The sequence below is a fragment of the Lynx rufus genome, unplaced genomic scaffold (assembly GCF_022079265.1).
Source record: "Lynx rufus isolate CCGP_SWC_20201006 ecotype Redwood Valley unplaced genomic scaffold, mLynRuf1.p SCAF_17, whole genome shotgun sequence".
Classification (NCBI taxonomy): domain Eukaryota; kingdom Metazoa; phylum Chordata; class Mammalia; order Carnivora; family Felidae; genus Lynx; species Lynx rufus.
Genome location: NW_025814831.1, coordinates 32287759 through 32359847, shown reverse-complemented (window position 1 = coordinate 32359847; position 72089 = coordinate 32287759). Strand labels below are relative to the sequence as shown.

General features: G+C 39.5%; 2 protein-coding genes across 2 annotated transcripts; both read right to left on the bottom strand.

Moving 5' to 3' along the window:
* Positions 1–604: 604 nt before the first annotated feature.
* On the bottom strand, positions 605–2908 carry ADAM20 (ADAM metallopeptidase domain 20). Its single transcript, XM_047079744.1, has one exon. It carries the CDS (start codon positions 2792–2794, stop codon positions 605–607), a length of 2190 nt encoding a protein of 729 aa, XP_046935700.1. The 5' UTR covers positions 2795–2908.
* A 34712-nt stretch (positions 2909–37620) lies between these two features.
* On the bottom strand, positions 37621–60141 carry MED6 (mediator complex subunit 6). The gene is made up of 8 exons (XM_047079421.1): positions 60047–60141; positions 54935–55094; positions 53589–53680; positions 52249–52331; positions 51784–51892; positions 49533–49648; positions 38616–38643; positions 37621–38031 (listed from the first exon to the last, which is right to left on the bottom strand). The coding sequence occupies exons 1-8, from the start codon at positions 60066–60068 to the stop codon at positions 37901–37903; spliced, it is 741 nt and encodes a 246-aa protein (XP_046935377.1). The 5' UTR covers positions 60069–60141; the 3' UTR covers positions 37621–37900.
* Positions 60142–72089: the final 11948 nt, after the last annotated feature.

Genomic DNA, 72089 nt, shown 5'->3' with positions numbered 1-72089 from the left:
GAGGAGGACCACCCTGCTAAGCTCAGAGCTGCACGTCAGACCTCTGAGGGTGTCAGTGACCAAGAATGAAGGTGGTTCTAAAGAGCCAACAAAACTGGAGTCCAAAACCAAACTTCGCTACTAGAATGAATGGCCCCAGCCAAAATGATAGAGTTACTTTCGGCACACAGAAACGTAACTCCTTTCCCCCCTCATCCAGCACTCTAGGGTACTTCTACTGCCCTCTGTTGGTACAGTTACCCACAAGAAAACAGGTGGAACAGAAGTGGGATCTGTAGAGGCATATCCCTGACATTACATCTAGAGTACAAAGGTGGGAGGAGGATTAGAGCTGATAGACACCAGCTTAAAAATATCTCCTTGCTGTGCCTTTGCCCAGGAAATAAAAACAGACGACTTCCGAGGGAAAAAAAAATGAAGTTTTAATATTGCTTAAAACATGAAGAGTAAGAAAGTACATGCTAGAAATCCTCTGGTGTGATATTAATGCTTATGATCCTGATATGAGGGATCCTTAAATTTTTCTTTAAACAGTCAGACATGCTCTAATGTTTCTGTACTATTAAAAGAAGTGCTAGATATTTGTTTAATGCGACAGGAGTTTTTAGCTTTCCTCTTCCTCCTCCCGCTCCTCCTCTTCATTCAAAATTTTCTTACCAAGTATAATTAGGAAAAGTAAAACGAAAAGAGTTAAAGGAATGAACCACAATAATATCAGGTAGTCCAACCATTTCTCTCCTTCTGATGCCACCTGGTTCTGAGGAGGTGGCCCACTGTCAATACTGCCTCCATGGCCCACATGCTGGCACTTGGGAGGTGCCCATCCATAGTTGCAGTGGCAATGCTGTTTATTGTTGCAGACTCCGTTCATGTGGCAGGTCTCATCAGCCTGACAGCTTCGCGGTGGATAGGTCATGTTGACACACTTCTTGTGGATGCATATCTTTTTTTGACCACACACTGTGCCATCTTTCACTTGGCCAATATCAGGTATGGACATCCCTACATGATAATCAGTGCCCCAGCAAGTGATGTTTTTGAGGTGAAGTTGATGCACTGTAGAATGCTGTATCAGACTAGGAATTACTTCTACATTCTCACACTGTACTCTCCCACAGAGAATATCAGGGGCCTCACATTTTATGTATATTAGATCTGCGATATCACAGTGACCAAACCGATTTCCTTGGGTGTTGATTTCTCTGTAGCATCTCTGAGATGCACTCCTTGCGTCTTTGCCAAAAATCTCCCTGCACTGCTTGTCATGGTTGGGACATCTCCCTTCATAGCAGTAGGCATCATCACCACAGGGAACCCCGTCCTGCACGTATACATCTTCTGGGCACAGATGAGATGTCCCATTACACCATTCGGGGAGGTCACATTCACTCATCTGCTGTCTGCACACAGTCCCTGATGGCATGAACTTGCAGTCTTTGCAACAAATTCCAAAAGTACAAGCAGCTCCAGGCTTCAGAGTACAGTTCAACAGACAACAGGGGTCATTTAAACACTGGTGTATGGTGCCACAGTCACACTCCTCTCCTTCTTCAATCACTAAGTTCCCACAAAACTGTCCCATAGAGATATTCGCAGAATGTGGAGATGACTTGATACATGACCCTCTAGAGAGAGTATTGTCCCAGTACCGGGCATAACTGCAATTGCTGAACTTAGTTGTCACCTTCCGGGAAGGATACATTAGGCACCACTGAAGCCCACACACACATTGCTCAGTATCATGAAACATACCCAAATTATGACCAAGTTCATGGGACACAGTAAGTGCAAAATAAAACAGACTGTCTCCTTCAAAAACATCAACTCCACTATTAAAAGGGCGTTGGCATATCCCTCCAACGTAGGCAACTCCAAGCTTTGTGCCAAAATGTTTTTTTATGAAAAGATGGGCAGTGTCATGGTGCAGTCGGGCATCAAGATTGACAGACTTCCAAAGGGCAAAATCCTCCACAAGCTGATCTATCTGATCAGCGACAACTAGGTTTCTTTCACTCCAGATTTCAATCCCAGTCAAAACTACATCAACCTCCAAAGAGTAATATAAGATATCTAGTATATTGATAACATCAAATACTTCACGCTGTACTACTGACACGTTACTTTCGTAGTACAGGAATCGATTATGGTCCATGACTACACCCAGCTCAAGAAACCGCAAGTGGGTCCACCAGCCGGTATAAGAACTTTGTATCAGAGTAGAATTATATGAGGCTCTCAACTGCAAATGTCGTGCTATTTCCTCTTCTGTTAGCCCACATCTCATAGGTGGGAATTGTGTATCATCACTATCTATCTTATATACCAGGTGTTCAAATGTGGCAGAAAACCTAACTGGCTCAATTTCATAAGCAAGGTCATTTATCTGCAGCATTCCTCGAAAACCTCCAGAACAGGTACTGAGGGCAACCAGGGATTCGGGGACTCCTTCCACATAACCATGATAGTAGCAGTCGTCAGGAACAAAAGGCTGATCCTGGTGGAGGGCTTGCTGGTCTGTGTAGGTGAACACCAGGAAGTGTTTAGAAATCAAGAGCTTCTTGACCTTCATGTGGACAATGTGCCTCTGGCCCCCAAACTGCAAGCTGTAGGAGAGCCAGCCTGGAGCCTTTATACCTCTGTCCCTGCCAGTCACCTTCAAGGGGACCACCAATTCTGGGGAGGAGAAGTGCTGGGAGGGCCTGTCTTGAGAGTGGCCAGAAATGAACAGAGACATCCCAACCCAGAGTAGCAGAAGAGTGATCCTGATGTGCACCAAGGCCTCACCCACTGCCATTATGCAGTTGTCATTATGAAGCCACCTGTCCAGGGCAGAAGAGGGCAGGGTATGAGGTACTGCTGGTCTGGCTCCTCCCTCTGAGCTGCTTAGGGTGCAGGGTTGACCTTTATGGATCTGTGTCCTAGAAGAGGTGGACCATCAGAGTTGCAGTGCTGAAAGTGGAAATAAAAAAGAAGAGCTAGGATGGGGTTGGTGGGGTAGGAAGGGTGGGATAGAGAGAGAAGAAAGTGAGGTAAAAGTGATTCTTCAATTGGAATGAGGCTAGAATTAATAAAATACCCGAGACTGTCATATACATATGCACATATATGAGTATATACATATGCACACATATACATATACGTGTGTGTGTGTGTGTGTGTGTGTGTGTGTGTGTGTGTAGGCAGGCAGGGGGTGGTAGAGGACAGGTTTCTAGAGGAAGAAATGAAGGAGGTTAGTCATAAATAATGGTTGAAACTGGATGGTGGATAGATAAAAATTGATTACATACTGTTTTCTAAACATGTAAACCGGCAATGAAATTTTCCCTATTAAAAGACAGACATCTGACTTCCCGATTGCTCCTCCAACCAAAAATCTACCAGTACCCTACTATCTTCAGGAAGCATGTGGACAACCCATCCAAAACCCACCGAATTTTTGTCTCTTTTTTCCACACAGTTTATTCTATCTCCCCTTTACTTGTGCAGGACATCTGATCTCCCATTGTATCCGAGGTTAGCAGTCAAAGTAAGTGTCACTTAAGGCACTCATTAATTTTGGGAGACCCCTTCCAATCAAGACAGATTTTTATTTTAAAATGCATTCTTATCTGTAGAAAAACTCTGGACATCCAAAGAAAGGCAGCCACACTGATAGGGAAGCAGGGAATGCGTTGCTATTTTGCGACAAGGCAAACAGCCCAACTGCCTCCAATCACAGCATGCAGGCAGCGGCCTTCTCTCTACCCAGCTCAGCTGCATCATGCTCTCAATCATAAGAGACTCGTCTTAGATGTATAAATATAGATTCTATTCTATATTTTTTCATGGCCAGTGATTTAGCTGAATTCTCTAGAGAAAGATGGATTGAGAAGCTTGAACCTAGAGTCAGTTCATTAAAACGTTCAAAAGGCCACACACAGTTCAAGTGGACTTACGTCATTCCTGTTGAAAACATAAATTTTGGTTCAGGCAAAAGTTAAATTTGTTCATTCACTAACTTTTATTAAAAGTATCAATAATTTATTGAATGTTTGAAAGCAAAAATTAAATTTGGAGACACACTGGAACATATATACTGGTGACATGAATATTCTAAATAAGTACACAAATGGGGTCAGCAGTATAGAGTATGAAAAATATCCTTAGCATTATAATGTCAAGAACTCCTGGCCACATTTGGATGCTTTTTCAGAACTAATGGAGGGCTACTGGAAGCCAAGAATACTAAATGAATCCTTTCAGGGAAAGGATCTCTGGTAGAGGTGAAATCCTAATTACTAGATTTCCTCTCCATTTCTCTCTTCATAATATACTTGGTATATGCTATACATCTGGGAATATTAAGATGAGAATGTCAATCAGAGAGAGACAAATACCCTATGTAGAATTTAAGATACCAAACAGATGAACGTAACAGGAAGGGGTGGGGGAATAGAAGAGAGGGAAACAAACCACAAGAGACTCTTAATGATAGAGAACAAACTGAGGGTTGCTGGAGGGAGGTGGGTGGGGGATGGGCTAGATGGGTGATGGGTACTAAGGAGGGCCCATGTTGGGATGAGCACTGGGTGTTGTATGTAAGTGATGAATCACTGAATTCCACTCCTGAAGCCAATATTGTATTGTATGTTAACAACTAAAACTTAAAATTGAAAAGAATAAATTATATTTAAAAAAGGATGAGAATGTGTGAGTTGGAAGAGGGATATTAAAGATAAAGCATTAGATGGACGCCTGGGTAGCTCAGTCGGTTAAGCATCTGACTCTTGATTCCCGCTCAGGTCATGATCTCACAGTTTGTGGATCCAGTCCCACATCTCTGCCCCTCCCCTGCTTGTGCACATGCGCACATGAGTGCACGCTCAAACACATACGTGTGCTCTCTCTCAAAAAAAAAAAAGAAAAGATAAAGCATTATAAAAAGGAGAATAACCTATATTAAGCTTTGTCAGAAATATGATGCAGTAATAATAGAAAAGTTCATTGCTGAGAATCTTTGAGACACATCAGACTGTCAACATTGCATTGCTCTAAAGATGAGTCTTGAAGGAACACTGTGTTACCACAAACCATGTAAACCGATGTCACTCCAAAGCCCTCCTTTCTACGGTTACCAGCACTTCAAGCAGTGTTCAGGTTTTCCTCTTTTTTTTTTAAAAAAAATTTTTTTTTTCAACGTTTATTTATTTTTGGGACAGAGAGAGACAGAGCATGAACGGGGGAGGGGCAGAGAGAGAGGGAGACACAGAATCGGAAGCAGGCTCCAGGCTCTGAGCCATCAGCCCAGAGCCTGACGCGGGGCTCGAACTCCCGGACCGCGAGATCGTGACCTGGCTGGAGTCGGACGCTTAACCGACTGCGCCACCCAGGCGCCCCAGATTTTCCTCTTAATCAATACTTAGCTCTTCTATTTCCAGCAGCTATTTCAAATTGCCCCAAACCTTTATCTTCCCATGTCTCCTCTCATGCCCAGTCACAGACTCATTTCAGTGTTTCTCAAGCTTAGGTCACAAGCCATACAGGGTCATGAAGTCAATTTAGTGAGCCACAACCAATTGACACAATACTAAATATCAGAGAGCCTCACACAGATCAGCACCCCCTGCTGTTACCTACCACCACAGAAGCTATAGCAGCATTCTATTGACACTTGTTATATAATTATCAATTATTTCCTGAACTCCAAAACTAAAATTTATAGCTGGAGATGGGATCTGCACGTTATATTTCTCCGTTGTTATTTGGCTTCCTGAAGTTTTATCAACACGGATTCGAGAGAGAGAATAAAACGCAAGAAAAGAGGACAAGGAACTTGTCATTACCTATCTGCCTGCCTGCTGTTATGTTCTGTAAATTCCCAGCCATGATGACTTGCTCTGGTGGGGAGAGTTGGTTACCACATTCCCAGAACCAGTTCCATTAAGCCCTAACAAAGGTGTGAGTACTAGATGAACAGTGTGCCCTTCTCAGAAGTCTGAGCACCAGATGTACAGAACCATCCTCCAGTACCCCGGGTGACCCACACTAGCTAGCCAGCGTCCCCTCCTCAGATGTTCCAGGCATACCACAAAGCACCCTGATATAAGCCCCACGTGTATAGCACTTCTCTCTCTGAGATCTGAGTCACAATTCTGGAAGACCTTCTTCCAAGTTGCTAAGTATCAGCTCACCAAGTCCCCCGGTACCAGCTCAGCATCACCTTATGGGAAGAACAGCTATTAGCTCTACAGAACCCCTTTTCTGATATCCTAAGTTACCAACATGACCAGAGCAAAGCCCTATCTTCTACAGTCCAGATCTATGAGGCCCATTATGAAACTATCCATTTATGATAACCCCATCCTCTGCCCTTCCCTACCCCCCCCATCTTAGGCATAGAGCTTTTTCTAGCAACTAATACCTCTGTGTACCTCAGCACTTCTTTTCATCTTTCCAGTCCTTTAGAAACTTTTCAAGAATTCCTTTAGATTAATTACTCTTGGTAGGCTTTTCTTTCCTGGACTAGATCTTGACAGCTACAGGACTTGGTACCAAGAGTGCTGCCAAGAGAGACAGACACCATGGGACTCTGGGATTGGTATGGGCATGTCCATGGCTTTACACGCTGCTGAACTCCTGTCCAATGGGGAATGAGCATGCAATGACATCACAATGAACTGAATTACCAGCCAATGTTTACTGTGATGAAGTGTACTACTGAAGCAAATGTGTAGGCACCAAGTGTGATGATGGCTGAAGCAAATGTGTGGGGACCAAGTGTGATGATGGCTGAAGCAAATGTGTGGGGACCAAGTGTGATGATGGCTGGAAGTACCTCAAAGACTGTTCTGGAGAATTTGCACAGTGAGGCTCAAGGCTCTAAACTCTCAGCTCAAAGAGCTGATAATGATAGACCTAAAAGAATCTCTCATTGGTTTTGGCCATAGAGTCAGTTTTACCAAAAAAAAAAAAAAAAAAAAAAAAAATCAAACTTTAATTGTGAAGTTACAGAGCCACAACATAAGTTGAATGTGTAGATTTGCCAAGACTCTGATGGGAAAGTTAGAACACTGAGAAGGCAAAAAACCTTGACGCTTGCAAAGAAGAACTCCAGATGGACTTAACTGATTCTGAGTATCTTGATCCTCCCAAGTGTCCCTGAGTCTCAGTTACTGGGAGAGAAGCCAGTCTGAAGAGCCTAGACACCTATAGCTTGAGACCCTGTCCCTTCTGTGGAAGTTACTCTGCAAGGAGATACCTAGTCTCCTGAAGACATACTCTTACCATCCTTTATTGGCTCTAGATGCAAATCAGAATCTAATTCAACACATTCCAGGGGAACAAATTCAACATCTGAATTGAGAGGAAGGAACTTCTACACCAAAATAATGATAATATTTTACTAATTTATGTTGGCAAAAAGGGGGGGCATTATATTAATAACAGAAAAGCTAAAGTAGTTAAAGATATATTTAGTATGATAAAATTCAACACGAATTTGTATCTATTTAATAAATACCTTCAAAATATATAAAGAAAACATTGAGAAATCAAGAAGAAATAGAAAAATACAAAATCTACTTGTAAATATTAACATACTTCTCTCAGCAACTGAGAGAAAAATCACCCACAAAAAAAGGATAAGGAAATAGAAGATTTAAGCAAGGCTAATCAAATTAACCTGACACATGTAAAACACTACAGCCAACAACTGCAGAACAGGTATTAGGTTCAATTGCACATGAGATATTTAGCAAAATAGATGATATCCATGGTCATAAAGGAAGTCTCAACAAATGGTAAAAATAAAAATTGCATAATATATGTTCCTTAACTACAGAATTTTTAAAAACTGGATAGGAAAAAGAGCTAGAAAATAGCCATTTCTTTCAAAATTAAAGAAAAGCCTTCTAAATAAGCCATGGTCCAAGTATGATCAAAATATGTAATTAAAAATATTTTGGGCTGAATGAAAACACAACATATTAAATTTGTAGAATACAGTTAAAGCAATGCTTATATGGAAATTTCTGTATTTCAAGGTATATATTAGAAAAGGATAGTAGGGGTGCCTGGGTGGCTCAGTTGCTTAAGCCTCTGACTCCTGATTCTGGTTCAGGTCATGGTCTCACAGTTTGTGAGTTCGAGTCCCACATCGAGCTCTGCGCTGACAGTGTAGAGCCTGCTTGAGATTCTCTCTCTCTTCTTCTCTCTGTCCCTCCTCCATGCTCTCGCTCTCTTTCTCTCAAAAATAGATAAATATTTTTTTAAAAAAGGAGAAAGATTGAAAATATTTTATGTAAGATATAACGTCACAAAGCTAGAAAGATGAGAGCTAATTAAACTTTAATAGATAAAATTTTAAAATAAACATGGGAGGGGGGGCCTAGGTGGCTCAATCAGTTGAGTATCTGACTCTTGGTTTCTGCTGGAGTCATGATCCCAGCATTATGGGATCGAGCCCCACGTGTGCTCCATGCTGAGTGTGGAGCCTGGTTGAGATGCTCTCTCTCTCCTCCCTTGCCCCTCTCCCCTGCTCATGCTCTCTCTCTCTCTCTAAAATAATAAAATAAAATAAAATAAAATAAAATTAAATTAAATTAAATAAAAAATAAATAAAAATAAAGATGGGAGTACAAAACAATAAAACAAAAATATACTAAAAAGAAAATAAAGTCAAACACTGGTTCCTTATAAGGAACTGACAAACACTTAGCAGTATTGATCAAGAACTAAATTGAGAAAATACAAATTGCCAGTAAGTGTTCCTATAGTAGTTTCTATTATGTATAAAATAATAATAATAATAATAATAATGATGCAGTGGTCTGGAACTGGACCAGCAATATCTCAAGAAATGCCTGTATTTAATCTTCCCTCCTCTGTATAATTACCATACAGCCTGCAGTCACCCTTTGAAATCAACGTTGTTAAGTTAGCTTTGGCACTTGGCCAATCAGTAGGCTGAATATTAGGACAATGGAGACAGAGGTTGTTGGTGATAGGTGTTGGTTGAAATTATCAAGGGGGATTTTGTGTGTGTGACCAAAAGTATTATACAGAGGGTTTCATTTTGGTTTTAAGAATTTTTTTAAAATTGCAAATCAAAAAGCCTAGTTCTGTAGGCACTTCAGTTCAGTTTCTAGCTCTGATTTCTTCTTTTTTATGTATAAATCAGACTACATTTAGCAATAATTTTAAGGGGCCTTTGGTCCCATTTACAAAATTGATTAATTAAACATTTAAGCTGCTTATAAAAAATAATGGAAATTTAAACACAGGAATAAATTTGTCAATAAGTTTGAAAATTTAAGCAAATTTTCATGGGAAAATTTGGGAAACTTCCTTGGGAAAATTCCTTGAAAAACCAAACAAAAGTAATAGAAAAATTAAACAGTTCTACATTAATTAGAGTTTGAATCTATATGAAAAATATAAATTAAAAACAATATACCCTTTCACAAAATCTCTGGTATAGTGGGTTCTCAAAGTGTTTTTTGAGGTAATACAAATGACTGAACAGTGATAAAACAGAGACATATCCTAATCAAACTTTACTAATTAAGTTTCAGCAATTGCTTCAACAGTAGTAACCTAAGAGCAATGACTGAATGTTTAGGAATTACAGACATTTGTGCCATGATCAAAGGCTTTGAAGATACAGGGGTAATGATAACCAATCACACCCATATTTAACTCACCTATTTTGCATGTGCAAGTGGGTTGAAGAGTTACTACTAATTTTCTTAAACAAGGCAGGGGTGATTATAATTACACCTGCTCTTTCAGTTCTGATTTGTTTACTCACAACCCAACACAACTAAATCTATTATGTAGGTAATAATTATGTAGCTAATAATAGTTATGAAGGGTTGAAAGCAAAAGATAAATCATATGAACACCAAGATATAAAAAAGAGAGCAAACGTTAACAAAAATAAATCTGATGAAAACATATTAGAAGACGACAAGGTGAATAGAATTGTTGGATCACTATATTGTACACCTCAAATTAATACAACACTATTCATTAATGATACTGGAATTAAAAAGATTGTTTTAATTTAAAAAAACTGACAAGGGGCACCATGGTCAGTCAGTTAAGCCTCTGATTCTTGATTTTGGCTTAGGTCATGATCTCATGGTTCATGAGTTCAAGCCCTGTGTCGGGCTCTATACTGATAGTGTAGAGCCTGCTTGGGATTCTCTTTCCCTCTTTCTCTGCCCCTCCCCAACTCATGCTCGCTCGCTCTCTCTCAAAATAAATAAATAAACTTAAAAAAAAAGATGATAAGGGAAATATTGACAAAGATAAAGAGGTATCAATCAAGGTAAAGAGGAACAATATTTAATATAGGAAGAAACATTCCATGGTATTTTGTATGCACCTAATAGCAGAGCTTCAAAATATGTGAAGCAAGAGTTGAGAGGTCAAAAAGAAGAAATAAAAAACCCAGTATCATATTTGGAGACCTTTACTTAGAACAAGCAAGAAAATAAGACAGAATTAAATGACATTAAAGTGTCCCGATCAATACATACAGAACACTATACTCAAAAACTGCAGGATACACATCATTTTCAAATGTATGTAGGGCATTTACCAAAACTGATGGCATTCATGGCATAAAGCAATTCTAAAGGAATACAAATTGTACAACAGATGCACTTCTGGTTTCTGCTCTGGCATGTAAAAAGCTTGCAAATCATCACTCCCACCCTCACAAAAAGAAAAAACAGGAAAAAACTGAAAAATCAATGACCTTTCTTAGGTCCATCAGACCAATGAGACCACAGGACAAACAAACTGGATAAAGCAGAGAATAGGGATGATCTTATCTAAAGCAGAAGTGGTTGGAGCCAATGACGCATAAATGGTGACTTCGGTGAATTCCTGGAGTGTTGACTAACATCATTATTAAAAACTCTTGAGGTCTCACTCTAAAGGGAGCCTCTATACTGCCATAAGTCTGATCTCCAAAAAATCTACCAGACACTCATAATAAAAATCAGGGGGCAAAAATCACCAAATGTTTGACTAAGAAGAGGAGAAAAGCAATCCGGGGACATATGGTGAAGGTAATAGTAACCACTTTGAAATACACCCAGAGTGTCCTCAAAACAAAGGCCTACCCAGCAAGGGGAACAACTTCACCAGAGCCTTATTCAACTTGAGGGAAGTGAAATTACCCAACTTCATCCCCCTTTAGCCTTCTTATGTCACCTAAGTTTGGGGATGGGGAGATAGGAGAGCTTAAATGCCCAAGTTCATAGTCCAGGGGCACAGGACCACTACAAGACTGAGACCTAATCTAAGAACACAGAATGCTTCCCATTCTCCCACTCCTTATACCACATCAAAAGGGCTTCTGTACAAGTGGATTACACCTGAAAGAACTATAAAACATAGACTCTATTTTAAGGAGTTTCTCAGGAAATCCTAAGACAATATGGTAGACAAAAACAAGGACACTAGAAGAAATTGAAACTTCTCACACCTGCAGCTACAGGAAAGAATAAACACAGCCTAACTTCTGGTCAAATAAACACTAAAGGCCTATCTATCTCATTTTCTATTGCCCAATATACATGTCTGGCTTTCAACAAAAAATTACAAAGCATGTTAAAAGGCAGGGAAAAAAAAACAGTCTGAAAAAACAAAGCAAGCATTAGAGTCAGACTCAGATATGGCAAGTTTTTGGAATTACCTGAATGGGAACTTAAATAACCATGATTAATATGCTAAGGGGTATAACGGAAAAAGTTGATAATATACAAGAATGAGTAATATAAGCAGAAAATGGAAACTCTAGGAAACAATCAAAAGGAAATGACAAGATATCAAAAACATGATCACAGATATGAAGAAGGCTTTTGATGGGCTCATGAGTAGACTGGAACATGGCCAAAGAAAGAATCAGTGAGAGCTTGAAGATATGCCAACAGAAACTTCCTAAACTGAAATGGAAAGAAAAAAAACTGGGGGTGTGTGGGGGGAGACTATCCAAGAACTGTGGTACAATTATAACAGGTGTAATATATACATAAAGGGAAAAAAATCAGAGAAGAGAAAAAGAAGCAGAAAAAAATATTTGCAGTAATAATGGCTGAGAATTTTTCCATAGTTAATGACAGAAACCACACCACACCAGGAATCTCAGAGAACTCCAAGCAGCAGAAAGAGCAAGGAAAGTATACCTAGGGAAACGCTGAGTTTCTGGTGCAGCATGTACAGAGACTGGAAGTCATGACTCCATCATAGCAAACAAGTAAAAAGCTGAACACACTAAAAATTACTAACTTCTTTGAGATCCATAAGAGAAATGAAGTCATGGAAAAACCGCTGTCTCCAAAACTGAAGAGACCAGCAGTGAATATGGAAACCCATAACTTTCCAGAGCAGAAAGCCACAAGCAGAAATATCTGTGGGAAACTGGGATGGATAGGAAAACTTAAACCGTAATTGATGAATTACTGAAGGCTAGGTGTGGACAAGTCTGAGACTTAAAAATTACAGGGAAGGCCAGTTTAGAGGGCCCCTCACACTTCTGGGAGTTTTACCTCCATGAACCTACCAGGTTCTCATGCTGACGTCAGAGAAAAATCCCCTCCTTGTTCTGGCAGGAAGAGATGAAAGTAGCCATAACTGAAATACATCCAGAGCATTCTATTCTTTTTCATAAGGCTTAAAGAACAACTATTTCCCACAGTCTAATCTACTGGGGTTATCAGCATCTAACTGGACTGGGGGGAAGGAAAATATAAGACTCTAACCTCCTCTAGTCATCCTATTCCACCTAGGAGGGATGGAGGAACTGAGAATAGTTGTGAGGGTCACAGTATAGCTGTACAGGGCTACTTAAAGATTCAGACCTAATCTGAAGATTGAGAATTTCCCCTCCCCCTATACCTTGCCACCGCATCACTAAAGGCCTACATACCAACACATACATATCCTTTTACCAAGTACATCATACCTTGATTATAACAAAAAATATTACAAGGTTTATTAAAGATAAAAAACATTTTGAAGAGACACAGCAAGCATCAGACCCAGATCAGATATGGCAGAGATGTTGGAAATATCAGACCAGAAATTTAAAGCAACTATGATCAACATGCTGAGAACTCTAATGTAAAAAGTACACAATATGGAAAAACAGTCATGTAAAGAGATGAAAATTCTAATAAAAGAATCTAAAAGAAGTGCTAGAAATTGAAAACTCTATAATAGAAAGAATGCCTTGATGAGGTCATCAGTACATTGAACATGGCTGAGGAAAGAATCAGTCAATTCAAGAATATATCAATAAAAGTGTTTAAACTGAAAGGAAAAGAAAAGAAAATAGAACAGAATATCCAAGAACTGTTGAACCACTATAAGTGATCTAACATGGGTATGATGGGACTATCAGAAGAATAAGAAAGGAAAAAACATTCAGAATCCATGACAGAACATTCCCAAAGATTTGCCAGTAGAAAAAAGCAGTATGTTGGGGCACCTGGGTGGCTCAGTTGGTTAAGCATCCGACTTTGGCTCAGGTCATGATCTCACTGGGTTTGTGGGTTCGAGCCCCACGTCGGACTCTGTGCTGACAGCTCAGAGCCTGGAACCTCCTTTGGATTTTGTGTCTCCATCTCTCTGTCCCTCCCCCTCTTGCACTCTTTCTCTCTCTCTCTCTCTCTCTCTCTCTCTCTCAAAAATAAATATTAAAACTTTTTTTTAAATCACTTTAAATGTCAGTGGCCTAAATACACCAATTAAAAGACAGAGAGTTTTAAAGTGGATTAAAAACAACCCACCTATATGTTGAGTACAAGAAACCCACTTTAAGCATAAAGACATACAATTTTAAAATAAAGGGACAAAGAATATACCATGCTAACACAAATAAAAAAAAAGCTGGAGTAGATAAATTAATTTCAGACAGGGAAGACTTCACGGCAAAGAAAATTATCAAGGATAAAGAGAGACATCACATGATTAAGGGGTCAATTCTCTAAGAAGACATAACAATCCTTAGTGTGTATGTATCCAACAACAGAGCATTAAAATATAAAAAGCAAAGCTGATTCAAATGCAAGGAGAAATAGATGAATTCACTATTACAGTTGGAGACTTCAATACCCCTCTATCAGTAACAGCCAGATCCAGCAGGTAGAAAATCAGTAAGGACATACTTGAACTTAATACCACCATCAATCTACTGAATATAATTGACATTTATAAAATACTTCAAACAACACCAACAGAATACACATTCTTCTCAAACTCACATGGAACATTCACCAAGATAAACTGCATCTCAGGCCATAAAATACATCTTAACAAATTTAAAAGAATAGAAATGATATAATAAATACTCTCAGACAACAATAGAATTTAACTAGAATTAATAACAGAAACTATCTGGAAATCCCAAATGTGTAGAGATTTAACATAATACAATTTACATTAGCCCCCCTCCAAGATAAAATATTTAGGTATAAATCAAATAAATATATATAAGATCTATATGAGGAAAAGTACAAAATTGATGAAATCAAAGAACCAAATAAATATAGAGATATTCCATGTTTATAGATAGGAAGACTCAATATTGTCAGGATGTGAATTCTTTTCAAATGATCTATAGATTCAATGTAATCCCAATAAAATCTTAGCAAATTTTTTGTGGATATCAACAAAGTGATTCTACAGTTTACATAGACAGGCCCAGAATAGCCAACACAATACTGAAGGAGAAGAATAAAATTGGAAAACTGACACTATATGACTTCAAGAATTCTATAAAACCACAGTAATCAAGACAGTGTGGTATTGGTAAAACAATAGAGAAGTAGATCAAAGAGGTAGAATACAATGTCCAGAAAAAGGGCCATACAAATACAGTTGACCCTTGAACAATATGGGAGTTAGAGGCACCAACCAGTTGAAAATCCACATGTAACTTCTGACTCCCCCAAAACTTTACTAATTGACTACTGTTGACCAGAAGCCTTACTGATAACATAAACACTGGATTAACACATATTTTGTATGTTATATATAATATGTATTGTATTCTTAGAATGAAGTAAGCTAGAGAACAGAAAATGTTTTCAGAAAATAAAAAGGAAAAGAAATTTATAGTACTGTATTGCATTTATTTTTAAAAAATCCATATAGAAGTGGACCTATGCAGTTCAAATCTCTGTTGTTCAAGGGTCCACTGTATAGTCAACTGGTCTTTGACAAAGGAGCAAAGGCAATATGATATAGAAAAGACAGTCTTTTTAAGAAATGGTGCTAGAGTGGGATGCCTGGGTGGCTCAGTCAGTTAAGCATCCAGCTTTGGTTCCTGATCTCACAGTTCAGGAGTTCGAGCCCCATGTTGGGCTCTGTGCTGACAGCTCGGAGCCTGGAACCTGCTTCAGATTCTGTGTCTCCCTCAGATTCTGTGTGTGTGTCTCTCTCTCTGTCCCTCCCCCACTCACGCTCTGTCAAAAATAAGTAAACATTAAAAAAAAAAATGGTGCTGGAGCAACTGGATATTCCCATGCAAAACAATGAATCTAGACACATACCTTACACTCTTTACAGAGTTAACTCAAAATGAATTATAGGTCTATATATAAACTGCAAAACTAATGGTGCCTGGGTGGAGAATTCATTCTCTCTCTCTCTCTCTGTCTCTCTCTCTCTCTCTCTCTCACACACACACACACACACACACACACACACACACACACACGTATACACACCCTATTTAATATTTACCCCAGGAGTTTAGGAAAAAAGCAACATTCTCTTAGTCTTTCCAGAGGAAACGCAACTGGCATGTGGGCCCCACCCAAATGGTGATTCCCAGGAAGGACCCCAGAGCCTGGAGCACTGGCAGAGCCTTCCACCTATCTCCCTCAGGATTGCCTACAGCCAGTGCTTGGAGGACCACACCCTTCTCCTTTGTCTACAGCCTAAGAAGCTCTGGGTTTCCAGAACTTGCCGGTGTTAACGCACACAGAGCTGCACGCCCTCCATGCAGATAAGTCCTTCATCTAAGATGACTGCTACCATCATGGTTATGTGGAGGGGGCCCCCAGAGATCCCTGATTGTCCTCAGTACCTGTTTATGGACCATTCGAGGGATCCGACAGATAAATGACCTCAAGGCACTTTACCACATTGGAACACTAATTGTTATGAGACTCAATTCCCACTCATGAAATGCAGCTTAATAAAAGATGATGTAACATCAGAAGTTGGAGTTCAGGGCAGAAAATTCAAAACTTGCCCCAAATTCCCACAGCTGGTGGACCCACTGGCCCTTTGTGGAGTTGGTTATAGTGGTGTTCAACTGTAGTTTCAATTACTCAAACAGGAATGTCTCAAAGACAACAGAAATATATTAAATGTGACCAATTTAGTAGATTCCATCTGTCTACGTGTAGGCCTTCACATTTTTTAAATTGGGGTTGAGATTTGGAACCAGACAAATTTTATCAATGTTGAACAAGTCAACTTCTTGACAGCTTTCAGTGACTGGAAAAGCATTCATCTTTAGCCCCGTTTGCCACATGATTCTGGGCATCTGTGTGTGGGCTGGGATTTTTCTAATGTATTTGGATTGGCTTGCATCTCAGGAATATGGTACCCTCATTTGGGGCCAGCAGTTTGTAAATTCTTCCATTTTGCAGTGGTCATTGTTCACCAACTGGGCCATAATCCTGATATGTCTCACGTAGAGGAATTCTGTTTATGCAGGAAAAAAATATTGCATCATGATTGCCCATAATACAAATACCTGTACTTTTAGCAACTGCAGTTATGGAAGTTACTTTAACCTCATGAACTACAGCTGGGGTGGGGGTGGGTGGGGCAGGGCAGGATCTGTCTGACAAATACACCTATTTTTGGAAATGTTATCCTACTGGAACAATGTGGTAACAAGGTAGTAGAAGGTGATGAAGAGTGTAACTGTGGGTCAGAACATCCGTGCAGAAAGGATCCTTGCTGGGCCTCTACTTGTAAACTGAAACCTTGGACAGTCTGTGCTTTTGGACCTTGCTGTATAAAATGTAAGTCTGCTTCTCCCAGAAAGCTCTGTAGAGCATATATCAGCGAGTGTGACCTTCCCAAGCGGTATACTGGAGGTTTAAGGCGGTGCCCTGATGATGCCTTGCGGTGACAGTGCCCACTGTTAACACAAAATGTGCAACAGTCGCAATAAAGAATGTCAATATATTTTGGGCAAACAGCAAGGAATGTCTCCCTGAGCTGCTATAAAACAATTAATATGCAAGGAGATCATTTTGGCCACTGTGGTATGAGGGTTTAACATATAAACATGCCCTCCTCCAAGTACTTTATGTGGAAGAGTACAGTGTGAGAATATAGAAACAATCCCCAATCCCAAACAACACAATGCCATAATTCAGATTATCAGTTAATGGTGCCAAGTGTTGAGGAACCAACTACCACTTTAAGAGGGACGTAGTTGATATTGGACAAATAAAAGATAGCATCTTTTGTGGTCTAGGCAAGTTATGTATAAGAGCTTTGTCAATTATTTGATCCTAAACTGTAACTGCAAATTAGAAAAATGTACACAACAATGAAAAACACTGCCACGGTACTTCCCTACTGTGAGTTTACAAGCCAATGGAGGCAGCTCAGATAGCAACCCAGCTCCAAGAGGCAGACCCTTTCCCCTACTATTAACAATTCTTGACACAGTAATTCTATTCATCCTCGTTTTCCTTGCTTCTATGGCTTATGTTTTATCAGAATACTCTGTTTTTAATGGAGTCTCTACTCAAGAAAATATCCTTAGGGGCGCCTGGGTGGCTCAGTCGGTTAGGCAACTGACTTCAGCTCAAGTCATGATCTCACGGTTTGTGGGTTCGAGCTCCGCATCGGGCTCCATGCTGACAGCTCAGAGCCTGGAGCCTGTTTCAGATTCTGTGTGTGTGTGTCTCTCTCTATTCCCCCCCTGCTCGTTCTCTGTCTCTTTCTGTCTCTCAAAAATAAATAAAATGTTAAAAAATTAAAAAAAAAAAAAGAAAATATCCTTAGAACTTAAAAGAGGACATAGAAGGATTACAAAATACTCACTGGTTCAAAGAAAAAATGTCTTTGGAAAAGGAAGCCACTGCATGATTACTGTCCAGTCGTTCCCAATGACCCGCAGTTCATTAATTTAGAAAATCTGATCAGGGGCGCCTGGGTGGCGCAGTCGGTTAAGCGTCCGACTTCAGCCAGGTCACGATCTCGCGGTCCGTGGGTTCGAGCCCCGCGTCGGGCTCTGGGCTGATGGCTCAGAGCCTGGAGCCTGTTTCCGATTCTGTGTCTCCCTCTCTCTCTGCCCCTCCCCCGTTCATGCTCTGTCTCTCTCTGTCCCAAAAATAAATAAAAAACGTTGAAAAAAAAATTTTAGAAAGTCTGATCAAAGGCAAATTTTCTTGGTTCTCTATGCTTAACTGAAAGATTAGCAGGCATTAACTTCTGAAATTAAATGTCTTTTGCCTTTTGTTAGTAACTACTCAGTTCTTTTTCCATTTAAGGTAGGGTGACACTCAGTACGAAACCCTCGAAAAGTGTCCAAATGCTTTTGTTCATATTAGCACTGTGGCTACCCCCTTTAACCAGATGTAAGGGAACTAGTGTGTGGCACGATCACTGAGACAAAACATTCAAAGGTAAGGCTCCCTTTGTAGTATCTGAAGGCAAATTGGTACAGGAAATCAGAAGAAAGAATGGGGCTAATACACAAAATAGCCAGAAAAGAGCCCAAAATACTATAAAGAGATACAAAAAGGTAAAAGTCAGGGAGTCAAAGGAAAGCACAGGAAAATCTGCTGTTTTTATGGTTTCTGTAAAAGCAGTTAATAGTCTGAAAAAATCTCCAGTGAAGTAGTTTCACAAAGGAATCTGGTAAGGAAAAATGTAGTCTAAAATAAAAATAATATATAGGCCAAACCTTATAGTTACTATCCTGGCTGCTATAAAGGAACCCTGGAGACCCTAGCTGCCTTTAGCATCCAATTAGATGTCTCTGGGTAGTGGGGCTGATGAATTACCTTTCAAACATACTGCGTGTGTGTGTGTCTGTGTGTGTGTGTGTGTGTTAGTGCCAAGTACACTGTACAGAGTTGTGGAGACTCTCCTACCCTTAGCTGAGGTAAACAGACATGAAAATACAAAATTACAGTGGTAGGATAAATGCTATATAGATGATATGCACAGGATTCTTGGGAAGCACAGTTACTGGAACAGAGAGGAGCCGATCAGAAGGCAACTGAGTTACTTCAGAAGAAGAAGTGATAATGAAAATAGCCAGCACTTATGGAAGTGCTTACCCAAGTATCACGTTCTAATCTAAAAATAATATTAACTCATTTAACTTTCAAAACAATCCTGACAGGTGGGTATTGCTATTATCCCCGCTTTATGGTTGGAAAAACCGGGCACAGAAGGACTGGATAACTTAGTCAAGGACGCAGCCGGCAAAAAGTGACGAGTGTGTGAACCTAGGCTTACTGTTAGTCGTTAAGCGAAGAGTAAGAGTTAAAAATCTGCGTGGCCAAGAAGACAGTGCACAGACTTTAAAGTTCTGCCACATAGTAGCAATGACACCTGGAACACACTTTAATCTCCACAAAATTTTACCTCCTTGATTGCAACACTGATAGTAATAGCTTACAAGGTTGTAGCTGACACTGGAGACAGCATGCTGTAAATGTAAAATACATATAAAAGCACGTAAAATACTTGTAACATGGTAAGGATGGCAAGGACAATGATGTTGCCCTCTGTACGCTCTGCTGCTCCCCGTGGGCAAAAGTCAAGGGCAAAGACCCAGCCTCTTGCTGAGAAATGGTGCTGCTCAAATTCCAAAGTATGGACTGCACCAAGATGTTTAGGGTGGAATTTTCTGAGACATCCTGAAATATGCCAGTCATAGTACACATGGACATATTTATTCATTTGCTCAGCCCTTCATTCAACAAAAATTGTTTAAAGTAGTCCCCATGCCCATTGTCAAGACTCAATGCCCTACCAACTGAGCCAGCCAGGTGCCCCTCATTCAACAAGTATTTCCCGATGTTGGGCACTGTGAGAAATTCTGGGGATACACCAGTGAACAAGACTGACATTGCTCGTGGAAGTTAAAGTCCAATATAGGAGTCAAACATTAAACAAAGAGTTAAGTAAAACTGTGTTGAGAACCCCCACAAGAGAGTTTAGGGCCTATGAAAATGTATAAACTAGTCTGGGAGAAAAGGCTTCCCGGGAAAAAAAAAGGCACTTGATTTGAGACATGAAAATGAAGTAAAAATAAGCAAGCTAGGAGGCAGAATGTACAAATTCCATGAAAAGGAAACAGTATCTGCAGGAAATTATCATCAGCATTTGACAGACTTGATCACTCCCTCCTCCTTGAATTGCTGTCTCCATTTGGCTTTCAGGGATTCACTTCACTCGCCCCTACTTCTCATCTTCATTGCTCTTCTGATCTCCCCCAACTCTAAATGTGTTTTAGTGGACACTTTTCCCCTTTTCCACACTAATCCTGACGGTGATCTCATCACACTTCATGGTGTTAAAGACCACAGATATGCTAAGTCAAAATATACGTGTGTGTGCATATGTAAGTATCTCCAGCCTGACACTCCTTTAAAATCCAGATTCATGCTTCCAACTGACTACTTGGCATCACCACTTGAATGTTTAATTGGCATCTCAAATTAAGTTCCTTATCGCCTCCCAACCTCACCCTTAAAGTTGCTTGTGTCAGTCTTCTTCATCTCAGTTAATGACGGTTCTATCCTTTGAGATGCTCAGAACAAAAATCTTACTGTCATCTTTGATTCTTCTTTTTGTCATACTTCACACCGCAAATCCTGTTGTTTCAACCTTCAAGATACACATGGAATCTGATCACTTCTCCCCACCCCCACTATCATCACACTAGTCAAAGTCGCCATCATCTCCCCTTGATTATTGCCACAGACTCCTACCTTGTCTTCTGTTTCCATCCTTATCCCCATCACTCAACTCCCACACAGGGACAGAGTGAACTGTTACATTCTAAGTCATATCAGATTATATCCTATATCCTATCATTACTTTGCTCAGAATCCTCCAGTGGTTTCCCACCTCATTCACAGTAAAAGTCTACAGAATGTTCTACAAGGTCCTACCCAATATACCCCCCTGCCACCACTACCTGTCCCTCCCTCCTTACCTCTGATTCATCTCCTATGGTATTCTGCCCTTTGTTCATTCCCTTATAGCTGTTCCCCTGCTGATCCACGAACACACCAAAGCATACTCCCTCCCTCAGAACCTTTAGCCTTGTTACTTGTTACTCCCTTGATCTGCACTGATTAGGGGTGCAGGTGTAAATAATTGGTCTCAGATTGATCAGAGAAATATGACCTAGATATATACATTTGTGAGTCTCCCAGCACATGGAAGGCAATTAAAGTCATATCAGGGTTAAGATTTCCCGTAGAGAATAGAGGGAGCAGAGAAAAGGGCCCAAGAACGGGGGACACCGACAAAGAATAGCTCACATACGTGGATGGACCTGGAGGGTATTATGCTAAGTGAAATTAGTAAGAAAAAGACAAATATCATATGACTTCACTCATATGAGGAATTTAAGATACAAAACAGGTGAGCATATCAGTGGTAGAGCATTTGACTACAAAACAGGTGAACATAAGGGAAGGGAAGCAAAATTAATATAAAAACAGGGAGGGGGACAAAACATAAGAGACTCTTAAATACAGAGAACAAACAGAGGGTTGCTGGAGGGGTTGTAGGAGAGGGGATGGGCCCAATGGGTAAAGGGAATTAAGGAATCTACTCCTGAAATCATTGTTGCACACTATATGCTAACTTGGATGTAAATTAAACAATAAATTAATTAATGAAAAAAAAAAAGAATAGCTCACAAAGGCAAATGAAATGAAGCAATCAGAGAGCCCGTAAAGTAAGGATTGATGGAGAGATACACAGATGAGTAAATAAATATATAGAGAGGGGCGCCTGGGTGGCTCAGTCAGCTAGGCGACTGACTTCGGCTCGGATCATGATCTCACAGTTTGTGAATTCGAGTCCCATGTCGGGCTCTGTGCTGACAGCTCAGAGGCTGGAGCCTGCTTCGAATTCTGTGTTTCCCTCTCCCTCTGCCCCCTCCCCCATGCACACTCTCTCAAAAATAAATAAACATAAAAAATAAATAGAGAGGTAGGTAGGCAGATAGGTAGATAGATAAAAGAAATTATGATACTGCAGAAAGCAAAGGCAGAAAATATTTCTAGGGAGTGACTAGAAGGCAAGGCAATCAGTCCTCAAGTAACTTAGGATTACCAGGAGAGATGGGGAAACTATCACACCCAGAAGATTTAGTACCTACACATCCTGTCCCACCCTCAAATCACCAGAGGAAAGCCTCCATTCACTGACAAACACATATTAAACACAAGTTTAATCTGAGTAAATATATTGTTTGCTATAGATCTATAATTACAAGTATGAACAACCAAGATTCACTGAGTAAGAAAAAACACAACAGAGAAATCAACAAAACCAATGGCAAAGTCGCTTTGGCCTCTCTGACCAACCTAGCAGTCTTTAAAGTTTAGCAAACACTCTTAGCCCGTGTGACTGATTAACTAAAGTTTATTGGTATATCTGTGGATCATGCATTCTTTCCCAGAAAAAACAGAGCACTTCTGCTCTCATGAAACAGAAACCAGACCCCCTTGCACGATCCCCGGACACTAAGGAACCAGACCCCCTTGCACAATCTCCAAGCACTGAGATAACGTCTGTAGCTGGCACCATTGAATCTGCACGTAATCAAGAAATGTTAGGGACCCCTGCACTCCCTTATTGATTAACTGCTCTAAACCCCTTTAATAATCTCTGGGCCAGGCAGAAACCTTGGAGCTGGCCTTTGGACAAGAGTCCACCTTCTCCTGGGGTGGCTGGCCTCCTGACAAAGCTCTAATTCCTTTTCAATCAAAGCTCAGCTACAGGCAGCCAAATTTGGGTTTTGGTTAACAATGGTTCTTTCAAAAGATTAATAAAATGACTGGAACATTAGCAACACTGGTTAAGAAAAAGAGACAAAAGATAAATGGTAACTATCAAGAACGGAAAAATTGGGACAAAATTACAGATCCTGCAGACATTAAGAGATCACAAAATATTACAAATAACTTTCAGCCTAAAATAGACAAATTACTTAGAAAGATAAAATTTACAAAAGCTGATAAAAAATGTGTTCAATCTGCATATGTAAGAAAATGAATCTGTAACTGAAAGTCTCAATAAAATACAAGTTTCATGGGTAACTCCTACCAAACGCTTCAGGAAGAAATAACAAAATTTTTTTCACAAACTACTCCACAAAACAGGAGACAGTATTTCCCAAAGCATTACATGATGCTCATTTAACCTAGTTACCAAAACGAAAAAGCACTTACAGGAAAGACAAGATTACAAGCAAATCTTACACATAAAATTAAATGTAAAAATCCTAAACCAAATCTTAGCAAATTGACTCCGATAACATATATTTTAAAAAGGTATATATAAAAAAAAAGACAACATCAGTGTGAGCAGAAAAAGTTAGGGGTCCCTGGAAAACAAAGATGAGACATAGCCTTCTTGACAGAAGAAAAGCCATTTTAGGCCCCCAGCCATCTTGTGAAAGAATTAAGAACAAACAGCCACTATCAGGCAGGAGATAGCCCAATCATATGAGGGGCAATAAATCAATGGTAAAACTCCCAGTGCTGGTTCCAAAGCAAAAAATGACCTGATGCACATGCTTGAATTATCTTTATAAGATCTGAACCCCGTAGACCATTCAGATACTGAACCAACTAAAGCCAGAAAACTGATGATGCTGACCCTTATTGGCCCTCTTGACCTTGACCTGGACTTTTCAGTCACCTTCAGATGACTTGTGCCCCAATTCTTTACTAAATCCCCTTGTGCAATGAATTACCCTTTCATGAATATGTATGCACCCTTAGCTTAAAACTTTCTGGTTTGTTGTCTGAGGAGATATTGCTTTGGGAAATATCCCGTGTTCTCCACTACTTTTTGCAAGTAAAACTCTTCCTTTTCCCATTCTTTGACTTGGTTGTGTCTTTTGGCTCAATATCCATGGATAGGGGAGCCCAGTTTTGGGTAACATTGTGACAAAGTGGGGTTTATTTCTGAAATACAAGACTGGCTAACATTTGGGTGAAAACTCTGTGTAACTTATCACATTATCAGAAGAAAAAAAAAAGAAACCATATGAGTATTTCAATAGACTTAAAACAAAAGCATAAAATGTGTTTGATAAAATTTAAAACTACTAGACTTCCACTTTTTATGGTGCAGTAGCTGGCAACAAACGTGCCCTCGCACCATAAGAATTAGATCACTAAAACACATATGTAAAACAACTACCTTTAAACGTTGCTATATGGGCAATATAAAACTATAAACCCTATAATTCACGTGAAATCTCAAGGGATCCCAAATAGCCAAAACCATCTTGAAAGGGAAGAACAGTTTGAGGTCTCACATTTCCTGATTTTGAAATCATGCCCCATAGAGTTAATAAGGTAAAAAATTAGTGGAAATTAAAGCTTGTTTTTCAGAGAAATGTTTCCCCTAATCAACCACTGTTTCTTTTCAGACCCCACTAACAAACACACTAGTTTCTTTGCAGTAGCCTGGACTCAAGATCAACTGATATGATTCCAGCTTGTGGACAAACAACTTACTACAAAGCTACAGTCATCAAGTATGTGGTGCTGGCATAAATATAAACACTGATCAATGGAATAGAAAACCCAGATCTTCACATAAGCCTTCATATGTATAGTTAAATGATTTTCGACAAGAGCGCCATGACTATTCAATGGGGAAATGACAGCCTTCTCAACAAATGGTGTTGGGAAAACTGTATATCCACATGCCAATGAATGAGGTTGTAGACCCTTACCTAACATCAAATACAAAAATTAACTCAAAATGGATCACAAGACCTAAATGTAAGGATTTAAATTATAAAATACTTAGAAGAAAATGCAGGGAAAAACAATGAAATTGGATTTGGCAAGGATTTCTTCAAAATGGCACCAAAATTAAAACTGTGTTCTATAGGTTAATGAGGTTAAAACTGTCACCAGTAAACCCCTGCTGACTGCCTTTCTTCTTCACAGGAATGTTAACCTTATCTTTTAGCAGCAAACAACAGGAAGAGCTCCATAGGCCTAGACCAGTTTGAGACTGACCACTGACCACAGTAGATGGACCATGAAGTGTCTGACAGCTACCTCGACTTCATTATACTGTTAACACCTCCGCCCAAGGAGGAGCACAAACTTCATTAACGTAACACAGGATACAAGCATAGGCATGTCTTCAAAGTAGCCTGTACAACCTATGTCCATCTCTACATGCAGTAACGAAGTTTCCCTTTCTATTCATCCTAAGCCTAAATAAAAGAAACCCACTCGCCCCCATGGGAAGTTATTCCCTGTGATTTCCTTATTTGTTGCAAATAAAAATTCTGTTGTATGACAACTCCAACTGATGTAATCTTTTTTTTTTAATTTTTTTAATTGTTTATTTATTTTTGAGAGACAGAGTGTGAACGGGCGAGGGACAGAGAGAGAGAGGGAGATACAGAATCCAAAGCAGGCTCCAGACTGAGCTGTCAGCACAGAGCCTGATGCGTGGCCCGAACCCCTGAACTTCAAGATCATGACCTGAGCCGAAGTTGGACGCTTAACCAACTGAGCCACCCAGGCGCCCCCACCTGGTGTAATCTTTATCTGTAACTCATCAAGAAGCAAACTCATGTTAGTTTGGTCACAAAATCACAGGCAATAAAACAACGGACAAACCAGACCCCATCAAAATTAAAAACTTTCGCACATTAAAGTACACTACCAACACAATGAAAAGCAACCCACAGGAGAAAATATTCAGACATCATGTATCTGACAAAGGATTAATATCCAGATTAAAGAACTCCTACAACAACAACTCAACAACAAAAAAACCCAATTAAAAAATGTGAAAATAACTTGGGAGATATTTCCTAGAAAATATACAAATTTTCCCTATCATTTTATGAGATTTTTTTTTTTTTTAATTTTTTTTTTCAACGTTTATTTATTTTTGGGACAGAGAGAGACAGAGCATGAACGGGGGAGGGGCAGAGAGAGAGGGAGACACAGAACCAGAAACAGGCTCCAGGCTCCGAGCCATCAGCCCAGAGCCCGACGCGGGGCTCGAACTCACGGACCGCGAGATCGTGACCTGGCTGAAGTCGGACGCTTAACCGACTGCGCCACCCAGGCGCCCCGTCATTTTATGAGATTTTTAATAAAATATTTCAATGAAAAAAAATACGCAAATGGTACTCGAAAATGTGCTTACCATCATTGACTGTTAGAAGTCATACTGCAATTGTTAATAATATATATTTGGTTTTCATCCCTTTCCTGGCACAGAGCTCCTAAAAACCTTGGGATTTCCTAAGTGGGGTGAGCCACAAAGGTGCCTTTTGAGACGTTAATGAGGTGACTTCTGAAATACCCCAGGTCATCTAAGGATGGGGGCTGGTCACCAGAAGAATCAACCACAAGGCTACAGGGTTGGAACTTTCAGTCTCACCCCCACCCCACACTACCCCTAGTGGAAACGGATGGAGATTAAGTTCAATCACTAAAGGCCAATGATTTAACCAATCATCTCTACGTAATGAGGCCTCCATAAAAACCCAAAAGGACAAGGTTCAGGGAGCTTCCAGGTTGGTGAACATTTGTAAAGAGTAGCACACCCAGGGAGGTCACAGAACCTCTGTACCCCTTTCCATATACCTTGCCCTACACATCTCCTCCAACTGGCTGTTCCTTGAATTATATATACTCTTTCATAAATAAGTTGGTAACCTAGTAAGTAAATTGTCTCTCTGAGTTCTGTGAGCCACTCTAGCAAATTAATTGAACTGGAAAAGGAGGTCATGGGCATTTCTTAGAGCCAGTCAGAAGCCCGGGTAAGAACCCAGACTTGTGATTAGCTCTGAAGTGGGGTACAGTCGTGTAGACTGAGTTCTTAACTATGGGATCTGACGCTATTTCCAGGTAGATGGTGTCAGAATGGAGTTGAATTGGAGGACACCCAGCTGGTGTCTCAGAGAACTGCTTGGTGGTGTGGAAAAAATACACACAATGAAACTGATGTCAAATTTGTATGAGGTCAATGCAAACCAAACCCACAATGAGCTACCACTTCACATCCATTAGGATGGCTAATTTCAAAAAAAAACCCAATAACCAACAAGAGTTGGTTGGAACCCTTGTACATGGTTGGTTGGAATATAAAATGATGTAGTTGCCATGTAAAACAGTACAGCAGTTCCTCAAAATAACACAATTACCATTTTTTTTTAAGTGTCAGGTTTTTTTTAATGTTTATTTTTTAGAGAGAGAGCATGGGTAGGGGAGGGGCACAGAGAGAAGGAGAGAAAGAATCCTAAGCAGGCTTGGCACTATCAGCACAGAGCCCAAAATGGGACTCAAACTCATGTACCGTGAGATCACGACCTGGGCTGAAATCAAGAGTCAGACGCTTAACCAACTGAAGCACCCAGGCTCCCCCACAATTACCATTTCTGGGTATATACACAAAAGAATTGAAAGCAGGGACTCGGGGTGCCTGGGTGGCTCAGTTGGTTAAGCGTCTAACTCTTGATTATGGCTCAGGTCATGATCTCACGGTTGGTGAGTTCGAGCCCGACATCAGGCTCTGTGCTGACAGGGTGGAGACTACTTGGGATTCTCTCTCTCTCCCGTTCTCTCTGCCCCTCCCCTGCTTGTGTGCATGCTCTCTCTCAAAATAAACATTAAAAGAAAAAAATTCTGACACTTTCTCAAACATAAATGAACCTTGAAGACCTTATGCTAAGTAAAATAAACCAGACCCAAATAACACAAATATTATAGAATTCCATTTACATGAGATACCTAGAGTAGTGAAATTCATAGTGACATCAAGTAGAAGGGTGGTTGCCAGGGTCTGGGGGAAGGAAGAAGGGGGAAGGGGGAAGGGGACTTATTGTTTAATGAATATGGAGTTTCAGTTTGGGATGATGAAAAAGTTCTGGAGATGGATGGTGATAGTTGCACAATGATGTGAATGTACTTAATGGCACTCAACTATATACTAAAAAATGGTTAAAATGGCAAATTTTATATTATTTATATTTTAGCATAAGTTTTTAAGGTTTAAATTGAAAAGAAATAAAACTCTTTATTCCCATATGACATGATCATGGATATAAAAAATCCTAAGCAATGTACCCCCAAAAACACCAAAATAGTAACGGAATTAAAAAAAAATTTTTTTTAATGTTTATTTATTTTTGAGAGAGAGACAGAGTGTGAGTGGGGGAGGAGCAGAGAGAGAGGGAGACACAGAATCCGAAGCAGGCTCCAGGCTCTGAGCTGTCAGCACAGAGCCTGACGTGGGGCTTGAACTCATGAACCGTGAGATCACGACCTGAGCTGAAGTCGGACGCTTACTGACTGAGCCACCCAGGTGCCCCAATAACTGAATTTAAGTAAAGTAACAGGATACAAGGTCAAATACACACAAAAAACTAAATGTCTATATACTGAAATGAACAAATGTAAATTAAAATTTTAAAACATCTTTTACAATAGAATCACCAACCATGTTATGTCGAGGAATAAATTTCATAAAACATGTTAAGACCTGTACTCTCAAAACTCTGCTGAGAGAAATTAAAGAAAACCTAAATAAATGGAGAAATATAGCATATTTGTGGTTCTGAAGATGTGACATTGCTAAAAAGTCAGTTCTTTCCAAATTGATCTATCAGTCAATCCCAACCAAATGGACCACACTCCTGAATGTAAAATGAAGAATAGAGCTTCTAGATAGAGGAGCAAATCTCCATAAACTCAATGAAGAGAAAAACCTCAAACAAGGCATAAAAAAGTATTAACAATAAAGGAAAAGATTGATAAACTGAGCTATATTAAAATTAAGAACTTCTGTTCATTTTTAGACTACCATCAATAGAGCTAAAAGGCAAGCCAGAATGGAGAAGATACACTTAAACATGTGCAAGGACAAAAAACTCCTATCCAAAACATACCAAGAACCTATTACAACCCTTTAAGACAAAGATAAAAACAAAAACGGAAAAATGTGCAAAAGAAACACTTCACAAAAATAGATATCCAAATCGTCAAATAATCATGAAAGGACGCTTAACATCATCAATCGCCAGGAAATACACATTTCAGCCTCAACAAGCTATCACTGTATGCGCAACAGAATGACTCAATTCTTCTTTAATTGACAGTATTAAGGGTCAACACAGGTTTGGAACCACAGGAACTCTCATAAACTGCTGATGAGAGTAGAAACTCATACAGCTACCTTGGAAAATATGTTAGCATTATCAGAAGTAGTAGAAACGCATACTTATGACCCAGCAGTCTGAGTAAAGAACATGAGCACATGCACACTGTTAGGTTCCTAGGGTTGCGAAAATAAAGTACCACAAACTGGTGGCTTAAAGCAACAGAAATTTATTGTCTCAAAGTTCCAAAGGTTAGAAGTCCAAGATCAAGGTGTTAGCAGGGCCACACTCCCCTTGAAACTTATAGGGGAATTTTTCCCGGCTTCTTCCTAGCTTCTGGTAATGTGCTGGCAATCTCTGGTATCCCTAGATGTGTAGATGCAGCACTCCAATCCATCTTCACACGGTGTTCTCCCTTTGTCTCTTCACATGGCCTTCTTTTTTACAAGGACACCAATCATACTGGATTAGGGACCCAGCCTAATTAAGATTAGCATGATCTTATCTTGACTAATTACATATGCAATGACCCTATTTCCAAATAAGTTCACATTCTGGGGGACAGACGCACAATTCAGCCTATAATTATAAAAGCAAGTACAAGAATATTTCATAAAAGCATTTTTTTCATAACAGCCCCAAACCATACCAATCCAAATGTCTACCACCATTAGAATACATTTTAAAAGCTGTAATATATTTATGTAAGGGAATGTTACACAGAAATGAAAATAAAAGAACTACAATAACGTGAAACAATTTGTTTGACTTTCACAAACATAACATTAAACAAAAGAAGTCATACACGAAACACAATGCATTTTTATTAAAAGTAAAAAACAAGGGCGCCTGGGTGGCTCAGTCAGTTAAGCATCCAACTCTTGATTTAGGCTCAGGTCATTTCTCATGGTTCACAAGTTCAAGCCCCATATGGGGCTCTGCCCTGTCAGAATCCCTGCTTGGGATTCTCTGTCTCCCTCTCTCTCAAAAATAAACTTTAAAATAAACAAACAGGCAATCAAAACTATACACTTATTCAGGGATGCATGGTTACATGGTATAAATGTAATGACAAGTGATTAACCATAAAACTAAGATAAGCGTGATCTCTGATCAGAAGGACAAGCGTTGTGATTAGAAGAGGACAAAACAGAGCTTCTGGGACATTGGCAATGTTCAATTTCTTTACCTGCATATGGTGAATTATATGGATACAATGAGCTATACTCTATTATTTTATGTACCTTTCCGTAAGTGATATTTTATAATAATGTAGTTAAAAGGAGCTTTGCTGAAAAAAATTGGAAAAATACTTGAAGCAAATATGACAAAGAGTCAATAACTTTATGTCAAAAGTTCACGCTTAAATAAATGCTAAATAAACAAAGTGCAAAATTTTATAAACTAAGTTGCCTTTTGTATAAGAAGGGAAATAAGGAGTAACCTAACAAACACTACCTTTCCCATGTGATCAAAGTTAACATCACCAGAAATGAGGCAAATTGACGGCATGTACCTTCATAAGCACCTTTTTGTGGTATTCCTGACAAAAGCTTGTGAGGTGAATTTAACCATGAAAACAGACCAAACAAAACCAAACTGAAAGACATTCAATAGATAACTAGACTAAACCCTTTAAATACCAGGTCATGAAAAACAAGGAAGATTAAAGAACTATTCCAGATTAAAGTGGACCAGACAGGACAACTAAATCCAATGGATAATTCAAGATAGTCTTTTGCTATGAATTTATTATTTTGCTGTAAATTCTCAGCACCACTGACAAGATGGAATAAATCTACAGATTAGGCAGTAGTATTGTGACAGTTTAATTTTGATAACTGTACTGTGGCTATATAAGAGAAAGCCCTTGATTTTAGAATATGTGCACTAAAGTACTTAGGGCTTGTGGGCCTTATGACTGCAACTGACTCTCAATCCAAAAGTAAAAGGTGTAATTATGTGTATTTTATACACACACACACACACACACACACACACACACACACACACACACGGAGACAGAGCACATGCAAGCAACTGACAGTAAGAGAAGAAAGAGATTAAAGAATAAAGCAAGTATGGAAAAATGTTAACACATGGGGATTTGGGGCAAAAGGTACATATGTAGGAATTGTTTCTACTATTCCCACAACTTTTAAGTTTGAAATTATGTCAAAATAAAAAGCTAAAAGGGGGTGCGTGGGTGGCTCAGTTGGCTAAGAATCTGACTCTTGATTCAGCTTAGGTCATGATCTCATGGTTTCTGGGTTTGAGCCCTGCATCAGATACCAGGATGGTGCAGAGCCTGCTTGGGATTCTCTCCCTCCCTCTCTGCCCCTCCCCCACTCCCACATGCAAGTCCCTCTTTCTAAAAAATAAACAAACGTTTAAAAAAAAAAAAACTACAAGAAAAAGCTTACCATACAGAAAATCAGACATTTCACAAACACAAAAATCAAAGAAGAGAAATTATTCAACCACTCAAAACATTTTTTGCTACTTAATTAGCACTAAACCAAAAATTACAACAGACCATGGTAGCCAGATTCTGGAGACGTTGGTATTTTCATACTTTGCTGTTTGAGTGATAACTGGTTCCAAACCTTTTGAGAAAAACAACTTGACGATATGAACCTCAGAGTTAAAAAAAATAAAAAATAAAAAAGTACAGATTCCAGTGACTCTACTGGTGGGACTGTATCCTAAGGGGGGAAAAAAAAGCCTAAATAATGAAAAGTCATCATACACAAAGGTAATCATTACAACCTTAAGTGAAACATAGGGAAAATGTAAAGAAAACCAATATAACCACTCATGGGAATTATTCAGTCACTAAATTAGTCTACAGAAACTAAGCAAACATGGAACAGTATTTACAGAAGATACAGTGATATGATCAAGTCAAACTGCATGAACAGAATAATTACAAACTACAGTATTAAAAATAACTATGCACAGGTGAACAGTGGGGAGTGGTCAGGATGGCGGAACAGCATGGAAGTTTTTTTTCTCTTGCATCCCTCATCCCTGAAATACAGCCAGATCAACACTAAAACATTCTGCACACCTAGAAAACTGATTTGAGCATTAACACAACAATCTGCACAATCTGAACAAGAGAACTTAGCAGGTACCTGGCATGGAGAGGTGAACTGGGGGAGAAAGCCGCGGAGGGCAGGGAGCTGTTTTTGTTTGCGGAGAGAGGACAAAGACGGGGGGGGGGTACGGAAAGCATCCTGCATCCCCACTGCCCAAAAGCAGCTGGAGAGAAAAGAAAAAGTACACAAGGGACTGAACAAAAAAGGGGGAAAGGAGAAAGGAGAGGGTTTAAATTCCATTAAGACTCTATAAACAGGGGGAGCGCAGAGTCTGAAACTCCGCAGCTCAATACCTGGGGGTGCTCTGGTGGGAAGGGCGAATCCCCAGGAGCAGAGAGTGAGGTCCTCAAGGTCTTGGGTCACATGGGGAGAGGTGGTTCCCCTACTGGGAGGACACTTGGTAGAGGCTGTGAGGGCTCCCCACAGGCAAAGGTCCCAGTGGACCTGGGAAAACAACCCCATTCACTGGTGCTGGAACAAGGACACTAAGGGGGAAGCCTGGTGCCAGATGTGTGGGGTGATTTTCCATAATCCCTGAAACGCTGCTGCTATACAATCACGTGAACTTTTTCTGGGGCAGGCTGGCACCCAGCCAGTCTCTGGCCATTGGCAGCAGCACGGTGTCCTGACGTTCCAGGGGGCAGCTGACACCTGGCCATTGCTCAGTGAGAACCTTCCCCATATGTCTGAGTGGGTCAAAGCCGCAGTCCCTCAGAAGTGAGGGGTTGGGAAACACAGCCACATCTGAGATAAAACTCAGGAGGGAGGTGCCGCCTGGCAACCTGACGGCTTGGTCACAGACAGTATAAAAGCGGAGAGTGGATGGAATCCAGAGACAAAGGAGGGGTGAGCGATTGCTGACTGGGAAGAGCAAAGAGTTCTGATACTAGAGACTGGGTAGCTAGGTCATGCCATTTTCACCCCTCCTGTGCATGCACATGCACACCTACAGGCGCCACAATAATCCACCCCAGTAAGCTAAGCAGCGCCATCTAGTGGAGAAAGGAGCTGTTACACTAAGCCCCACCCAACTGGGACAACCTCACTCTTCAGGAACACAAGTCTTTCCGTCTGCTTAGTTTACAGACTATAAAGCGCTTCATGGTTCGACTTCTAGGGGAAACCGATGTAATTTCAATGATACTTCAGTCTGTTTGCTGGTCCATCTATTCAATAATTTTTTCTTTTCTTTTCTTATTCTTGATAAGAGAAAAAATTGAATAAAGAGAAAAAATTTATGTTTTCCATTTCTACACTTTACTTTTGGGTAAATTTTTCAAATTCTATTTTTTTACTTCCATCATTTCATTTTATTCTATTTCATTGTATTCATTTGTTCAAATTTTCAAACGTTTTCCTTTTTTTTTTTCTTGCTTTCCCTTTTTTCTCTATCGAGCTCCTTTAAACAACCAAACCAGAACACACCTAGGATCTAGCATCCGTTATTTGATTTTTTTGTGTTGTCTTTAATTTTTTTTACCTTATAGATTCCTTTTCTTCCTTCTAAATGACAAAACAAAGGAATTCACCCCAAAAGAAAGAACAGGAAGAAATCACAGCCAGGCACTTAATAAGCACAGATACAAACAAGATACCTGAACCAGACTTTAGAATCACAATAATAAGAATACTAGCTGGGGTTGAAAACAGATTCGAATCCCTTTCTGTGGAGATAAAAGCTAGATGAAATTAAATAAAAAATGCTATAAATGAGCTGCCATCTTGAATGGATGCCATGGTGGCAAGGATGGGTAAGGCAGAGCAGCAAATCAGTGATAGAGAGAACAAACTTATAGAGAACAATGAAGCAGAAAAAAAGAGGAAGACTAAGGCAAAAGAGCACGATTTAAGAATTAGAGAAATTAGTGACTCATTAAAAAGGAACAACATCAGAATCATAGGGGTCCCAGAAAGTGAAGAGAGAGAAAAAGGGGTAAAAGAGTTATGTGAGCAAATCATAACAGAAAACTTTCCTAACCTGGGGAAAGACACAGACACCAAAATACAGGAAGCACAGAGGACTCCCCATTAGATTCAGAAAAACCCAAACATCAACAAGGCATATCACAGTCAAATTCACAAAATACTCAGGCAAGGAATGAATCATGAAAGCAGTAAGGGGAAAAAAAAGTCCTTAACCTACAAGGGAAGACAGATCAGGTTTCCAGCAGACCTATCCACAGAAACTTGGCGGGCCAGAAAGGAGTGGCAGGATGTATTCAATGTGCTGAATCAGAAAAATATGCAGCCAAGAATTCTTTATCCAGCAAGGCTGCCATTCAAAATAGAAGGAGAGATCAAAAGTTTCCCAGACAAACAAAAATTAAAGGAGTTTGTGACCACCAAACCAGCCCTGCAAGAAATTTTAAGGGGGAGTCTCTGAATGGAGAAAAGACAGGAAAAAAAAACCCCAAAAAACCAAAAAACAAACAAACATACAAACAAACAACAACCAACAACAACAAAAAAACCAAGACTAGAAAGGACCAGAGACCACCACCAGAAACTCCCAACTCTACAGGCAACATAATGGCAATAAATTCCTATCTTTCAGTACTCACTCTAAACGTCAATGGACTAAATGCTCCAATCAAAAGACATAGGGTAACATAATGGATAAGAAAACAAGATCCATCTATATGCTCTTTACAAAAGACCGACATTAGACCTAAAGACACCTTCAGATTGAAAGGGGATGGAGAACCATCTATCACGCTAATGGTCACCAAAAGAAAGCTGGAGTAGCCATACTTATATCAGACAACCTAGACTTTATTTATTTATTTATTTTTGTTTTTTTTTTAAACGTTTATTTATTTTTGAGACAGAGAGAGACAGAGCATGAATGGGGGAGGGGCAGAGAGAGAGAGGGAGACACAGAATTGGAAGCAGGCTCCAGGCTCTGAGCCATCAGCCCAGAGCCCGATGCGGGGCTCGAATTCATGGACCGCGAGATCGACCTGAGCTGAAGTCGGACGCTTAACCGACCGAGCCACCCAGGCGCCCCAAGACTTTAAAATAAAGAACAAATATTGTTAAAATGTCAATACTACTCAAAGCAATCTACATATTCAATGCAATCCCTATCAAGATAACACCAGCATTCTTCACAGAGCTAGAACAAACAATCCTAAAATTTGTATGGAACCAGAAAAGGCCTCAAATAGCCAAAGCAATCTTGAAAAAACAAAACCAAAGCAGGAGGCATCACAATCCCAGACTTCAAGCTGTATTACAAAGCTGTAATCATCAAGACAGTATGGTACTGGCACAAAAACAGACACTTAAATCAATGGAACAGAATAGAAAACCCAGAAATGGACCCACAAACATACGGCCAACTAATCTTTGACAAAGCAGGAAAGAATATTCAGTGGAATAAAGACAGTCTCTTCAGCAGGTGGTGCTGGGAAAACTGGACAGCGACATGCAGAAGAATGAACCTGGACCACTTTTGTATACCATACACAAAAATAAACTCAAAATGGATGAAAGACCTAAATGTAAGACAGGAAACCATCAAAATCCTTGAGGAGAAAGCAGGCAAAAACCTCTTTGATCTTGGCCACAGCAACTTCTTACTCAACACATCTCCAGAGGCAAGGGAAACAAAAGCAAAAATGAACTGTTGGGACCTCATCAAAATAAGAAGCTTCTGCACAGTGAAGGAAACAATCAGCAAAACTAAAAGGCAACTGACGAAATGGGAAAAGATATTTGCAAACAACGTATCAGATAAAGTTAGAACCTTAAACGGTTAGATAAAAGTTGAGAACTTTTCAAACTCAACACCCCCCAAAAAATAATCCAGTGAAGAAATGGGCAAAAGACATGAATACACTTTTCCAAAGAAGACATCCAGATGGCCAACTGACACATGAAAAAATGCTCAACAACACTCATCATCAGGGAAATACAAATCAAAACCACAATGAGATACCACCTCACACCTGTCAGAATGGCTAACATTAACAACTCAGGCAACAACAGATGTTGGCGAGGATGCGGAGAAAGAGGATCTCTTTTGCACTGCTGGTGGGAATGCTAACTGGTACAGCCACTCTGGAAAACAGTATGAGGTTCCTCAAAATATTAAAAATAGAACTACCCTATGACCCAGCAATTGCACTACTAGGTATTTACCCAAGGATACAGGTGTGGTGTTTTGAAGGGACACATGCACCCCAATGTTTATAGCAGCATTACCAACAACAGCCAAAGTATGGAAAGAGCCCAAATGTCCATCAATGGATGAATGGATAAAGATACACACACACACACACACACACACACACACACACACACACACAAGGGAGTATTACTTGGCAAAAAGAATGAAATCTTGCCATTTGCAACTATGTGGATGGAACTAGAGGATATTGTGCTAAGTGAAATTAGTCAAGAGAAAGACAAATATCATATTCACTCATATGAGGACTTTAAGATACAAAACAGATGAGGGGCGCCTGGGTGGCGCAGTCGGTTAAGCGTCCGACTTCAGCCAGGTCACGATCTCGCGGTCCGTGAGTTCGAGCCCCGCGTCAGGCTCTGGGCTGATGGCTCAGAGCCTGGAGCCTGTTTCCGATTCTGTGTCTCCCTCTCTCTCTGCCCCTCCCCCGTTCATGCTCTGTCTCTCTCTGTCCCAAAAATAAATAAACGTTGAAAAAAAAAATTAAAAAAAAAAAAAGATACAAAACAGATGAACCTGAGGGAAGGGAAGCAAAAATAATACAATAACAGGGAGACTCTCAAATACAGAGAACAAACAGAGGGCTGTTGAAGGGGTTGTGGGGGGGATGGGCTAAATGGGTAAGGGGCTTAAGGAATCTACTACTGAAATCATTGTTGCACCATGTGCTAACTTGGATGTAAATTATAAAAAAATGAATAAATTACAGAAAAAATAAAAAATGAAAATAACCATGCACAAAGAAACTTCACTGTTATCGTATTTATAGGGGGAGGTTTTTACCTTTTCTTTATCTTTCAAATTGCAACTTATTGTTTTAATACTGAGAAATGCACAACTAATATAAGAAAATAAGCTTAGTTACTCCTTTCACATTAATCCTTCGTGTTTACAAAGTGCATGTGGAAATATTTCAGCGAGAGAAATAAGGGAAAAAAGTCATGATAAAGTGATTTATACAAATACTTTTATTTTGTTTTCAGATGTATATATAGCAGTATACATTTGAGTAAGGAAGCTGCTCAAGTCTAGTAGGGGAAAGGTTACAAAAGATACATAAAAAATATTTATCAAAAGCATGAGGATCCTTACATCCTTCTTAAAGAACAAGCACATTCTGTACAAATGGAAGGGTCGTGACAAAGAATTTTAAAGTTCAAGAGCCTGTCACGGTAATGAGGTATCAATAATGGACAAGAGGAGTCTTGCAAGCTTCTCTCTGACCAGTACTCACTGAAGCCTCATTCGTTTTTCCGGGGGGCCTTTAGTGCTCACTATCTGTTGGACGTTCTTCGTGGTCTCCTTTTCCTCAGATTTTACAGTTTCTGGTATAGGTTCTGCCTCTTTCTTTGTCTGATCCACTAGACATCAAAAGCAGACATTTTTTGGAGGGAGAGGAAGGTGGAGGGATGAGATCAATTTAGACAAAGGTCATGTGAATGGTTCAGGCTCAAGTTCAGTTAGAACTGCTGCTTATCTCAAATGCTAAATTTAGCAGTTTCATCAGGCAGACGTAGAACCCATTTACAAACCTAAAAACCTGATAACCCAAGCAAATCTGTGATAGTAGACAAAAACACAGGACATTATGCATAAACAAGATATATAGTCTATCCCAGGCTGAACACATAGTTCAATATCTGTTTTCAATGATGAAACAGAACAGCTTTTTTTCACACTGAGATATGAACTAAAAACAACTTCAAATCACCTCATCTTCTCCACACATCCTCAATACTTACTCTTTCCACTCCAATTAATCTTTCAAATACTAATATGACTACCACAAATCACCATCTTTTGGCAATTCAGCAGATCTCAAAAATTAGAAGTAATGAATTACCATGAGAGAGTCTAGAAGGACAAAAGGACCACAGCTCATCTTACATACTATAGTTGTTAACTGAGTTTTATTTCAAGTTTAATAAGAACATCAGAAACATACCTGGGACAGGCTTTTCTCCAGACTTTTGCTATAATTTAAAAAGGGGGGGGGGGGAGGGGAGAAAACAGGGCAGGTTAGCAAAATTTTCTTCTTCTTGACGTCATAATTTTTATTAAAATTATACCTTCATTCAAATTATATTAAAATTGACTCCATAAAGACAAACTACTATTCATGTACCATAAAAAGTAAATTTATCACTTCCTACTTATTCTCATGTTCCAGAAAAGACAGAACTAGAACAAAAGAGTCAAACATAAATAAGTTTCCCTTGAACAGTTATCTATAAAGCCCTCTACCTCTGTACCCAGGCTATAATGCTTTCAAAAAGTAGCTAAGTAGAGAGGCCTCTGGGTGGCTCAGTCAGTTAAGCGTCTGACGCCTGGTTTTGGCCCAGGTCATGATCTCACAGTTCATGAGTTCAAGCCTCACATTGGGCTCCATGCCGACAGTGCGAAGCCTGCCTGGGATTTCCTCTCTCCCTCTCAAAAATAAGTAAATAAACTTTAAAAAAAAATTAAGAAAAAAAGTAGCTAAGTAGAATCCAATGGGAGAGAATAATGGAGACTTTTAAGACTCCAGAGGCTTATTTGTTTAGGGGATATGAGCTCAAAGAAAGCAAATGAAATATGGATCAACCCTCCAACTTTTAAAGTTGGCAGGTACAGGAAGCAAAGAGGAAAAAGGTATTTTCCTATGAACGTAAAGGCTTCTGATTAGAGTACTATTAAAAACCAAACTATAGGAAAGAAAGGATGGGGCATCATGAGTCAGGAACAAAGTGAGATCCTCCATTGTGCACAGCAGTTCTTTTATCTGATTATGCTGTCGTCTCCCTTTTCCTATTTCCCAAGTTAAATGCTTTAAAACTTTTCTCCTCCTTCCTCCTCAAGGCTCACAACCTACCCTTCACCTGAAGCCAATGGCTCTGTAGTCTATGTTTTTAATCTTTTTTTTAACGTTTATTTATTTTTGAGAAGAGAGAGACAGAGCATGAGCGGGGGAGGAGAGAAAAAGAGGGAGACACAGAATCTGAAACAGGCTCCAGGCTCTGAGCTGTCAGCACAGAGCCCGACATGGGGCTCAAATTCACGGACTGCAAGATCATGACTTGAGCCGAAGTCGGACACTTAACCGACTAAGCCACCCAGGTGCCCCTGTAGTCTACGTTTTAAAAAACAGATGTCAACAACCCAAGTTCCCTCCCATCTAACTACCTTCAAACTTATACCCTTACCTATACACACACGTTGCTCTACAGACTTCTCTGTCATCTCCAAAGAAAATGTTCTCTTCGTTTTTAAAGTTAACGTCTCCAGGCATTTTCTGAATTTCTATGCCCTCCCTAAGCTTTCTTATCTATTCCTAGGACTAAAGATGACCAAATTTCCTGATATCATATGTTCCAGATTCATGCTGCCAACTGCCTACTAGCCCATCCCAACTGCAAGTTCTGGGAACATTACACTTAATAAGACCAAAACGGAGCTCCATACTATTATCCATTGTGCAGAAAAGATTAACATAGAAGGCTTGAGGCTTCTATGTTTGAAAGGCAAGGGTGGCCTTTGTTGATGACTAGGAATTTGAATTTTGGAAAGTTCTCACCATTCTGATAGTGGTGGCTCATTGTGCCTAGACTGTACAATGTTGTTCATGCTGAACATTTGCTTTTCTTCCAGGCATGTGAATTTTGGTATGAGCTAGAGAGCACCTATAGGATGATCCCCCACCCCCACCCCACCCAAAAAACACTGGAACCAAGTCTCTAATGGACCTCTTTGGGTAGAAATACCACACACGTTGCCTCATTTTCATTGTTGAAAGAACACATTTTGTGTAACTCCTAATGAGAAGGAGAGGATATAAGGAAGCCTGCACATGGGCTCCTCCAGACGCTACTTGTCTTTTTCATCTGGCTGTATATCCTTACTATGTCACTGTAATAAATCTTATGAGTCCTTCAAGCAAATCTCCAAACATGAGGGTGTTATGGGAACCCTCAACACACCCACATTATCGCATATCTTATGAACACATTAGGAGTTAAACATGTCTAAAGTAATCTGAGGGAACAAATAGTTTTTCTTACTTTAAAACAAGAGAGGAAATATATGGCACAACATTGAGGAAATGAGAAATTGAGAGGGGTTTTCTTATACTCCTAGCATTGAACCATTTGAACTATACTGGACACTGGACTAGATCTGGACACTGAAATAACATCCAATGCACTCTCTCTCAGCTTTTCTAGTGAATACTGTCAAACAAACTAGTAGGATGTGGTTTCAGATAGGAAAATAGAATGGGGGCACCTTTCTGACAAAATCTGATCAAGTAACCTTGTGATAAATCTAGTTGAAGTAATATACTATGGTGTTCTAGCATCTTCTGAAAACAGCATTGAAAAGACATTCATCATAAAAGGCCCTGAACTCCTATCACAACAGTATCAGTGTAACTCTCAGTAGTAACACAAATTAAAATATGGAAAAAGGAGTTCCAGCAAAGTAGGCAGGACTTTTCTAATATTCTCCTGAGCACTTTCATAGGGGCAACCCAGCAGCTCAACTGTCAAATAATGGATAAGTAGGAGTAAGTTCTGAACTACAAATAGTTCTGGGAGACACAATGGGTAAATAGGGAGCTCGTAGGAAATTTCAAGTAAACCAAGTATCTATTTTCTTCTCTCGATGTAAGGAGAAATGTTTTGGGTAGAAGGAGCAAAGGGAGGAACAATTCTAGAAAAAGCCATCTTTCTCCTAGTTCTGTTACAAAGAGTTGGACATACTCTCTCTTTGGGAGTTGGCTTTGGCCCTTGGATGGTTAAATGAAAGGTGGGGTTCTAAAAAATTTTTTTTAATATTTATTTTTGAGAGAGAGAGAGAGAGAGAGAGAGAGAGAGCGTGCAAATGGGAGAGGAGCAGAGAGAAAGGGAGACACAGAATCTGAACCAGGCTCCAGGTTCTGAGCTGTCAGCACAGAACCCAATGTAGGGCTCGAACTCATGAACCACAAGAACATGACCTGAGCCAAAGTCGGACACTTAACCGACTAAACCACCCACACGCCCCAGGAAAGGTGGGGTTCTAGAAAATGACAACTGAAGTATGACCGTAGCTAAACCTTTAAAAGAAAAATGTAAAAAACTCACTGAAATGATATGAAGTCTACAACCTGCTTCAAAATAATTGGGAGGAAATAGAGAAAGAAGACATAAAACAAGCCTCGCTATGTTTGATAACTGTTAAAGCCAGATAACGGGTACATAGGGATTTTGTTTGTAATTATTCTCTTTACTTTTATATATTATTTTAAATTTCTATAACTTTCTATAAAGCAAAGGTTTTTTTTGTTTGTTTGTTTTAAGATTCAAAAGTCTTTGAGTTTTCTGCATTGTCCAGCCTAGCTCATCAGGATAGGACAGCACATGGGACTTAACAGGACACCCAGCTAGAAAGAAAAAAAAAAAAAAAAAAAAAAAGAGGTCATTCAGCTGGAATACCTCAGAACCCAAACACAGCAGTAAGCTACTGAATATTCTGGTGGTTGGTCAATGAAAATAGAATGCTTAACAACTAAAATTTAAACCCCTAATATTTAAACCACAAATCTGTTTCTTTTCCTACATTCTGAATTTTTTTTTTTTTTAAATTTTTTTTTTTTTTAACGTTTATTTATTTTTGAGACAGAGAGAGACAGAGCATGAACGGGGGAGGGTCAGAGAGAGAGGGAGACACAGAATCTGAAACAGGCTCCAGGCTCTGAGCCATCAGCCCAGAGCCTGACGCGGGGCTCGAACTCCCGGACCGCGAGATCGTGACCTGGCTGAAGTCGGACGCTTAACCGACTGAGCCACCCAGGCGCCCCTCCTATATTCTGAATTTTGATTAACAATCAAAACCAAGTCTAAATCTAAGCCTGAAGCCTCAGAATTATCCTTAATGCCAACCTCTCCAAATCCAACCACCAAATTTGGGCAATCCTAAATTCAAATATCTCTTGAATCTATCTTCTCTCTACAGCCACAGAATTAGTTCAAGCTCTCCACAACCTAACTTCTCTGATTCCAAACATCACCTTTTCCTAAGCACCCTCTACATTGTTAATGGTCACCTTCATAAAACTATACTGCATTACTTCCTTGCAACTTGTTTTGTAACATTTAATGGGTCCCGACTGCCACCATTCATAGTTCTCAGCTAGTCAGTGGTAAGCATCTAGAAGATGAGGTACAAAATATTTCTAGGGCACCTGGGTGGCTCAGTTGGTTAAGCACCTGACTCTTGTCATGATCTCATGGTCATGGGATCAAGTCCCAGGTGGGGCTCTGGGCTGAGCATGGAGCCTACTTGTGATTCTCTCTCTCCCTCTCTCTCTGCCTCTCCCCTGCTCATGCAGTCTCTTTCTCAAAATAAATACATAAATACTTTTTTAAATCTTTTTTTTTAAAAAAAGATATTTCTCAGGGCACCTGGGTGGCTCAGCCGATTGAGCATCCGACTTCAGCTTAGGTCATGATCTCACGGTTCAGGGGTTTGAGCCCCATGTCGGGCTGTGTGCTGACAGCTCAGAGCCTGGAGCCTGCTTCAGATTCTGTGTCTCCCTCTCTCTCTGCCCCTCCCCTGCTCGTGCTCTGTCTCTCTCTCAAAAATAAACAAACATTAAAAGGAAAAAAGATATGTCTAAACTTCAAGAGAGCATTATTTTAAAAAGAATATATAAAAATTGACACTGCTTTGGTTTGTAGTGATGACAGTTCAAATAATTCAAATAACTTAATGTTTAAAATAGCAAATAAATACTGGACTATAAAATGAACCATAAATTCCTTTGTCCAGCATACAAAATCCTCAATCTAACGCTAACCATCTTTTACGTCTTGTATTCCATTACTCTTCCCCACCACAATCACATAGGGTAATATTTAATGTGTACAATTTGATGAGTTTGGACATACATATACACCTGGGATACCACCACCACAATCAAGGTAAACACATCCATCACTTCCCAAAAGATTCCTTATATTTCTTTGTTTTTGGGTTTTATTCGTGTGCTAAGAACACTCGACAAGACATCTACCTTCTTACCAAGTTTTTAAGTGTGCAACACCATATGGTTACCTATAGGCACTATGTGGTACAGCAGATCTCCAGAACTTATTCATCTTGTATAACCGTAACTTTATATTCATTTAACAACTCCCTATTTCCCCCCTTCCTCTGTCCTATGGCAACCACATTTTCTGCATGTGTAAGTTTGACTACTTTAGACACCTCATATAAGGGAATCATATAGTACTCATCCTTCTGCAACTGATTTATTTTACTTAGCATAGTGTCTAACAGGTCCACCCATGACAATGCAAATGGTACAATTTCCTTCTTTTTAAAGGCTGAATAATATTCCGCTATACGTATATACCACAGTTTCTTTATCCATTTATCTGTTGTTGGCCATGTGGGTTATTTCCCTACCTTGGCAACTGTGCACAATGCTGCGATAAACATGGGAATGCTTCCAGCTCAAACTATGCTACAAAGCTGTGGTTAATCAAAGCAGTGTGATATTGGCATAAAAAGACACATACATCAATGGAACATAACAGAGAGTCCAGAGATAAACCCACAAATATATGGTCAATTAATTAACAACAAATGACCAGGAATACACAATGGGGAAAGGACAGTCTCTTCAATAAACAGTGTTAGGAAAACTGGACAGTCACATGCAAAAGAATAAAAGTAGACCACTATCTTTTTTGTAAATTTTTTTTAACGTTTATTTATTTTTGAGACAGAGAGAGACAGAGCATGAACGGGGGAGGGTCAGAGAGAGAGGGAGACACAGAATCTTAAACAGGCTCCAGGCTCTGAGCTGTCAGCACAGAGCCTGATGCGGGGCTCAAACTCACGGACCACGAGATCATGACCTGAGCCGAAGTCAGAAGCTTAACCGACTGAGCCACCCAGGTACCCCAAAAGTAGACCACTGTCTTATACCATACATAAAGATTAGCTCAAAATGGACTGAAATCATGAGACCTGAAACCATAAATATCTAGAAGAAAACATAGGCCATAAGCTCCATGACATCTGTCTTGGAGATAACTTTTTGGTTTTGACACCAAAAGCAAACACATCAAAAGCAAAAATAAACAAGTGGGACTCCATCAAATGAAAAAGCTGCACAGCAAAGGAAACCATCGACAAAATGAAAAGGCAACCTACAGAAACAGAGAAAATATTTGCAAATCACATATCTGGTAAGGGGTTATGATCCAAAATATATGAAGAACTCATACAACTCAAAAGCAAAGCAACGAAACAAAAACACCAAACCACCCAATTAAAAAATGGGCAGAGGAACTGAATAAATATTTTTCCAAAGAAGCCATACAACTGGCTAACAAGTACATTAAAAGGTACTCAACATTCTAATCATCAGAGAAATACAAATCAAAACCACAATGAGATATCCCTTTACACCTATTAGAATGACTATCATCAAAAAGACAACAGATTACAAGTGCTGGTGAAGATGTGGAGAAGAGGGAACACTTGTACCCTGTTGGCAGGAATGTAAACTGGTACAAGCAGTATGGAAGGAAAACAGTACAGAGGGTCCCTTAAAAAATTAAAAATAGAAATACCAAATGATCCAGCAAGCCCACTTAGGAGGATATATCCAAAGAAAATGAAAACAGGATACTGAAGAGACATCTGCATTCCCATGTTCACTGCAGCATTACTCACAATAGCCAAGATATAGAAACAACCTATAATCAAAAGATGAATAAAGAAAATGTGGTATGAAATTGAGTCTTTTCCAGCCACCAGAAAGCAGGAAATGCTGCCATTTGCAGAAAAAAAAGATGAACCTTGAAGGCATTATGCTAAGGGAAATAAACCAGAAAAAGAATGTGAAATACTTTCACATATAAATGAAATCTAAAAAGGCCAAATTCAGGGGTGCCTGGGTGGCTCAGTTGGTTAAGCATCTGACTTTAGCTCAGGCCATGAACTCCCAGTTCATGAATTTGAGCCCCGCATTGGGCTCTGTGCTGACGGCTCAGAGCCTGAAGCCTGCTTCAGATACTGTCTCCCCATCTCTCTGTTTCTCCCCCACTTGCACTCTCTCTCTCTCTCTCTCTCAAAAATAAAGATTAAAAAAAATTTTTTTAATAAATAAAAAAAATAAAAAGGTCAAATTCATACAGAGTAAAGGATGGCTATCAGTGGCTTGAGAGAGGGTTGGCAGGAGAAGAGGAGTATGTTGGTCAATGAGTACAAATCTCCACTGATAACTTAAGTTCTAGGGATCCGATGTACAGCATGGTGGTTATAGTTAATACTGTATTATACATTTAAAAGTTGGTAAGAGTGAATCCTGAATGATGTCACCACAAAAAAAGAAAAGGTAGTTATGTGACATGATGGAAGTGTTAGCTAATGTTATGGTAAGTCACTTTGCAATACAGAAGTGTACCAAATCAACACACTGTATACCTTAAACTTACACAATGGTAAACACTAGTTACATCTCAATAAAACTGAAAACAAAAAGTTTATTACCATGTATTTTTTAATGTTATTATAAATGGGATTGTTTTCTTAATCCTCCTCAGATAGTTTGTTGTTAGTGTACAGAAATTCAACCGAGTGTTCATTTTGCATCTTGCAACTTCACTGAATTCGTTGATTAGTTCTAACCGCTTTTTAAGGGAATCTTTAGAATTGTTATATATAAGGTCTGTCAGGGACCATGCATAAAGACAATTTTACTTCTTTTCCTACTTGAATGCCTTTTATTTCTTTTTCTTGCTTAATTTCCCTGGCTAGAACTTCCAGTACTGTGGAGAGTGGGTATCCTTGTCTTGTTTCTGATCTTAAAGGAAAAACTTTTTCACCATTGAGTATGTGGGCTGTGGGTTTATCACATATGGCCTTTATTACGTTGAGGTACATTCCTTTTATATCCATTTTCTTGAATTTTTTTTTTATCATAAAAGGGTGCTGAATTTTATCACATGCCTTTTCTGCATCTGTTGAGATGATCACATGATTTTTAACCTTTGTTCTGATAATGCAGTATATCACAAGATTCATTTCAGTATGTTGAACCATCCTTACATCTCAGGGATAATAAATCCCACTTGATCATGGTGTAGGATTCTCTTAAGGTGCTGTTAAATTCAGTTTGCTAGTATTTCAATGAGGATTTTTGCATCTGTGTTCATCATGGATATTGAACTGTAGTTTTCTTTTCTTGTAGTGTCTTTGTCTGCCTTTGGTATCAGATTAATGCTGTCCTCATAAAATGAATTTGAAAATGTTCCCTTCCTCTTGCAAGTTTTGAAAGAGTCTGAGGACTGGTATTAACTGCCTTTAAATGTTTGCTAGAATTCACCAGTGAAGTCATCTGGTCCCAGGCTTTTCTTTGTGGAAAGGTTTGTGAGAACTAATTTATAATCTCCTTACTTTTGGTTTGTTGAGATTTTATGTTTCTTCATGACTTAGTCTTGGGAGGTTGTACGTTTCTAGGAATTTCTTACAGGTTTTCCAATTTTTTCTTTTCTTTTTTTTTTTTTTTTTAGGTTTTCCAATTTGTTGGCATGTAATTGTTTATACAGTCTCTTACGATCCTTTTGTTTCTATCTCCTCTTTCATTTCTTTTTTTTTTTTTTAATGTTTATTTATTTTTGAGACAGAGAGAGACAGAGCATGAACGGGGGAGGGTCAGAGAGAGGGAGACACAGAATCTGAAACAGGCTCCAGGCTCCGAGCTGTCAGCACAGAGCCCGACGCGGGGCTTGAACTCACGAGCTGTGAGATCATGACCTGAGTCGAAGTCGGACACTTAACCGACTGAGCTACCCAGGCGCCCCTCTCCTCTTTCATTTCTAATTTTGAGTCTCCTCTTATTACTCTAGTTAAAAGTCTGTCAGTTTTGTCTTTTCAAAACAACTCTTAGTTTCATTTTCCTTTTCAATTTCTTTGCATTTGCTAACTTGTATGTGAAAATTAAACAACATGCTCCTGAACAACTTAGGCGTCACAGAAGAAATCAAAAAGGAATTCAAATCTGGAAAGAAATAAAAATGAAAACACAACATACCAAAACTTATGGGATGCAGCAAAAGCAGTACTAACAGTAACATTTATAGTAATAAATGCCTACATTAAAAAGAAGAGGGGCGCCTGGGTGGCTCAGTCGGTTAAGCATCTGACTGACTCTTGATTTCGGCTCAGGTCACAATCTCACGGTTCACAAGTTCAAGCCCCACATTGGGCTCTGTGCCGATAACACAGAGGCTGCTTGGGATTCTCTCTCCCTCTCTCTCTCTGCCCCTCTTGCTCCCCAGCTCTTGCACACACTGTCTCAAAATAAAAATAAACTTAAAAAAATTTTTTTAAAGAAAAATTTTAAAGATTTTAAAATTTTTAAAAAAAGGAAAGAAAGCTCTCAAATAAGCAATCTTAAGTTTACAGCTCAAGGAACTGGAAAAAGAAGAACTAACTAAGGATTTCTGGTTTCTGAGAAATCTGTCCATGAATTAATATAGCCATTAATGTGTCCATTAATACTCTTTCATGTTTCTGGTTTTGTGTGTTCTATCCCCATTTTCTAAATCAGCATTATCCAAAAGAAATATGTGAACCACAAATGTAAGTTGGTAGTTACATTTTCAAACAGAAACCGATAAATTTTATTTTTTAACCAAATATATCTAAAATAGCATTTTTTCAACATATAATCAATATTTTAAAATTATTAAGATATTTTACTTTTTCTCCCTAAGTCTTTGAGCCCAGTATGTATTTTACACTTCCATCACAGCGCACCTTAGACGATCCATGTTTCACATGCTTGGTAGTCACATGTGCCTAACGGCTGCTGTTCTGTGCATGTCTAGGTGTTCTTCCCCCACCCAGCCTCCCTCATAAATACTATGTACTCACTGAATAAATGGTCAACGACACCTCATCTACACTGTCATGGGTACTCAGAGTCCTACAGACACTACATTTGTTTATTTATTCGAAAGACACAATTTATCTCCAAATACAATTCACAAGATTTCCTGCGCTGCTTTCCACTCTGTCTTCTGCTCCCTTCATCACATTACCATTCCAACAGTGCACTCCTCTCACACAAGGAGGGTCAGAGAAAGGGAAACAGGAGGACTGTTTTAAAGTTATCTCAAAGTGTGAAAAATCTCATTTAATCTAAAATGCACCTGAAAATCTTAGTCCCCCAACCTTGTGTACACACAGCCCTGGTAAACACCTGTATGAACTAAGACTAACCAGGAGAATAACATGTTCACATACCTACCTCACTTCAAAAGCTCACTTTGCTATTGATGTCAAAACCACCCAAAATAACAATGGAATTCACATAACTAAATCACCATTATGATGTAACTCTATTACTACTCCTGCTTCCTCCATTTATTATGCCAAACACTCTACCTCAAATGTTCTTTTTATTACAAAAGTTTTAACTAATCTATCATTTAAGGACTTAGATAGCTACCACATCAGGCTGAAAGGCAGCAGACAGAGTAAAAACAACATGTTTCAGATTCTAGTTTAGTTACCATCTATGACACTTTCAGCAACCTTTGAACGAGAACATTGTGCATACGCAGTCCTTAGTTTGTGAGGATTCAAAGAGAAAATAAACTTAAAGGCACAGAACAGTGTTAATTACAATCCCTTTACCTACTTCTTCCATTTAGTCTTTGAAAACCTTTCCTTTGATTCAGATACGATTTTTCGCCAAGAGACCATTTTTTAATTAATGAGGAAAGTCAGTCTTTTTAGGTCACATCTGAAACAGTTCTCGATTAAAAATAAATATTCCAGGAAAAAGTGTCAAATCAACATTAACCACATGCATTCTCATTACCTGCACAAATTTGGGTGGAAATTTCTGCCTAAGGTCCAGGAGCAAAGCATCCACACGTTGTCTCTGAAAAATAGAGCTTGGTTCCTCTTTCCTTTTGGCTTTAGGTTTGACTTTATCTATTAAAATATGAAATCCAAATCAAAACACTGCCTAATTAGTTTGGTGTCTTATATTTTACATACCTTTGTCCACCATGAATATACTCAAATTATCATTATTTTTAATGACTGCTATTCCAAAGACCATCCCCCCAAATAAATTAAACACAACATATACAAACAAGTGTTCTAACTCTCCCTCTTAAATGAAGTTAACATTTTAACATTTAAAATGCTGACTCCTCTGGCACCTAGGTGGGTCAGTGGGTTAAGCATCTGACTCATTTTCGGCTCAGGTCGTGATATCATGGTTTGTGAATTCGAGCCCCACGTTGGGCTCTGTGCTAAGAGCACAGAGCCTGCTTGGGATTCTCTCTCTCCTTCTCTCTCTGCCCCTCCCCTGCTCTCTCTCTCAAAATAATTAAACAAACTTCAAAAAAATCTTAAAAAAAATAAAAATAAAAAAATGAAAAGCTGATTCTTTTAAAGATACTTCACGCCTGGGTGGCTCTGTCGGTTAAGCAGCCGACTTCGGCTCAGGTCATGATCTCGCGGTCCGTGAGTTCGAGCCCCGCGTCGGGCTCTGTGCTGACAGCTCAGAGCCTGGAGCCTGTTTCCACTTCTGTGTCTCCCTCTCTCTGACCCCCGTTCTCTCTCTCCCCCGTTCATGCTCTGTCTCTCTCTGTCTCAAAAATAAATAAAAACATTAAAAAAAAATTAAAAAAAAAATAAAGATACTCCAGTTTTGGTATGTAAGCATACATAGATATTAAGAATTTTAAGGCTGGGGCGCCTGGGTGGCTCAGTCGGTTAAGTGTCTGACTTTGGCTCAGGTCATGATCTCACAGTTCGTGAGTTCAAGCCCCACGTCGGGCTCTGTGCTGACAGCTCAGAGCCTGGAGCCTGCTTTGGATTCTGTGTCTCCCTCTGTCTGTCCCTACCCTGCTTACACTCTGTTTCTCTCTCTCAAAATTAACGTTAAAAAAAGAAAGAGAATTTTAAGGCTAAAGTTTTCCATAATTACCTAAATCACAATCCAGAGTATTAATTTGAAATTATCTTGTGTACATTTTAAGTATATTAAAATGGTCTTCCCACTATACCTAATAGCTACAAATGGAAATGCAACATTCACAAACTCAAGTTACCATACTCAATTATAAAGACTGTAATTCACTGGGAAGGGCAGGGGACAGGACAAACCAAACGACAGCAGATCATGAAGAAAGAAAGAAAAGAACCTGCAAGAGAATTTCTGAAATCAAACGTGTGTGGAACTTCCTCAGAAGGTTAAGTGTACTGAGGCACTGTCTCTCAATGAAGAGTTCCAGATAAGTTTTATTGCAAACATTCCATTATAACAGGGGCAAATAGCTCTGGGGAGAAACTTTCCTATGTCAAATGTTGCCACCTGCACCTACTATTAAGAATAAATACAACTGATGGAAACCAATTTGACAATAAATTTCATATATTGAAAAAAAAAAAAGAATAAATACAACTGTATCTGAAAGACCATTTGCTCCATTTAAAGGCTGAATTCTATTTAAAAGCTACTTTTCCCTCAATAACTTATTTTGAGTTGCTATTTCTCAGAGAAGGAAATTTCGAGTATAGGTATATTGTCATAGACACATTTCCAGGAGTACTTTTATTGTAAAATACGGTGCAGAACAAGTAGCAGATTAGCAGCTATGGAAACTAGGGGACCTGGGTAGGTAGTAACATGCAAAGATCATTAAACAGACTGGCCATCTGGAAATAGGGCTATAAAAGCATCTCCCCTACTTTGAAGACTGGGGATATTTAGGTTCCAGATTTCAAGATGACTCAACAGTTAGGTAAGCAGGATACATCATCATGATTCATTCCAAACACTGATTATCCTCTATATGTTCCAAATATTTTAAAACCTTGAATCAATTTATAAAAGATTACCAGTTACCTACAGATTAAAATTTACATCTGTTCCTATGGGAAAGCTATTATTACCACATCCAGTTACAGGAATCATAGCTACGACAATGCCATCATCCTATGAAGTCTTCCTATGTAAAACACACCTAGAAATCAATAGCCATTTTCCTAAAGAAAACAGCTTCATTCTCAAAACACCAAAAAGAGTTCTTAGGAGGTCCAGGTATTCTACCCACCTTGTTCTTCATGATCTTTGAAGTGCCACCAATAACCTTTGGAAGGATGATATCGACAGTAGGACATAGCTTCATCAAAAGCTGACTGAATGCCATGCACTGCAGTGAGCTTGTAAAAAGAAAACAAATTCTGAATTTCTCATTAGATCAACTAAAATCTCCAAAGTAAACACCCACAAAATATTACATATGCAAAGATAGTAATTTTCTGGGGTTTTTCCAGAACCTGAATCACTATAGAGCTGGGCTGTGACGTATACTTTTAACACGGACTTGGCCCATAGTAACCAATGTTCAAGATATTCTGATAGTCAACCCTTCATACCAACCTACACGAGAAAGAGAAGGAGAAGCTTCTGTTGGATTCCTGGATACTTGATTAAAAGTTGATTGATTAAAAGTTTTGATTAAATATAGCTTGATTAAAAGTTTTGTTTAGTGTTTCAAGAATGTGAAGATACTTACCACCCTAGAGTTTATAACTGACCCCAAGTCTGGTGCCTGATAGATCACTCCAGCAATGATATAGTAATCAGCCAGTGGGATAACTAAAGCAGTGAAAATAAAAACATTCATGAATACAGCTATGCATACAAACTGCTAAATAAGTTTTCATAAAAAGAACAACTAAAATTTGCTATTTTTCCGTATTAAAGCTTAAGGCATGGTTTGGCAATTCCCATTTTTGTAAATAAATTTATATTGGAAAACAGCCATACTCATTCATTTATATTATCTAAGGCTGCTCTGACACTGGTTGAGTAGCTGTTACAGACTCCACGAGGCCCTCAAAGCCTAAAATATTTACTCTCTGGACCGTAACAGAAAAGGTTTGCAAACTAGAGCAGTGCTTCTCAAACTTGAACGTGCCTCTGGAAAAGGTTATCTAATGAGGAGATATAGCTGGTCATGCCTGGAATAGGTGACTAGCTCTTTGATTCAAAGTCAAATCTGAATTCTACACCCTTCAGTATGATTTCTAGAGCAAGTTTATGTTTAGTAATAGAAGCCAGGTAAGAATTTTGGTTGAATAGGTCAACGAGGATTTTCAGTTGATCCTCTATGAATCTGTAACAGAATTAGACTCAGTGGACTGAGATGAGAAATTACTTAGGGCACCAGAGGTTCCCAACAACTATACTCACAGAAGAGGTGGCTGCAACATAGCAAGTTGCTTTGTTAGTGCTTACAGAGTTGTCCTTGGGCACGCTAGAAGACTCCTGATATCCAAGCATATGACTAGTGGAACTTGGCTTTTGAAATATTTCCTAAGTGGTAAATTTATGCCTGCTATACTACAATGCCTAGACAATTTGTCTGTAACAACATGGTTACAATGGAAACCTCATTTCCTTCTGAGAAGCTGGAATTTTGGCAGGCAGAGGATGTCCACATGATTAGCCTTCAAAAGAAATTGAGTATCAAAAGGCCTTCCCTGAGCAGACATATTACACATGTGCGTGGGGGCTGCTGGAGGGAGGATGCACTTGGTGAGGCCCCTCGCAGGAGGGAAAGCAACGGAAGCTTACACGTGGATTCCCACAGATCCCACTTGATATGGCTTTTTCCCTTATTCATCTGTCTGTGGATCCTTACTGCATTGCCATAACAAATCTTGATTATAACTAACATACCTAGATGCTGAGTCTGCTGACTCCTCTTAGCAAGGCACTGAACATGCAAATGGTCTTGGGGATCCCCCAAACAGACCCCAATCCAAAAAGATAAGAACATGTGGCTCAAAAAGTTAAGTAAGCCATGGCATTTTAAGAAGAAAATTATGCCTGAAGTCTACACATTTTTACCTTGGGTAGGGGACTGCCGCTGTTGCTTCCGAATGATAAAAAGAATGGGCTCTTGAGCGTGTAGAAGGATGTATTCCACTCCAACCATTTGACTGAAAACAGAACACAGACACCCAGAGATCTATGAATGCCCAACAAACAACTGTGTAGAACGTTCAGATTATTATATAAAAATACAGCAACATTATAAATTGGATTAAAACTGCCTATGTTTGATATTAAAAACTGGCTGTCCAATAAAACTGGCTATTTTCCCAGATAGGTGGGATATAAAGATTTGATTTTTAAACAACAAAGTTTCTCTATAAAAATTCATAATAAACTTAAATCTGAGCATATTCAGTCATAAAAGTACACTGAAGAGTGTACATTTCAAAAAACTGCAACTAAAATAGCGTGATGCTTCCTGAGATAAATATATTTAAAATCTAAAAATATATAGTACATGAAGACTATACATGTCTTGACTATATATTTCAACTCTATATTCTACTCAACTAGAAAACATCAAAAACCTTATCCTTCCAACACATTTAACCTGCCAGATTGCTTAAAAGCAACAAGTTCTTCTAATAGTTGTAAATATTTGCCTCATAACAAAAGTCATTTAAAATACCACAGAAATTTAATTTCATGAACCCTCTCCGATGTTTAATGATAAAAACTATATACACAGCTGTTTCAGAAACTTTTGTAATAATTCTTAATTATTTATTAGCATCCTAACTCTGAAGAAATACTTTGCAATTGTCATTTTATTTTATTTGTCATACAAAGAAAAATCTACTATAAACCGGACTATAGTTTAAGACATTACATTCGATGTAAAAGAGACGGTAAGGGGCCCCTGGGTGGCTTAGTCGGTTAAGCGTCCGACTTCAGCTCAGGTCATGATTTCGCGGTTCATGGGCTCGAGCCCTGCGTCGGGCTCTGTGCTGACAGCTCAGGGCTTGGAGTCTGCTTTAGATTGTATCTCCCTCTCTCGCTCTGCCCCTCCCTTTGTCTCTCTCTCTTTCAAAAATATACATTAAAAAAAAAAAGAGAGACAGTAAGTATGGTCACCTGGTTGAGGATAACAGTTGCATTGCTAAAATCACTAATTAGATCTGCATCTAAACCTAATAGCTGTATTTTACTAGACAGTAATATATGAAATTATACAGAAAAGACTTCCTAGGTTACAAGTCATTACTGATGATTCTTTTGCATGTCAAATTTGTACAAACCCAAACAAAACTCCAGTTCTTCCCAAACTTCTACTCTGTACTCACTATCCATAGCTTGAAAGAACCATTCATTTCAAAATCTCTAACTGGCAACAATGCTATCTTCTTACAGTAACTTACTTTAAGTGTTCTAATGTAAGCCTCTGCATTTTGACCACTTCATTATTACATGTCCTGTCGTAGAAAGGATTACTTCTTTCTGAAAAGTAATCCAGGACACTTCCACTGTTCAAAATGGGGATCCAGGAACTGTCAACCCAAGAGATTCCCAGCAGATTATCTATAGGAAACAAAATGATAAAGGATGAGAAAAAAGTAAAAAAGCCAATCCAACATTTATTATGCATCTAATGCAGGAAGCATTATGAATATAAAGATGACAAGGATCCTAACCTATACACTTTCACAGAAGAGGTTAAGTGTGCAAGAAAGCAATAACAAGGTGACATGATAAGCGCTAAAATAAAGATATGAATAAATGTGTTATCAGAGCACGGTGGAGGGAGAATACTTTGTCTGAGGGAACAGTAATGATTTTTCACTGGGTGAGGAGGAGGTGGGTTTTAGCACTACATGTTAAAGAATAAACAGGGGCGCCTGGCTGGCTCAGTCGGATGGGCGTCCGACTTCGGCTGAGGTCACGGTCTCGCGGTCTGTGAGTTCGAGCCCTGCGTCGGGCTCTGGGCTGATGGCTCAGAGCCTGGAGCCTGCTTCCGATTCTGTGTCTCCCTCTCTCTCTGCCCCTCCCCCATTCATGCTCTGTCTCTCTCTGTCTCAAAAATAAATAAACGTTAAAAAAAAAATTAAAAAAAAAAAAGAATAAACAGAGGTTCATCTAGGACAAAAAAAGGCGGGCGGGGGGGGGGCAAAGTAATTTCAAGCAGAGAGAATGCACATACAAAGATAGACCAATATAGAGGTAAGTGGTTAGAGAATAATTTGATTATGTGAAATGATAGGATATAAAATGTAGAAAAGTCTCAAAAAATTGGAAATCCTGAGTTTTGTTCAAAAATTGTCAGACAACATGCATCCCAAAGAAAACACACCCACAGCCACCAGTTTGAGATCTCACCAATTAGGGACAGAGAAATAAGTTAGGAAGCTATTATTACAGAGGAGATAATGAATGTAAAAGTTATGAAGCTAATGAGAAGTAGAATGCCCTTAATTACATACAATTTCATATTTTGGAATAGAATTAACTCTTTAATTTTTCAAAATGCAAAAAGAAAAACAAGACATGGTAAACAGAACTAGATAGCTTTAACTACTGAGCTTTTATTGGCTATTGATTGCAATAATGTTCCATATCATTGATCATACTAAATCCCATTAAGAGTAAGTCTGAACATCAAAATGCCTATTTATACTGGTTAAAAAAAGGAAGAACTGAAAACTTCAACCTCTCTAAACAGTAATTGCTTCTGGCACCTCTGAAAAAAAAAAGACCTAATCCAAGGCAATAAGCGGTTCTGAAGGAAATGAGTAAAATGAGAAAAAGTAATTACATAAAGGTAAAATGTGCTGTGTGTGTTGCAAAACCAAGGAAAAAGCAAACAGATGAAGTACATCAATGACCAAATAATCAGTACTGACCATTAAGATGGTTCATCATAACTACATCATGCCATAACCAAATATCAGGCCAGGAAATAACTTTTTCAGCAAAAGATTTTTTTAATGAAAAGCAACTAAGGATAATCATTATTCTCAGCTTTAAACACTACAATCCAGTTATTAAAGTAGTTTTCTTTAAAGCAACTTTATTACACATTTCTTTCTTATTTCTTTAGGAATGATTATTAACAAAAGCATTTGTAGATGGACAATTATACGTTTCTCACATAATGGAACTATGTCTGTATGATGTCATAATAGGTTGCTGACAATAAACTGTTAAATTATTACAGATCATTTCAGCATAGGTAGAAGAGTAATTTGCAGAAACAAATGTGTAATTAGAGATTCTACCTATCAACGATTATGGAGAGTCAATAAATATGGGCATGAGATAATGAAGACTGGTGAAAGGCAATGGCGATGCATGGGAAAATAAGGACAAATAGACATTCTTAGGGGAGAAAACAGACAATTTCCTGAATCATCAATTATAAAGTCAGAGAACTTAGGAACCAATACTCATTTAGGAAAACAATGATAATGAATTTGGCTTGGATATATTAAGTTTAAATAAGGAATCAGAATTCAGAAGGAATCATAAATGCCATCTGCTCCAAGTGACTGTTCAGTATATTTTCCCTATAATTTTCTTCACTAAGATGTATCCTGATCAGCAGTCCTATGTCATATTTTCCTCATTTGGTAAACTAATCAAAGCTAAAAACCAGGCAACTATGGCTTAGGAGACCAATACAAATGCAGAGAATATTGGTTACCGCTTCTGAACACTGACTTTGTGCCGGGCACTATTTTAACCACTTTACCACACAGAACTCAAAGAGGTTGGTACTATATAGATACTACATACTATCCATATGCTAGATTGTGTACATAAAATGCTTAGCACATTGTAATAACCCAATAAATGTTAATTAGGGTGATGTTGGTGGCAGTACCAACAATTTATTTTAAAATTATCATGAGCAAATTTATCTCTGGCTTAATCAAGGCTGGTCTAGTTTGTACCTTTCCTCCCCTCCCCCCAGTTTATGCCTTTTTGAAAAACAGAGACTCCTTTTATTTTCAAAAAGGTGTGAGGTTAGTATATCATTTAAACAGTCACGCTAGGTTGAACTCATTTCAAATGTCAGTATCTCTCCAAAGCCTTTGTCTACTTCGCAAGACAAAAATAATGGCTTCTTTCTCTATGTTCTCACAGAAATTTTTACACTTTTATTAATACTCATAACCCAGAAATACAAACACGTTCCCATTATATTTGACTTTTTAGATGACTGAGGCCATGTCTTGCTCATCAAGAACTTGCATAGGGCCAGATTTAAAATAGTCAGCAAATGTTAATTAATTTATGATTGAGGGCCAAGGACAAGTGACTCTACTCATCACAGGTTCACATACACTCCAGAATCCAAGAACGTTCACTTACAAAATGGTTAACTGAGATTAAGAGGGTGATATGTGGCTGAGAAAATATTACCTGTCCCACTTGAGGACTACCTGTGATCACACCGCCATGAAGAGAATACACTACTAAGTCAAACAAACTCCAACCACTTCCTACCACCTCCACTGTTACCACCCTAGTCCCAGCTACCTCGACATTTCCTTGTATTACAGGAATGAATTCCCAACTGGTCTTCCTAATTCCACCCTGACCTTTCTACACTGTTCTCAACAGTCAAAGTGATCCTTTAAAAAAAGAAAGTCAGATTATTATCATCCCCTTTGGTGAAAACCCCCCAGTGGCGGTCTGTTTTACTCACTGGAAAAGCCAAAGACTTGACTACGGCCTACGATCCCTACCTATATGATCAAGCCACCAATTACCTTCTGACCTCATCTCCTTCTCACCTCCTCTCTCTCTGCTTCAGGCATACTGACCTTACTGTTCCTCTAACACACCAGACATTCTCCCACCTTAAAGCCTTTGTAATGACCTTAACAAATCTAAGTAAAAGTAAAACATTGTGAAAGGTAAGTATTTGAAAACACTGAGGGACTAAATGTTTCTCTTTTTTATTCAACAGCAAGAGAACATGTTGACATAGCCTAACTACAGCTCTCTATTAGCAAGTGATAAAATTAGGCCCTTGAAACTCTCACAATGAAAAAAAAAAAAAAACAAACCGTAAAAACACGGTACAGAAATGCTGAAGATCACTGGACATTCTGAGTAACTATAAATGAGAATACATTTCTATTAAGTGTGCTAGACCCCCATTTGGTTAACATAGAAAAAGGAATCTCAAAACACTTCCCTTTAAAAATCAGGTATATGCAAACAAAAATAACCCTAGGTGAAAACGATTAGGAACATATTACAGTTAGACCTCTTTTTTTTATTCTTTTTTTTTTAACGTTTATTTATTTTTGAGACAGAGAGAGACAGAGCATGAACAGGGGAGGTTAAGAGAGAGAGGGAGACACAGAATCGGAAATAGGCTCCAGGCTCTGAGCTGTCAGCACAGAGCCTGACGCGGGGCTCGAACTCACGGACCGTGAGATCATGACCTGAGCCCAAGTCAGATGCTTAACCGACTGAGCCACCCAGGCGCCCCTACAGTTAGACATCTTTTATGGAAAGCCCGTTTTCTTTAATTGGCTAGGGGTAAGAGGGCTTGCATCTAGGTGCAAAAATCCACTTCCTTAAAGGAAAAGTACACAAAGTTTCAAACGGAAGTAAATATAGATTGAGAGTTTCTTACAGGTGTAAGAAGTTTTGTGGGAACCACCACCACAACAGTAAAAAATAAAGATATTCACGGACACTCTCTCACTCTCAAATTTTTCTCGTTCTCATGAAGAGTAACTTCCATGATACCTCCTCCCAAGGGGGAAGCTGGTCTGTTTGGAACTTAATTCTCACGCTTCAAGCTACATTTTCACTCTTTGAAATTCCAGAGCACAATTCCTAGGCTTCTTTTTCTTTTTTCTTTCTTTCTTTCTTTCTTTCTTTCTTTCTTTCTTTCTTTCTTTCTTTTTTACAAATTCAATGAAAAAGATGTGTGTACGTGTGCTGGGGAGAATGTATAGCCTAATTTATACGGAGATCAAAAAGCAATTAAGGGATGTTGCCTCCCTGTATATATTCACTGATTCAACAAATACCTGAGCACCTTTACAGTTCAGTTGTGAAAAAGGACCGATCCTTGCAGTCAGTAATTGTGGTGTGTTCTACGGCAGGTATTAGAGACTCAAAAAGAAAATCTTCGGGATTCATGCCCGGGGACGCGTGGGGCGCAGTGTCAGGAATAAGGCAGCTCCCACGCCCAGTCCCAAGAGATGAACCAACTCACGTCATCCCACCTCTCGGCCCAAAGGCCACCCCTTCACCTGGACAAAACAGCCCCAGTCTTGTTGGAGAGCGTGTCTGCAACAACACTGCAGGTCTGAGGGCAAAGCCCAGAGCTTCCAACCCCTTCGTTTTGAAGCTTCTAAGAGACCGCTGAGAAGCTGGGGAGAACGAATTTCGCCAGATCAGAGCCTTGGGAGTTACCACAAACGAACCTGAACCTTGCCCTCGCGAGCTACAAACCCCCAAACCAGCTCCCAGCCAATCAGGAAACAAAGGGTAACAGCGCCGGTTACCTCGGATATCCACGGCCGCCATAATCGCAAAAGCGCTCGCGGGTTCTCTTTCCGGCGTGCAGTAGAAACGTAACAGCTCCCACGACGGAAGCGGCGCGAGGCTGACTGCAGGGACTGCGAGGAACGCCAGGCGGAGACTGCGCGGCCTGGAGAGCGGCCTGGGGAGGGGAGGGGCAGGGAGGAGGGGGCGGGGCTGGGGAAGAGAGGGGAGGAGCCGGGCTGGCAGGTGAAGGAGGGGGAAAGAGGTGAGGGGCGGGGCCGGGAAGTGGAGCGGGGCGGGGCGAGAAGGAGCAGAAAAGGCGGGGAGAAAGCACTACAGACGGAAAAAAGTGGGGAGGCTTTGAGGAAAATGAGACTGAGCCGAGTCCTGCCTCTCGCCAACCACTGAGAGATTCGAAAACTGGACCTTGATCTTTTGTGATCGTTAAAAAAAAAAAAAAAAAAATTCTGACCCAGAGGTTGGGGGGGTGGTGCATCTTCAATTTTAAAAGGTCCCTGGGGTGTGTCCAGGGGCTGTTAGATTTAGGAGCGAGTACGCCGTTGTTTTTAATCCTGCAAGTGTGGGATGCTACAGAACTAAGTGGAAACAATTTGAGACTCATTAACTTTTAAGTGACTAACCTCATTAAAAGTCTAAACCCATTAAATAAATTCTTAGGTGCCTCAGACAAAAATTTCACAAGACTGGAAATGTTTCTGGAGTGAGATATTAACAACATTAAAAGAAAGGGAATACCTCTTGGTCCCTGACTAAGGGTTTAGTGTCTGCATTCCAGGTAATCTGGGGTAGGAAGCAAGCCCATAGGGAGGGAATCATTCTTTGATAGGGGAAGCCATAGAAAGCCTCAGAAAGATTCTCAAGCTCCAGTGTGGCCCCTTAAAAAGCAAGATGATGAGGGTATCTACAAGTAAGACACTGATGTGGAGAAGAGAACCCCCAAATCTAAAGGAGCCCTATATACAGAGATGAAGTGTGGGTGTATATATCTTCTCCAAAACTTAGATACTATGAGGGCTCCCCCAGAATTTACAATCCAGGAGCAAAGGGGGAGGATCATGAATTTACAGGGATTTTTCACCTCATCTGCTGGGAATTCAAAATTTTTAAATCTAAGTAGAATAAAAATATACTGTATTGCTCTCTTACAGTTCAATTTGTGAACTGGGATTTTATACCAGAGGTGGTATGTATATAAGTGTCCCAACAGAAGTATGCACTTAGGAGAAAAGGGGATTAGGAAAAAGAGCACCAGAACATGTGTGTGCAGATAATAAAATACTTGGTAATCATGGTAAGTCAGACCTAGGAGATCAGCCTTTATCTTGTAGCTGGTGGGAGAAATGTGATTGGGCTCTATTTTAGAAAGATTATTCAAGGAGGATGAGTTGGAGGCATTTACAAGACTCAAAGCAGGGAGTCCATTTAGAAGAAGGTTGCAAACTAAATCATGTCTACACTCATACAAAGGCAACAGTAGCTGAGGGAGAACGAAGGATTACAGATATTTAGGAGATAGAATGGGCAGGGAATCAATGACTAACAGATGAGCCTGATGAGGGAGAGAGAGAAAATAAAAATGATTCCCAAGATACTGATTTATAAGACTAGATGCCATTAATCGGATTAGGAATGACAAGTAACAAGTGAGTAGGTGAAAAAAGCGGTAATGATTTATTTTCGAACATGTCTATATCCATGTGCATGAAGTCTCTGCAGGACTCTCTGTACTCTAGGGTTTCTCAGCCCTCGCACGGTTGACATTTTGGGCCAGAAAATTCTTTGCTGGAGATACAGAGAGCTGTCCCGTGCCTTAAAGGATGCTTAGCAGTATCGCTGTCTTCTAGTTTTTCCCAGTTTCTCAGGCATCTCTTAGAAGCTTCATAATGAAGGGGTTAGAGGCGCCTGGGTAGTTCAGTCGGTTAAGCATCTGACTTGGTTTCAGCTTAGGTCACCATCTCACAATTTCAAGTTCGAGCCCTGTATCAGGCTCCATGCTGACAGTGTGGAGCCTGTTTGGGATTCTCTCTCTCCCCCTCTCTCTGTTCCTCCCTTACTCGTGCTGTCTCTGTCTCTCTCAAAATAAATAAGTAAAACTTAAAAAAAAAAAAATGAAGTGGTTGGAGGAAGCTCTGGGCTTTGAGCCCTCAGACCTACAGTCTACAACAAGACTGGAGCTCTTCCATCCAGGCCAAGGGATGGCCTTTGGGCAGAGAGGGGGGTGGGATGACGTGATTTGGTTCATTTCTTGGGACTGGGCGTGGGGGCTGCCTTATTCCTGACATTGTGCCCCACAAGTTCCTGGGCATGATTGCTCAATGGAAATGGATTTATGAAAAGTGACACGAAAACTCCTTAAAATCTCTCTTGACCTTTGAACAATGTAGAACAACTTCCTTTATGCTATTGTTCTGGAAATGCACAGAATAAAAAGATACACACATGGTTATGTTTTGTGTGGTATCCTACCAGAAAAGTGTTCTAACAAGTGTTAAGTGTGTGGGTTTTTTTCGCTCTCTCTCTCTTATTTGGTGAGGAAAAAGTCAGCTACTTCATAACATAGACCAAGACAGCAAATTACCTCAGAATTCCTTAGGAGATATCTTTGAAAAGTTACCCTAGAACCTCTGAGAATGGTCCTGATGGTCCAGGGAGAGATATGGTACCAAATATTTTGTAGTTTAAGGGTTGTGAGAACATCTACACCACCCTTCATGGAAAATACCAAAACCTGACATGGGCAGCAGCTCAAAAAAATCTGATTACTAAGAGTTCAATACTAGAATCCCAGATAGAGAGCACAGATAAGCTTAGCACAGAAGAAATAGAATCCTTCCAAGAACCTCTCCTTGGATTTTCATTCCCATTGCAGGACAACAGCCATGTCTCCATGAGGTTGTATAGCACTAAACCTCATTAGACTCACGGAGCATCAAAAACCAATAGCAAAGGTGGACTAAATTGATCAGACTCCAATATGGCATTCAAAGACTGCTAACAATCCTCACACCAATTGGGTCGAGTATGCCCCTGAAATGCTTGGCTAATTCTGGTTTAAAGCAAAGGAAGTATCCCAAGGAAGATTCTTGATTACTGAACACTGATTACGGATTACTGATATGGCAAGTAGGGCCCCAAAGTGATACTGAAAGTCAAATTGCTATATCTCAAGTGACTATCGCAGCAAATTTTGGGAAGGGGGTGGCTGTGGCAATAGCTTGGAAATCGGCTGGTAGATCTTGCTTATTCTTAGGGTCCTGCGAATAGAGGATTAGGTGGTTTCCCAAACAGGATGACAAAGGAGAAGAAAATAGCAATTCCTAGACTTTATTAGTAATAGAATTCTTCATGGTATTCTCATCTTGTCTTTTTGATCTAGGCTATTTCTGCCCGTATGTCCCCATTTCTAGCCAATTACTTTTTTCTTCTCTTTTTTCATGATTCATGTCACCAAAGGTTTATCTAATTCGTATATATTTTAAAGAAAAACTTTTAGTTTTATGAACTTGCTCTATTGTATCTTTTTGTATTTCTCTTATTTTTGCTTGTGTTTTTATTCTTTCCTTCCTTCTATTTTCTTTGGTTTTACTCTGTTGATCTTTTCCTAATTTACTGAGATAAACATTTAGCTCATTAATTTTCAGCTTCTATTCATTTCTTAAATAAGCATGAAAGGCTATAAATTTTCCTTGGGGAAACATTTTCATTGTATACCTCAAGATGTGATGTATAGTGTTTTCATTATCATTTGCTCTAAGTGTTCATTAAGTTCTAATTCAATTTCTTCTTTGACATATGAGCTACTTATAAGTGTGTTTTTAACTTCCATATATATAGAATTTTTAACCTATCTTTTTGTTTTAACTTCTAGCTTAACTGCATTATTCTCAGAGAACATGTTCTACATAATGCCTATTCTTTAATATTTGTTTAGATTTGCTTTATGCCTCATATGATCATGAGTGCTTAAGAGGAAATGTACCCTTTAAGTGTTGGACACAGAATCTGGAAGCATGAGATACCCCAGCCTCTCAAAATTGTCTTTCCTGGTCTCCATGGCACTACCTGCTTCTAGTATTCTGCTGCTTCTCAGACCATTTCTTTTCTTTTTCTTTTAAAATTTTTTAAATGTTTTATTTGTTTTTGAAAGAGAGAGAGAGAGAGAGACAGACTGGGAGTGGGGGAGGGGCAGAGAGAGAGGGAGACACAGAATCTCAAGGAGGCTCCAGGCTCTGAACTGTCAGCATAGAGCCAGATGAGGGGCTCAAACCCACGAACCGTGAGATCATGACCTGAGCCGAAGTCGGACACTCAACCGATTGAGTCACCCAGGTGCCCTAGACCATTTCTTTTCTATCTCTTACATTGGGTTCTCTTCCTTTGTTTTACCCACAAAATTCTCGAATCCTTAGTTCCATGCCTCATCTTTTCTATCTTCTTGTTTTTTACTCTCCTCTCTAGAAGATCTAATTCATACTGTGGCTTCAGCTTCTGTCTGTTATCAGGGTTTACAAAGTAGCCTAATCCAGACCTCTCTTCTGAGTTCCAGAAACGTATTTGCAATCTCCACCTGGACAGCTCCAACTTGCTGTTCTGTGTCCCAGGTGGCAAGATTTTCACCCTTGCCTGTATTCTTGCTCCTGGCCAAGAAGTCTTGCCTCCCCTCTTCCTTGCCACCTGTATCCAGTGTACCACCAAATCCTGTCCATTCTCCGCAGGCTCCTGTCCTGTATGAGGCTTCTCCTTGGCATCACCACTGCTGCTCTTCTAATTTCAACACCCTGTCTGTCTTGCCTGAACATTGTTGCTAGGGGAATTTTACCCTTAAAAGAGCTTTCTTGTTCTAAAATCTCTGACTCCCTATTTTCTGCCCAAAGGACACAAGTGGGCCCCAGTTTGCTTTACAGCTTTATCTCTCAACCCCAAACCACCACTCTACACACTGAACCCCTACAACACTGAACTTCTCGTGGATTCTGGAACTGCACAGGATGTTTATGTCTTTGACCCCTTGGAAATGGTTCCATCTGGAAACTTTGTGGGTTTTTTACTTTGTTTGGTTGGTTGATTGGTTGGTTTGGTCTTGTTTTAGGTAGGCTCCACACCCAACGGGGCTAGAACTCACAACCCTAAGATTAAGAGTCATGAGGGGCACCTGGGTGACTCACTAGGTTAAGTGGCCAATTTTGGTTCAGGTCTTGATCTCACATTTCATGAGTTTGAGCCCCATCTCGAGCTCTATGTTGACAGTGCAGGGCCTGCTTGGGATTCTCTCTCTCTCCCTCTCTCTCCACTCCTCCCCTCCTCACTATCTCTCTTGCTCTCTCAAAATAAATAAATAAACTTAAAAAAAAAAGAGTCACGTGCTCTACCAACTGAGACAGCCAGCTGCCCCCCCCCACCCCGACCTGGAAACTTTGAATGCTATTTTCTCCCTTCCCTCACTCACACCCTAAGCCCAATATACAGGAGGGCAAATGTGTATGCACACACATGCATGCGCACACACACACACATACACACACACACCTGGAAACACCTCCTCATGTGTAAGCAAGATTAGAATGAAGAAGAAAGTTTTTTTTTAAGTTTCTTACTCTGCAGATGTTGACAAATAGGGACTAATGTGATTTTAGTTAGAGGAGAGTAGGTGGGTAGGGAGAAGGCAGGGAATGGTTAATAATACCTATATTAGCAAATAGTCCCCTTCTCTTCATTTTCTCTCTGCTGACTTGTTAGGAAATTTTCTTAACTCCCCATGAAATGATAACACGTTCATTTCCACTTCTCCTCAGACACCTAATTGCCTAGCCTTTTAGATGATTGGATGACCCTGTCTCCCAATCCACTTTCATGTTACTTTCTCTTGGGATTGGTTGCCTGGTAACTCTGACACCAGGTTTGCCTTCCTAGTAATTATGCTCTTTGTATTCTCCAAAATTTACCTCCTGCTGAGTTTTTCCGTGGTTTACATTTTATTTATTTCTAAATCTAAAATGTGTGGACATAAAAAAATAATTATATTTTCTCAGGGCCATGTACGGTGTATATTTATGTAATAAGCCTTACCAAATCCTCATTGGTAGGAAGAAAGTTTCTGGGATCATTTTCCATTTCCTGCCAGAGAAAGTGACCCTTTCCTTCACAGATCTTTGTCCTTGTGAGTATGGATTTATGTGGACCTGACATGTAATGTGAGCTAATTCTGTACTTTCCTGTGAGTGCTCAAGTATAAGATTCAATGTCCTTTCAAAGATCCAGATTAAAAGAAGATAAAAACTTGACTTAAAAACAGAAAAAAATGTTTCAAATAACAGAGTTTGTAATACGGCAACTTTTTTGTGTGTCACCAGTCCATGCCATGAGTTATTCCCAAATTATACACACAAAGAAGAGTAGCAATGCATATACCATTTGGATATACAGTATACCCATGTAAAATGTAAAACATATTGCATATGTGTGCTAACCTCCAGGGCTTTGTATCTTATTTTAGTTTGCTATTTTTTAATGATTAATAGAGGATTTATCTTCACAATAATACATATAGTCATCATGGCCAGGCTTACTATGAGGTGTTAAACATTTGATCCAATTTTCTTTCCTGAATAAGTTTTTCTTGCCTATCTCTGTCAGTTTTGAAAACATAATACCAGAAGCAAAGGGGCCAAATTCCAAACTGAACTCCTAAGAATGAGGTCTTGGGACTGGATCTGAAATGGAATAGACATTTGCTGATCTTGTGTGGGTCTGATGAATTAAAGCAGGATCTTTGATGAGCCCTTGGTAGCTGGGGTTGTACCAGAACAGGTACTCCTGTTTAAGTCAGGATCTTAAGCCAACCACGGCCTTGTGCCTTCCATGATTTCCCGAGATACGTCATATTCAGCTAGGTCGAGGATATCAGGTGCATGGCCAGGCATAACGGTTTGTTGGGACTTTGTATTTTAGTATGCCATACACTAACCTGAGAATATCTCTCGGTTTCACGGACAGATCACTCAAAGAAACAATTGGTCTTCCTAGTATTCATTCATCTATTCATTTTTATTTATCCATTCACTTGTCAGTAGTGGGTGGCATGGAATGACCTTGTGAACCAATATTGTAATACACAGAGAAGAGTGATGTAATAGATGTTATTATAGGTTTGTAGAAGACAACTCAACTGTAAAGTTCCTGCTGAGCTGTAGAATAATGGGCGAAGGTTTCTATTCTGTTCTTAACATGTTTAAAATTGTATTTTTAGATGAATAAGACATAGTTGTACACATCTATACACTCAAAGATGAAACAAGAAATTCACAATTAATTTTTGCTGCAAATTCTATTACCCCTCTTGACAGAAAACTGTATTTACATACAAGAGTTGATCAGATCTAGATTAGAAATCACAATAAGATATGTGGCGTTTTGATATAAAATGGAAATAAATTTGACTTTGATGTGTAGTTAAAATTGAAATAAGTCAAATTTAAAATTAGAATGGATAAGTCGAAAATGGTATTAACATCACACTTGTGTGTAAAAATCCGTAAAAATACTTGTGTTTATACAGACACAGCAAACATAGGTAGAAAGAATTTACAAAGGTTGAGTCTTTAAATTACTTGATTATGTCAATGTTGCTCATTATTAATGCAAAGCACTAAAAATACGTGGCTGGATTCTAAGAATCCCCAAATTACAAAAGCTTGATCCTGGCTTAATAGTTCTTGCTAGAATTAAACTTACAATATCAATATCACGTGACAGCTCAATATAATTTGTTCAACCATACTCCATAAAATATAGCTCTGGTAAATATCAAGGAATGAATAAACTAGAATTGCTAGTTAAGCTAAAACATAACAAAGTTAAAATGCAACTGAATTGGAGGAAATGTTGACAAAAGTAGAAATAATAGTTAACATTTATGTATGAATTACTTACTATATATCAGGCAGAGTGCTGAGTGCTTAAAGATTGATGTGATTGGGACTCCCAACAACCTCATGCATAGTTACTATTAAATCTCCAACTCAAGAACCGAAGGGTAGAATGGTGGTCCCCAGGAACTGAGGGAAATGGGGAGATATTGGTCAAAGTATATAAACTTTCAGTTGTATAATGAATAAGTTCTGGGGATCTAACGTACAGCATGACGGTTATAGTTAATAATACTATATTATATACTTGGAATTTGCTAAGAGAGTAGCTCTTAAATGTTTTCACTACACACACACACACACACACACACACGCACACAAAGGTAACTGTGAGGGGGCACCTGGGTGGCTCAGTTGGTTAAGCGTCCAACTCTTGATTTCAGCTCAGGTCATGGTCCCAGGGTCATGGGATTGAGCCCCACGTCAGGCTCCATGCCGAGCATAGAGCTTGCCTAAGATTCTCTCTCTCTCTCCCACTGGCCCTCTCCCCAGCTCTCTCTCTCTCTCTCTAAAAATTAAAAAAAAAAAAAAATTTAGGGGCGCCTGGGTGGCTCAGTCGGTTAAGCGTCCGACTTCAGCCAGGTCACGATCTCGCGGTCCCTGAGTTCGAGCCCCGCGTCGGGCTCTGGGCTGATGGCTCAGAGCCTGGAGCCTGTTTCCGATTCTGTGTCTCCCTCTCTCTCTGCCCCTCCCCCGTTCATGCTCTGTCTCTCTCTGTCCCAAAAATAAATAAACGTTGAAAAAAAAATTAAAAAAAAAATTTAAACAAAGGTAACTGTGAGGTGATGGATGTGCTAACTTGATTGTGTAATCACTTCACAATGTATATATATGTTAAATCATCACATTGTACAACACAGATATATGTAGTTTCTATTTGTTGATCATGCCTCAATAAGGCTGGGAGGGAAAGGTTGCCAACTTGCATGTGAGAGAACAGCAGCTTAGGGAAGGTAAACAAGTCGCTCAAGTTCACAGTGATGAGTGGTGGAGCCCAAGCCTCCAGTACCCTTACACTCTCCCATTTTGTTCTTCTGCCTTTAATGTATTGAGCACAACAACTGAACTTTGAACTAGTATCAAAAGATGAGTATGATGGTTCCAAGAAGAGGAAAGAGAATGGGCACTTTGCTCTAAGTAGGGGAATAGCTGTAGCGGAAGGGATTTTGTTCAAAGGAGAGCAGGGATATTATGCCTTGAGCATACGATGTGATGATGCTGCAAAATGAGACTGCAAGAGATACTTGAGCCCCCTTTGTTCCAGATCTTATTTGCTTAGGAGTTTTGATTAGATCCTAAAGGCATTGGCTAGTCAACGGAGACTTGCATTTGATAATGGGAACTCAGATGTCAATGTGGAGGGTGAATTGAATGCATACTAAGCAACAGTTTCTAACAATCCAGACAAGAGGTGATGCCAGACTGAACTAAGGCAGGAGCTATGAAAGTAATAAAGATATGGGCCTTCAAGGGGTGAAAGAAATTTGCTCTCCTCTCCAAGGCCCAGAGGTGCAAGCACTTCAATAGATAATTTGGTATGTGCAAAAATGGGAATGGTCAGCGAAGGTATACTGTCCTGAGTTTTTCACACAACAGTAATGTTTCCTGCTGTGGGTTCTTCTTTACCAATCCAGATGGGGAATCATCATTTGTGGACTTCAGAGGAAAAGGTAATTATAAAATTCATTAGGCTTCCCAAATAAAGAAGTGTAATGTCTTCCAAGAAAATAATTAAACTACCATGGGCAAAGAGCCTCATCTGTGTAATTTAAAGCAATGTAGTGGGTCATTGTTTAGTGTCTCAAATCTAGTCTACATATAGCTCATTCATAATCATGCTCCATCTGGCCAAAATTAGTCACATTATTCTGTAAGCCAAACAAAAATACTAGTTTTGTTTTAGAGATTTCAATATTCTATCTAATGTAGTCTAATGTGTATCTGGATGATCCATTCTCCTTCTCTCAATAAATTTGAATCTTGCTAGGGTGAAAAGAAAAAAAATAGAATCTATAGCATGTGTAACAAAAAGCTCTTGTTTCAAAAGCCCAGAGCCCTTAGTAGAAGGGGTTTGGGATGGAATATTCTTATACCTATTTAAAAGACAAGGAAGCCAAACAGATGTGGGCCAAGCTGCCAGGTGTTGAGGTGGTCAACTGGGATAACAAAGTAAAATGAGAATAACAAGCAAACTTCTTTATTTACTTACGGCAATGGTGCAGGCAAGAGAGAAAAGAGAAAGGCACTGGCTCACTAGTGTTCCATTTTCCCCCCAGGGAATGACACCAGGCAAGGATCAAACAGAAGCACAGATGGGGGATATCATCTAACTGGAATCCTGAACAAAAAGCTCCTGCTTTTTTATGGACTTGTGGGGCCACAGGAAGTAAGAAGGGCGAAAGGGCTTAACGTGAAAAGATACTGAGTCAAAGTGGAGAAAACTGCCTTGGTCAAGGTCTTGATGGCAGTGCTTGAACAGTGTCTCAGCAAAAGTCCCCCATAAAGAGACCTCCATAAAGAGGTTCCTAGGCTGGGAATGCAGATATGTGTATGAGCATGGCGGGCTCAAAAGGGGCTTGAGTCCTTGACTGCAACTCCCTCCAGATGCACTGGCTATGTACCAACTCTGGTGTGAGGAGGGCAGCTTCCACCATGAGGCCTGCCAGACAAAGCCTTGTAATTGCCTGTGCCCAAAACTGACAGATTACACACAGGATTATTGTCCTGGAGCCACACTCCCCAAGGTGAATCCAGGAGACTCCAGGTCTGGTAGTCAATTGAGGTGGATTTAACTGTCCAGCATGCCAATCTGACAAAGCCATAAACTGTGAATAGAGGGCATAAAGGAAATTTTTTGGTAATGTCATTCAATTCCTAAAAGTTGGCAGTCTTGATTTTACATAACTGAGAATCCCAAAACCAAAGATTAGACCTAGGGCTTAGAGAAAGAAGACTCTGGAATTTTTCTTCTTGTCCCAACTTCACTGGTTTCCTGTTTATCTGTAAAATCCAGCTTTGAGAAGAGGAGGGAAAGGGAAAGGAGTGGTGCTCTGAAAAAAATTGGCCTTCCTCAGTGCTGTGGGCACTCACTGTGTCAGTCTTCATCACAGAGAAAGTACACGTGAGCACATATTGTGTAATTTCAGAGCATTGGCAAGAGTCTCCCTATGTGGCCTGGATGCAACTTATATCTCAGATGTCTCTTAAATTTGTTCCCTAATTTCCATTCTCACTGCCTTTCACTTTATTTTAGTTTATTGTTTATTGTAATAGACTTCTGACTACTGTCCCTGCTTTTGGTTTATTTTTCCCACTGGAATATCTAGTAAGCAATAAGGGACAGAGAGCTGAAGCCTCTTTGGAAGTTATTTCTGTAGAGCTGGTAATTGAAGCCCATGGGAATGAACAAACTCTCCTGGACAGTGATGAAGGATTAAAAAACAACCACAAATCTCTTCCACTAATGAATTCGGGAAAGAGCGCACACCCATTTTTTTTCACTTATTCAATAAATAATTATTAATAATTTTTAGTATTATGCTCTTTCTATACTCTAGGGATTAAGAAAATAATTGAAAGGCAATAGGGTGGAGTTTTCAGCAAAGGCTTCATATAGGAGATAATGTTTGAGTTGACATGAAAGATGAAATAGGGGGCGGTTTAGTTGGTTACGTGTCTGACTCTTGATTTCAGCTCAGGTCAGGAGATCAGGTTGTGAGATCAAGCCCGCCTAGGGCTCTGTGCTGGGTGTGGAGCTTGCTTGGAGTTCTCTCTCTCCCTTTCCCTCTGCCCCTCCCCTACTAGCACTAGCTCTCTCTCTTTCTCAAAAAAAAAAAAAAAAAAAAAAAATGGGGTGGGAAGAGGAGGAAAGAGGGGAGAAGTTAGGAGAAACAGAAAAATGTGGACATGAAGCATCCTCGCCTTTTCAAAGTTTTGCAAACATTTCCCTATGTCTGAATATTGGGAGTTAGATGGATAATGAGTGAGATGAATAAATATAAGATACAGCAAGAGGCAAATTTTACCCCGATAACTGGTGAGCTTATATTCCATAAGTAATTTGGGCTTCATTCTGTAAGCAATGGGGGAACCACTGGAGAATTTTTTATTTAGAGTA

Excerpts from the sequence above, each read along its gene's own strand:
- ADAM20 (XM_047079744.1), bottom strand. The coding sequence starts at position 2,794 with ATGGCAGTGGGTGAGGCCTTGGTGCACATCAGGATCACTCTTCTGCTA.
- MED6 (XM_047079421.1), bottom strand. The coding sequence starts at position 60,068 with ATGGCGGCCGTGGATATCCGAG. Across the intron at positions 51,893-52,248 it reads CAGTTATAAACTCTAGGGTG|CTCACTGCAGTGCATGGCAT; the intron begins GTAAGTATCTTC and ends TCTTTTTACAAG. Across the intron at positions 38,644-49,532 it reads TTCCACCCAAATTTGTGCAG|CAAAAGTCTGGAGAAAAGCC; the intron begins GTAATGAGAATG and ends TTTAAATTATAG.